At 53.7% G+C, this 53,969-nt stretch overlaps 1 protein-coding gene across 2 annotated transcripts; it reads right to left on the bottom strand.

Moving 5' to 3' along the window:
- Positions 1-5,457: 5,457 nt before the first annotated feature.
- CRHR2 (corticotropin releasing hormone receptor 2) lies at positions 5,458-51,189 on the bottom strand. 2 transcript variants are annotated; one of them, XM_064487784.1, is made up of 14 exons: positions 51,080-51,189; positions 48,259-48,261; positions 42,260-42,353; positions 35,359-35,484; positions 21,612-21,697; positions 20,247-20,356; positions 19,718-19,835; positions 17,684-17,837; positions 17,107-17,167; positions 15,538-15,610; positions 8,748-8,833; positions 8,434-8,569; positions 7,961-8,002; positions 5,458-6,495 (listed from the first exon to the last, which is right to left on the bottom strand). In XM_064487784.1, exons 1-14 carry the CDS (start codon positions 51,164-51,166, stop codon positions 6,355-6,357), a joined length of 1,317 nt encoding a protein of 438 aa, XP_064343854.1. In that variant the 5' UTR covers positions 51,167-51,189; the 3' UTR covers positions 5,458-6,354. The 2 variants fall into 2 exon arrangements, with proteins under 2 accessions (XP_064343854.1, XP_010986347.1); XM_010988045.3 differs by lacking the exons at positions 42,260-42,353; positions 48,259-48,261; positions 51,080-51,189 and adding an exon at positions 35,639-35,741.
- Positions 51,190-53,969: the final 2,780 nt, after the last annotated feature.

The raw sequence follows: 53,969 nt of genomic DNA, 5'->3' as shown, positions 1-53,969 counted from the left end.
AAGGGCACCTGCTTCTTATTTTCACTCCCTTGTGCCGCAGCACAAGTCCCAGTAAAGCCTTCCCTGAATTTCTTCTCTGGCCCCTTGTCAATTTCTATTGCTTAAAAAGTCCAAGGACCCGGGTCAGTAACAAAAGATTGTATACATTCAGTGGTTTTCAGGTTCATGCTTTTGGAACCCTTAGTTGAAATGAAATCTCTTTTGGAACGCTGACATCTCCTGGGTGCTGGTAATTCAGGGCAGGGAGCAGACAAGGCCCTGCCCTCACGCCCTTTAGCACCTGCTGGAGGAGACTAAACCTTACTGCAGTAGGTAGGTGAACTGGCCAGCAGTGAGGCCTCTGGGAGAGAGGAGTCGCCTGCTGCAGGGGAGGTGGGCGCAGAGCAGGACACAGCAAAGGAAGGGCCTCACATGCCAGCGGCCCCCAGGGTTCTCCCGTGTGAGGACCATGGTTAAAAGTGCGAGTTCTCACCTCCTGGGATCGTGTGTCAGGAGGTCTGGAGTGGACGCGGAAACCCGTGTGGCTTTAAATGCCCTGGTACCTCTAATACACGCGCAGCCCTGAGCACCGCCAACGCAGGGAATTCTTATTAGCTAAATTAGAGCGGTTTAATTTCATCCTGAGGCCAGGGGCTTTGAAACTTGGGTCCGTGGTTCCTTTGAGGATTTCTGTAGACACTTTACGCACTATTCAATACACTGTACTTTTGCAGTTCATACATTTATATTTTTCTAAGGAAAAGAATCCATCACGTTTCCAAGGAAGGATTTTTTTCTCCTCATTCCTTCAGGTGCAAAGACCTTAACATCCAAGCCTGCATGTTGAGTGTGTGGGGGAGAGCCCAGAATGTGTTTCAGGTGGAGGAATGAGAAGGATTTGGAGACGCAGGGCTAGGGGAGTTAATTTGCTTAGAAACAAGGGGCACAGACCCGCAGTGCACCCTTCGGAAAGCCCCGAGAGGACGAGTATTTGGACTGCGCTGGAAGAATAAGAAGGGAAGGCGGCAGCTGCAGGGTCCCTGGTGGGCCCACCACCAGCCTTCCCCAGAGAACAGGAGGCCCGAGCTGGGGGATACAGGAAGAAACGACAGGTCTTTGAATTTCTCCACCTTCTTGGGCAGAGGGGCCTCCATGGGGATCCATGATGCCCAATTGTTTATCAGGATTGGGCCTCAGCTAATTAAGAATCACAATTAATTACTGGGTTGTATTCACAGCAGAGACTGAGGGACAGTTCTGTTCCAGAGCTAGAATCAGCTTGTCCCTGTCCCTCTCTGCTTCCCATTTGTCCAACAGGCAGATATCCGGACTGGTCTCAGGTTGCAGCCTCGGAGGGTCCCTTCTACGCAGGCTCTTTCCAAAGTGCAGTAGCTAACATTTGGAAGTTTGTGTGGACCTGGCTCTCATTCATTTACTCAAGCAGCATTTGTGGCCCCTACTATGTACCCAGACAAATGTGGGGTTTAATAGAGTGATCATACAAAGTTGACCGTTGAATGACGTGGCTTTGAACTGCGCAGGTCCGCTTAGATGGATTTTTTTCCCCACTAAATGCGAGCTGCAGGACTACACAATCGGAGGTTGGTTGAATCCCCAGATGTGGAACCGCAGACATGGACAGCTGACTGTAAGTAATAGGCAGCTTTGTGACTGCCTGGGGTTGGTACCCCTACCCTCCAGCCTGGTTCAGGGGTCAACTGTAGCTTATTGTCCAAACCAGGACATTTGTGAGGGTGAGAGGGGTGCTTTTAATTACACCAGGACAACAGGTGTAAACCTATATGAGCTGGGGCAGACCCGGTCTTGTCACCCTACCTGGAACTGGTGAAGGGTGGGCTCACTGTCCACCCAGCAGGAAGTCAGGACCCACCGAGGCATGGGGCCCCTCGGGGCGGGATGAATCTGTGGACACCTGCAGGAGAGTCCTGGAATGATGTGGAGGCCTTCCTCCTGCAGTTTTCTGTCTACATGTGGAGTGGAGAAGAGGGGGTGCCCTCAGCCTGGGCACACACAGGGGTGTCCTCAGAGCAGTGGGCCCCTGGCCAGGCTCCCTGGCTGCAGGGACAGCTCTTTTCTACCGAACTCTCTCTGACCCTGGCTGAAATGTCACTCTGGGAAATGACACCCCTGGGGCCTTGTAGACCCCAGACATGCCTCCTTGTGGCTTCAGTCATGCAAAGGAGACAACTTGCCATTCACCTGTCTCTCCTGTGACAGCCCCCTTCTCACCCAGCCATCTCACTGCACCTGCACCCCATCTGCCCAGGGGGCTCTGAAGGTGCTCAGGAAGGAAGAACAGCAAACTGTGCGGGTCTAGGTCTGTGCTGTCTGGGAGCTCCAGGGCCTGGGTGGGGGGACATGGGAAAGAATTAGGGGAGGGTGGCTGAGGTTTTGTGTGCCATAAACCTTGTCTGGCTGGGGGCCACCACGGGCATGGGCTCAAAGATATGGCAAAAGCAGGAGGCTGAGGAAAGTCCAGCTGCAAGAGCGGGCTGAACCCCTTCTCCCCACGAGGACAAACAGAAATGGACACAGAAATCCACTCAGGTAGGGATGCAGAGCACAAATTCCTTTGTCCTGTTTTTACCTTGTACTGTTTGGGAGCCATCTCTTCTCAACTAGATTTTGAATTTCTTGAAACGGGAACCTGTCTTATTCATAGTGTTATTTCCATACCTGGCACACAGTGGTGCTCAGGGAATGACTGGCATGGATGTGTGTCCGTCCAGTGTCTGGGTCCACCTCTGTGCATCCCTAGGAGTCTCTCTGTGTCCATATGAGCCTCCCTCTGTGGCCCCTGGAGTGTTTGCCTCGTCTGTGAGCCTCTATCTCTATGTAAGTCCACATGTTGGCAGTCAGTTTCTGCATATTAACTCTACCTTAAGTCTGTTTTCTGTTCTGCTGCTAGTTCGTCTCCTCCACAAGAAACTGAGGTCTGGAGCCTTCACCACCATCCCCCACCCCCGGGGTAGCACCTCTACATGGGCCCTCCCAGCAGGGAACTGTCATCCTCGCCTTTCAATTTCTACCATCACCTGCCACACCTGCAGACAAACTTGTCACTTATAGTCTCATACCGCAGCAGGCACTTTGGGGCCCCACTTTGATGGTGGGTCAGGGGGTGGCAGCTGTGCTGGGGACAGGGCTCTGTCTGTGGTCTCTCACTGGCAGTGGGGCCGGAAGGCTGGTGTGAAGACAACCCTTGAGGTCTCAAGTCTTCCTCAGCATTGTAAATTGGGGCAGGGAAGGGTTAAACAGGAGTCTGGGAACTTGCCTTCTAAGGAGTCTGTTAATGAGGCCACTTTCCAGGAAGGTCCGCAGGCGAGGGGCTGCCTGCACTGAAGCAGACGCTAACGAGGACTGGCTTGGCTGCGAGAAACAGGGGCCGGTCGAGGTTAACGAGTGGAGGACCCAGAGGGTCTAATGGCACTGGTGGCATTTCAAGGCCAGAGCTCAGCGGGGGCCTTGACAATGGGCCCCGATAATGAAAGGATGCACGGTCAGCACAGGACTGAGGAGGGGCCTCTCCAAACTGCAGAGGGAGCAGGTCAAGCTGCCTGCTGCACAAGGGTTAGCCACTTCGGGGACTCTGGGGCAGGCCCTGCAGGGAGCAGCGCGGGCAAGTAATGAGCGGTCCGCATCTGAGGGGCAGCGATGAGTGGTCGGGACTTGGCGCTGAGGCTCCGCGGAGGACTGAGTTCTCTGCGTTGCTCTGATGAGCACTCGTCTCCTCAGGCAGCAGGGCTCTCTAAGTGGCCTCTTGGGGCGGAGCCATTTACAGCTCCTTGCTCTACAGGAGTCCCAATGATGCTTATTATGGAAGCAGCCAAAAGCACGCCTCTGAGTGTGCAGTTAGACTTTCCAAGATCTGCAACGGTTCTGTGTCTTAGGGGCCCACGAAGTCTGGGCTCCCCACCACTCTCACTGGCACAGAAGTGAAATGGAGCACCCCAGCGCTTCTCACGCTGTGCATCGCCCAGCGCTTAACCCACCCATCCTGGCCCCGGCATCAGCGGGGCCCCCAGGTGCCTGTGGTGAACCATGGAAGGAGTGTGGTCCCTGGGCAGCCCTTGACAAGTCTGATAATTTTCAATTCACTTTTTCCAGTCTTATTTAAAGAGGACTTAATCAAGTGGTCAGCTGACAGATCATCTTTGATGATAGATCACTAAGCAGTTTTTGGCACACATCTCAGTTCAGAAAATTGGGTGACATCTACTTATATATGTGAAAAGGGTTCTCAGCATGTAGAGCTGTAAAAATGAAAAAAAGAAATGACACTGACTGAGTCCTGATTCATCCATAGATTCATGAACAATTAATTTCCTATCTCTTTCGCTAAGATGTCTTTTCAGTATTTTCCTTTTTAGGTTTAATCATTACTTATAAAAATGTTTAGTATCAATGTTGTTTTAAGAAATTTTATATTACCTTTTATATCAAACCTTTAGAATCTTTGGTGATGGGAAATTAAATATTTCAATTTCTAAGTATATTTTATGGCAGAGAAGTATGATAAAGTGAGCAATCAAAGACTTTCAACCATAAAAATTGCTGCATTAGTAAAAAAAAAATAAATTTGATAGGGGGAATGGAATGAAAATACAAGTTCAAAGAGAAAAAGAACAACTTAAAATTTCCACCCATTAAGGAAGGGTAGGTTGTGTGGTTTTTTTTTCATTAGAGGAGGGTGAGCATGAAATCACTGCTGTGTTTGGATTCCATATGATATATTTTAAAGTGCTGTGGCAGTTTTATTTTAAAATGTAAATATTTACCTAATGCCAGAAATCACATCTTTCACAAGTTTTAAAACTTACGTAAAAATATTAGATATCGGGGGGAGGGTATAGTTCAAGTGCTAGAGCGCATGCTTAGCATACACGAGGTTATGGGTTCAATCCCCAGTACTTCCTCTAAAAATAAATAAGTAAACTTAATCACCTCCCCCTACAAAAAGTATTAAAATTTTAAAAATTAAAAAAAGTTAGATGGCAATTTAAAAATTTGCAAGATAGATACATAATTTTAAAAAATTGGGCTGGTGGGCATACCTAGAGCAAAACCTTTCGAACCCAGGCCTGATGGCTGCTGCTGCCCCTCAACTCCCACCCTTTCCTGGAGAGAAGGGCAGATGGGGGCCAAGATGGAGGCGGCCCTGGCTGTCAGTCACGGAGGTGGTGGGGCCTTGTTTACACTTCCCTCCAGATTCCAGAGCCCTGGGGGAGCTGCACCTCTCCTCCACGCAGAGTTAAACTGGCTTCACTTGGGAAGCAGGGGCAGGTACTGGCCTGGGTGAATAAGGAACAGCCCTGCAGGCACAGGTGGAGAGGGAGAGCTGGCCCCAGGCCAGGGCGAGTCTCTGTAAATGGGGACGGGCCCAGCCCGCCATCCTGGGCCCCCAGCACACCTTTGGATGCTTGGGCGACTTGACCCGAGGGGAGGCCACTTCCACAGAGGCATGGTTTATTTCACAGACAGCAGAGATGTTGTTTCTGAAGGGGAGGCTGAAGCCCAGTCTCAGGTGGGGGCTGAGGGATTACTTTGGTTTCTGCTTCTTCTACTCAACTCCTCTCCCAACCCGTCCTCCATGCTTCTCCTCCCTGTTTCGTCCTGCATGATGTATCTGGTTGGCCTAAGAGTGTATGACTGCCCCGGCCACGTCTTCCTCCCCATCAGCCCCTCCCCAAGGCCCTGAATCTGTAGACTAGGCTGAGAAGAGGTCTCTCAGGAAAAGAGGCAGCATCCTTCCTGGGGCTCCAGGGGCAGGAGAATGCGGAGGGGTGGAGGGACGGCCAGGTCCAGCGTGGGGTGTAGATGAGGCTTCTCTAGGTGAGAGTCCCTGGGATAAAGCCCACTGAATTAATCCTTTACTAGAGCTGCTGCGTGTCCCCCAGCTGCAGGTGGCGCTGCTGAGCACAGAGGCAGAAGGCAGTGAGGGGGACCAACTCACGCTGTTTCTGGTGGGAAGACCCGTGACATGAGTCGGGCAGAGGAGCCCCAGGCCCACCACTAGCTGTGTGGCTTGGTCAGGCCCTTCCTGGCTCTGGGCCTCAGTTTCCTCATCTGTGATCGTAGCTACAGTGAGGACGGTGCGAGAGAGGCTGGTGTGGGCAAATGCCTGTAGATATGTGACCCGCTCTTCTCTTCTCCTGTGACTTCTTCGCTCGCGTTCCCGAGAGCCCCTCGTGCTGCTGCACAGCTTCTCTCCTGCCAGCCTGGAGAGCTGGTCTCTCCCCTATCTGCCCCCACCAGGGCCTGCGTGGCAGGGAGAACCCAGAGAAAGGCACTGGAGGAGGATTGGAAGGCTGTCCCCATGGTGGAGTGACGGGCGAGGTGGGGGCACTGAGGGGGTCATACAGTGGCCGTCTGCTTGATGCTATGGAAACTGATCCGTGTGGGTGACGTGGGGATGGACATGGCCCGGGGCACGGGGACTCGGAGGGAGTGATGGTCCTGCCAGCGATGCCACCTCTTCCTCACAGCGGAGCGCACCTGCAGGGGGAGGCAGAGGCTCAGCTGGGCCCGCGGGGGCCACTCCTGGGTCCGGTCCTCTCCCCTGCTCCCTGTCCCGTCAGCTGAGACTGGGGTGGCTTCCCTGAATGCCACCCGCACACCCACTGGCTGGTTCCAAAAGCTGGGTCCTTATCCTGATGCTGTTGGCCCTTGAAGCTCATGCCTCCTCTCTGCAGCCTCTCTTGGGGGCCCCTCCTTCCTCATCTCTCTCCTGGAGACACTCCACACTCCACTCACTCTACCTGATGCTTCTTTTGGACACACTGCCTTCCGTGCCCCCACTTGCTCTGACACCTCTAAGGCAGGACTAGGGGACCTGGCTTCACAGATCTGCCCCTTGCACTCTCCCAGGCCCTGCTCAAGTGTGCGCTCCACTCGCACACCTGGCTAGCATCCTTCTCTCTTCTGAAAGACCTTCCTCTTGCCTCCTCCACATCCCTGACCTTATCTACCTCCTGATAGACTCCACCTTCTTACCATGGCACACAGCTAAGATTAGAAAGCTACTCATTTCAAAACCTGATCGTTGCTGGTGCCATTTTATTTCCGTTTGTTTTGAAACAGAAGAATCCGTCTGCAAATGGATCGTGTCATCCAGGTGCGTGCCTGGCGCGTGGCTGAACTGACTAAGCGCTCCGTAGGCATTCACTGTTCGCCTGCTCTAGCGGCTCCTTCTCTCCCTGCCCCCCAGCTCATACCGATCTCCACTTTTGGCCTTTCCCATCTGGGGTCTGCTCTAGTGGACAGAGACCCAGGTGTGCAGACTCCGCCATCGCCCTGTGTACAGGCAGAGGAAGGGCCTCCGGATGGCACTGGCACTCCTCTGTGGAGTTTGGAAGCTCTCAGGCCCTGGTGGGGAGATGTCTTCTCTTTGCCCCAGCACCCACTGCGTGTCCTCACCCACTGCAGGCCTGAGTGAGCATCTCCCCAAGTCTGCTGCGCTAGGATTCTGCACTAAGGCTGGGGAGGTAACCGGGCCTCCCTGCGGCCTGGCACGCGGTCTCCTCTGCGGTGGTGAGGGGAGGTGGGGGATGTGCTGTTGACTTTCTGCTCCCTGGGTCCATAAAGGCTTGGATGGACGGGTTACACCTGATTTGCTCCTGGAAAGCATTCTCCCGTCACCACCTGTGTTGTGGCTTCCCTCTTCTGTGAGACCCTGTGGCCTGGGCTCCCTGCTCACCAGTGCATTGTAAAGAGCCAGCACATTGATTCTGGCCTGCATAGTTGACCTTCTAAACTGGTTGGAGTCCCTCAGGCAGGATTCCTGTCTCCCCAAAGCTGGGTGGTTTCTCCTGCCTTCCCCTCCCTTCTCCAGGGCAGAGCTGAGCAGAGCCAAGGACTCCCAAAAGGTTGGGGGGCTCCACTCGAACTGCCCTGGAGTGGGGTCTGGGGACCTCAGAGCCCAGGCCTCCCCTGGACCCATACCTTTCCCCTGGTCTCATACCTCTCCATTGAAGAAGCAATAGAAGACAGACACAAAGAAGCCCTGGGAAGGAAGGAGGGAGAGGTCAGTGACCTGCTTTGGGAGCTGCTCTGCCTGGAGGGGTGGAGTGGGGACAGGATGACTGGGGAAACACTCTGACTTGACCCTGGAGGCTCAGAGCGGGGTGGGCACCCCCATCATGGAGCACGTGTACTGGAGTCCACTGGGAATGACAGGCTGCCGTGAATCCCGCATGGGCTGGGCCAGCAGTAGCTGCAGACGGGGGTGACCCTAACCCAGTTGTGGGTGGGCCCAGCTGGGCCTTGGGGTAGGAGTGATGGGGCCAGGGCCCGGGTTCAGGGTGTGCACGTGCTTGCATTTCGGTGTGTATGAAGTGGACCACGCATACACCAGTCCTGGGTGAAGGGCTCTGTGAGGGCACAGGTGCCAGGTCAGGAAAGCTCACTGTGGCTCCATCCGGCCATGCGCCCCACCTGGAATGACTGCAGGAAGGAGTTGAAATAGATGAACACAATCTGTGACAGCTCGTCCTCCCCAGGGTTGACGAAGAACAGCATGTAGGTGATGCCCAGAAGGGGCAGGAGAACCAGGGTGGCCTTCACCGCCTTCCTGTGGGGAGAGGGTGACCAGACCCATCTGAGCCCATACTCCAGTCAGGGCCTCACTCATGGGTGTTTCTTCCGGGAGCCTGAGTGAGGACTCAGAGGGCCCTGCCCAGAGGCAGGGGAATGGCCCAGATGGCCCCCTCATTACCCGCCTGCAGGGCGTCAAGGCACCCGTCACTTACCTGTACTGAACCGTCTCTGATGTGGTGGATGCTCGTAATTTTGTCATCAGGATCCTGACGATGTTGAACAGAAATACAAAATTGATCTGGAGGGAGGGAGGCAGAGAAGGAAGCAGGATGGCCCATGAGGTGGGGGTGAGCTGAGAGGCAGCCACCTCCCCTGTGACCCACTGAAAACCCACGTCTCTTGCACATGCCCATCCCACCCCAGGCACTCCAGCACCTGCCTGGGGTCCGAAGGCCTCTGTTCCTCCCTCACTGGGACAGGCAAGTGGCCCATTTGCTCAGTTCCCTGCCACCCGGGGCTCCAGAGCCTGTTTCTCCACCCCCAGACCCAAGGGAGGAAAAGCAGCCTTGGAAGCAGGTATGACTCCTGAGTCCCCAGACCCTTTGCCCTCCCCGGGGGACGCCACTGGAGCTGGGCCCAGGGCTCTGCCCGGCCCTCCCCTCTGCTCAGGGACCCTCTTATTGATTGAGGGTCTCCCTGAGGCCCTTCCAAGAGGACAGCCCTGCCCTGTAGAGAGGACTCGGCCAGATGGAGTGATTAATAACTTGACTGCTGGGAGGAGAGATTCATCTCTCACTATGCAGCCCCTGTGCCCAGGAAGACTCTAGAACCTTCACAGGCACCCTGAGGCAATGGAGGTGAACCAGCTGCTGGGCTGACTCCAAGGCTCCTGGAAGGGCCTCATTTATCTTCGTTCTGAGCCTTCTCTCAGCATAGGAGCTGGCTGCACCCAGCCTCTCCCCGGGACCTGCCCATGTGGCCTCCCGAGGCAGCCCCAGGCTGTGTGTGGTCTCTGTGGGCAAGTGCCCATGTCGGCCTGTCCGTGTGCCTGTGTGAGGGCTTGCCTCGGACTGTGTTCGTGTGTGAGGACAGGGACACACCTGTGTCTCTATTCATCTGTCTCCAAGCCTGAGCAGACTGAAAAGCGAGTGTGTGTAGGCCTGACACCCTGGGAATCTTTCCCAAGAAAGTGCCAAATGGGTCAAAAGGACATACATATGAGTCTAGGGTGTTTGCTGGCTCATGTGTGTGCACACGTGTGAGGTGAGCGTGGGTATGCTCGCGCGCACACACACACACACACACACTTACTTCCCAAGTCCCAGTCCTGAGATTCCATCATTTCTTAAGCCCGCCTAAAGTTCTGTATCCTAGGCTGGGAGTCTGGGGACACAGGCAGGCATCATAGGACAGCCCTGTGGGCTCTGGATCACCATGAAGCTTGAGGATGCGCTGGGGGCCTGGGGGGCTCCCTCCTTAGCCTCAGCCTGCTGCTCTCACGCCCACAGTGGCACAGCCTGGTGAGCCCAGGGTGACGGGGTATGGGAAGCCTTCAGCCAGGGCTGCCCATGGCCTGCTGCATCTTGTTTCCTCTTAAGGCTCATCTAATTTCTAGCTCCTGGGTTTCTAGTATATTCCTTTGGCTCATGAGGTCACCTTAACACATAGGTCAATCCTAATTTTCTCATACAAGTGATACAAAATACTTGACCTTTTCTGATTCTTCCTGACTTCTCTGAGAGTAGAGGCTGTTGGAGTCAAAATATACTCTCATTTCTTCCACATTTCCAGGCATTAAATCTTATTTACCCATCATCCCATCAACCTACTAACCAATTCACTCAATTATCCACCCACTCTTATCCATCTATCCATCCACCCATTCATCTATCCATCCAAATATTACTCAGCCAACCATTCATTAATTTATCTACCTACCCACCTACCCATTTAATGTGTAACATCCACCCACCCATCCATCTAGCAATCTAAATATCTACTCAGCATTCCATTCATCAATTTATCTACCTGCTGACCTGCTCACCCATTTATTTAACAGGTGACATACATACATCCCCTATCCACCCAGCCAGCCAGCCAGCCAGCCAGCCAGCCAATAAGCAGTTGCTGAGTCCCTCTGGGCTACAGGGCCCTGTTCCATGTGCTGAGGCAGGAGCAGGGACAGGGGCCAGTGTAGAAGGTCTGGAAGACAAGTTCTTGTCCCCATCCCCTCTCCTCAGCTTAGGCAGGCAGTCAGCGATGCTGGCCCCACCCCATCTCAATCTGGTCTGTGTAGCCCCCAAGTCACTCTTTGCTTTTGAGCTTGGTTCCCAGCTTCCCCCTTTCCAACATCTTCTCCACCTCACTTCCTCGCAGGTACCTTCCTCCCTCCCCCAGGGAGCTGCTGACTACCTCAGCCCATGCTAAGGGCTCCAGCGCTCCATTCTCAGACCCCTCTCTTTCCCCCCTTGCCAAGTCCCAGCTCTTCAGTGAGCAATGGCCACTGTACCCTAATCTTGTCCAGCCTGGCTTCTGGTTCCATTCATTCATTCATTCATTCATTCAGTGAATCTCCTCGCCACGTGTCAGGCCTCTGAGCCCAGCTGCAGCAATGGAAGCGGATGTGGCCCACCCAGCCCCTGGGCAGAAGGCTTGCAGTCTAGTGGGAGGGGGTGTTTTATCTGTCCCAAGGGGCCAGAAAGGCCTAGAGAAATGGCACTTGAGCTGAGAAATGAAGGAAGGTGGGGGATTGTGCCTGAAACAGAGAAAAGGCCAGCAGAGAAAGTCCTGGGGTAGGGGAGACAGGCCGACTCTCAGCCAGTGTGACTGAGGTTAGCCAACACCGTGAAATCTGCCCCTTACTACAGCAACCCCTGCAGGGCACTCCCAGCCCGGAATGTTCTTAGAGCAGCCTGCATGCGGTGCGCTCCCGGAATGCCAAGGGGAGAGGGTGCGGGGTGAAAGGGTAAGGCCAGACCCCTTGGAGACGCTTCCCTGAGAGGCCCAGCCTCACATCACCCAGCCCCGCCCTTCCCGGTGCTGATGCTGGCAGCTCACACCCCACTGACACGCTAGTTCCTCGGGGGAGCCAGCTTCACCTCAGAGGAGGCTCTCTCGGGGGAGCACCCTGCTCAGAGACTGGGCCTGGCACAGTTAGTGGTGGCGGGTGATCTGACTGGGGGTCTGGACGTTCTGGTGCTGCCAGGACAGGTGAGTGTGAGCTGGGGCTCCCTAACGTGGACCAGCACTCATACCGCTCCGGGTTTTGTTCCACTTGTTTCACGACTATTCCTCAGGCCTCCGCCTTATGAGGTAGGTATGATTGTTACCCTGATTTTACAGATGCACAAACTGAAGTTCAGATGGGCTACATCACTTGCCCTTGCCACAGAGGTAGGGGACACTGGTATCAGGATTTGAACCAGGCAGCTGGCCTCAGCACCCTTCTCCTGATCCCCATATCGCACCGCTGCACACACCACAGGAGTTAATGAAACGTGGGCCAGGTGGAAGGAACAGAGGGAAGGCATTGCTTACACTGCCAGGGACAGGTAACTGGAGCTCAGGACAGCCCTACAAGGCCCATCAGTGCAGGATCTGAACCTGTGGTTCCAAGTGCCAGGAGGAACTGCTGGAGCCAGAGCCCCAGGGCCACCGACACTTGTCCTGAGCCCACTAGTCCTCACAGTGACCCTGTGAAGCAGGGACTGGCATCCTCATGTTACAGATGGGAAACTGAGGCTCCAAGAGGGCAAAGAGTTCTCTCAGGATCACACCACAAACTCCAGGGGGCTCCAACCACTGGTTGTTCCACACCACACAGCACATGTCTCCCCATCACCAGGGCAGAGAAATAAACAGACCCAGCTCACTGGTCCTTCACCTCCAGTGCACGCCCCATCCCTGCAAGGGTGAGGACACCTGCTAAGCCTCAGTGCTCATGGGAGCTCCACCTTGTCCCCAAACCCTCACTGTCTGCGTGTGTGCAGAGGTGGGCAGGGAGGGAGGGCTGACATCTCTCCCTCCTCAGCTTCAGACATGGTTCCTCCTCTCCTTTAAACCCAGGCTGGGAGGAAGTCCCTGCCCCGCTCCCCTCCAGCTCCGGGTATTAGGCAGGTTTATTGGGGTGCTGCCATCACATCTCAGCTCTCCTAGCTCTCAGCTTCTTGTAGTACACATTCACCAGGTCAAGCAACATGGCCAGCCTGCCTGTCCCACCTAGATCTGTGGAGTCTGGTGACTTCTCACCAGTGAGCCCCACAAGATGGAACTGGAGGTGTCCCTAGCAGCCGGGGGACTAGTCTGTTTCACAGGCTCTGGGAGCCTGGTCTCCACTGGATGCCTCAGTTTATTCTTCCTGTTGGCATTTCCAAGGCAAGTGAAGTCTCAGAGGCCTCAGTCCTCAGGCCCGCTGCACGCAGGGTGCTGGCTGGGTCATGGAGAAAGCCCAGACAACTCACATCCCTGCCGCCAGGGCCCCTGAACACCGTGGTTCTCCAACTAGAGTATGCACATCAAAAGTGCTTGTTTCAAATGCAGATCTTGGACCCACCCCAGAGATTCCCAGTGGCAAGTGGGGGGCCCTGGAATCTACATTTGGAACAGGGGCAGCTAGAATATTGCTGGGAGGAGCACTGAATGGAAAGACACCATCTGTGGAACAAAGAACCAACACTTTTGCCAGACTGAGCTGAGGTGCCATACATCATCCACCTGCAGCTGCAGGGGACCATTCCCAGCTGGAGGCTTTCTCTGGTGCTGGGGAGCTAGCTCAGCCTGAAAAATGAGGGGACGGGGGCGCTGGAAATATGGGGATGTAACATCCCCCGGGCGACCTCCACTGATGGGGCATGAAGCGTGTGGGTGTGGCTTCCTGACCAGGGGTCAATCCTGAGACGTGTCTAAGTGTTGCCCCGTGGAAGGCTGCTCATCACCTCGCCTTTGCTGGTTTCCTCCCTTCCTTGTCTTCTATTCCGGCTCCTCCCTGGGCTTTCTGGGACCACCTCCCATATGAACACCTGGCACCAAGTCCTTGTCCTGTAGCTCAAATTCCATCTATTAAACTGGCATTTGCATGGCCTTGGGCAAGTTGCTTAATTAACTTCTCTGAGCTTCAGCTTCCTTTCCTGTCCAGTGGGGATGGCCATGAAGCTTGTCTTGGAAGGTCAGCACAGGTTAAAATACCCACGGAGAGTACTGAACTCAGGCCTGGTGCAGAGAAGGGGGGGCCATAATGTCACATGCCTTCCCCATGCCAATGGCCGTGACAACAGCCTCCTGCAAACCCAACCGGCCAACTCACTTCCCAGAACCCAGAAATAAGCATGGGTCTCTCAAACAGCTGTGAACCACTAGGGGAGGGCACGGGTGGCTGGGGCACTGAGCTCATATCCAATGGAGAGGACAGCAGGAGGTGGTGGGTGACCTGCCCTTCAGTCTCAGCTCAGTGAGCTATTAGTGGTGGCCTTGAGCAGCTGTTTCATCTCTCAGTTTCTTCATCTGTGAAATGGGGAGCATCATCCGTACTTCCAAGCATCAAGGATGTGAGGATTGGAAATAACGAAGGCAGAGCTTCTGAAATGAAGGCTCAGTTTTGAACCTGGAAGCCCTGTGAGTGCAAATAGCTGGATGTGGGCTGGGTCCTAAGGGAAAGACAAGCACAGGGCTCTTGGTGACGGTGGAACCGGAGAAGGAGGCATGGGGAGGAGGCGGGAGTTGGGTCTTGGCACTGGGCCCTCCAAGCCTGTCTCCCTTTCTCTGTTCATTTCCTCACTGCTGTTCAACATCCTTGCAGAGGGGGCTCACTCCACACACAGGCCAACCTCCCCTTGGCTGGCTCCCAGGCTCCTCAGAAGCCCTCTCCCTGCAGGATGGGCTCTTAGCAGCTGGTGGGGAAGGGATGGGTCTCACGAGGTTTCCGTTCACACTGCGGGGGTCAGTGACTCATTGCAGCTGAGACTCCAAGGACAATGATTCCCCTGACTGACTGCTGTCAAGGACTGGCTTCTGCCTCTGAAATGAATGGAGCCCTGATGGTGGAATTCCAGGCAGTGGGTAAAAAACCTTCCTAGTCATCTCTGGTTCATATACATCAAGGACACTCCAAAGATGGGGGTCAAATGATTCCAGGAAGAAGTCACAAAAGGGAGAATAAGGAAATAAAAAGAGGTAAACAGTAATTGTCTCCAAGGTAGACTAAAGAAACCCCCATTAGGCACCTGCTGTGTGCAAGAGGAGGATGGCAGTCTCTCTCCATCTTCCTACAAGGAGCGAGTGGCCCTTTAAGGAAGCTGGTACACACAGTAGACTGAAATTATCAAGCCTGAAATAAGTCTTACATAAATGCCAATTTCTTAAGGGGCTTTTTGTATGCCTTTTTTTTTTTAAATGTATGATACATAATGGATTCGTTTTTGCAGAATGCAGCCTCTACTTAAACTCCACCTCAATTAAAGCTTGTCGTGGATCAAAGACATGGTGGCAATTATACCTTAGATGCGAGTATGTTTGGCAAAGGGCGAGGAGCTGGATAAGGAACAATTGCTCATTATACATCATTCGCTCCGGCTCCAGGCTGGGGGCGGTGGGCTGGGCCCTGGGGGGCGGGGTGTAGCTGCAGGTGGAGGGAGATGTAGGTCTGGGCTGAACAGACCCTTCTCTTGCCACCAGCTGCCGCCTCGCTGGGCTCTCTCAGCACTGGACCTGGCAAGGGGACATCAGATGTCGGAGGCACTAGAAATCTGCCAGTCAGACCCATTCTCTGTCCAGAGAAAGAATATGAAGGCTTGAGAGGGGAGGAGGCTGCATCAAGGCATGGAGTGTGGGGAAGAGAGAGCTGGGAGCGAGCAAGGTGCCAGGCAGCAGGGAGGTGTGAACAGTGTGTGCGGGAGGCGGTGGGGGGTGCGGCTGCTCCAGGCCACATCCTACCCGAGTCTCTTCTGGGTGAATCTTCTGCTGTCCTCCTAGTGCCCAACCCTGTCTCAGTTCCCACTGAGGACCTACCAGAAGCACGAGGATGATGGGGCCCTGGTAGATGTAGTCCACTAGGTCGCCGGGCTCCTTGCCAAACCAGCACCTGCAAAGTAGGCTGTAAGTGGCCTGCTGACCCAGAGACTGGGGATGACTGCAGACTTGGGGCCAGGGTCCTCCAGCATAACCCTTTCTGAGACTCAATCTCCATGGCTGCTCCTTCCCAAAAAGCTTGGATGGATAGACAGCCCCACTGACAATCCTGGACTACCTTTTGCCTTACATGGAGGGTCTGGTCTCCCCAGGCAGACTGAGGCAGGCACTGGGGCTCCTCCTCCTCCATGCTCCCCGACCCATCCCAGACTGCTGGGCCCAGAGGGCTGGACCTGCAGGAGGCTTGTGAGTGAAGGGAGAGCTGGGCTCCCCATTGCAGGCTCAGGGCCCAACTGCCCGTACCACCTGTTCCCGCACTGCTTGCAACCCGCCGCTCCTTGTGCCAGGCACTCAGCTGCACAAAGCAGCAGATGTGGAGGTGGGAGCCTTCTCCCAGCCCGATTCCTGGCCTCAGTCACCCAGCGAAGGGAGCCCACTGCTACGGAAGTCTTGGTTATTCTCCGGAGATGATGGGGGGTGGAGAAGCCTCGGGGTCTGGGGGAAGGGCTGGCCCAGGACCCAGTCTGGCTCTGCCAGTAACTCCTACTGGAGCTGAGGAAGGGCCCCACAGACATTGGGAAATTCAGACTGTGTCCTCCACAACCTCAGAGGTCATCCAGTGCACACTGCCGCAAGTAGGAATCTCCCCTGCGGCCTCCCAGCACCGGGGTTTCTATGTTTTGTTTGGACACCCCCTGTAACTGGAAGCTCACTACCTCTCAAGGCAGCCCTCTTATTCTTGGGCAGATTTTATCATTAGGAGTTCTTCCTAATGCTAAGTTCCTGGAACGCGCCCCATTCCCGCCCCTGCCCCAAAATCCCATCTGCTCTCTCCAGCCTCAGAGACCCCTTTAAGATCTGTATACAGAGACTGACATTCCCTTGTACCCTCTTCTCTCAGCTGTTGGCACCTGACTTCCCAGCCGCTCCTTGGCTGACCCGTGGCCAGAGTTGCTGTCATCTGGGCCAAGGGCTGAGTATTTCAAAGTCTCTGGTGCAGAAAGGGTCCCAAGATGGGACACTGCACCCCAGGCAGAGACTCGGATGCCAGAATAAAACACGCACCCATGGACCTGGCTGGGGCGTCTGTGAGAGGCTCAATGTTACAGCCTTGGATGTGCTCTGGGCTGAAAGCCGGGAGCTCTTGCCCTCCTCCATATACCCCAGGCCAGGCCTGCCCCATTCAACTCTAGGCTGGAGGCTTTACTGGAGGCCAAGGGGGTCAAGCATCAGGTGTTTAAAGGAACCATGATTCCTAGCTCGATGCAACAAAGCTGACTTGACACATGAGCATCTCAGGGTGCTGGGGAAATCTTTTTAATTTAAGGACAACAGAAAAGTGAATCTGTCCTGGCGTGGCTGCAATTCCTGCCCCGTGGCTTGGCTGGAACCCAGGGCTGACTTGTCCTAACATCCCTCTGACCCCCATGGAGGGCCTGTCTTACTTACTGTTCATTCTCGTAGTAGAGTTTGCCAATGGCCCAGGCGATGATAATGGGGCAGGGGATGCCTGAAAGAAGGACAGACATGGACAGACAGGTGGTCAGGAGCCCCTCTCGTAGAATAAAGGGGGGAGGGACCACAAGGGGCTTGAATCATGTTTCCAATCATCCAACTGCAGGCCATCCATGACCCCAGGGGGTCCTGTCCCTAGACCCCCGCCCTCAGCCCTCCCCTACTCTCAGTCACCCCCTCCAAGCAGGTCAGAGAGATGAGAGATGGCGTGATTTTCTGAGATTTTTTTGATAGAGAAATGGAGCTGGCCAGCTTCTCTTTTAAAGCCAGAGACAAAGGTCTTTGGATTGGCCATTCCAGACAAGAAGAAGAGGGCTCTTTGTGGAATGTCCTTTTGGAGGGACAATTTGCTCCTTCCTCACCAGCGTGGTGGGGAGTGGCTGCATCTTTGGGCCGTCCCAGGGGTGGTAGACAGCAATGTGATACTGTCCTTGGACACAAGATGAAGGGAAGTGACCCTGCTGGCAGTACCCTCTCCCACTAGGCCCTCCTGGACCCCCGGGACCCTCACACCATCCGATGAAGAGGAAGAGCCACTTGCGCAGGCGCTCAGTGGAGTAGGTCATGACGATGGCCGTGTGCAGGTAGCAGCCCTCCACGAACATCCAGAAGAAGTTAGTCACCACGAAGTAGTTGAAGATGGTGGTGATGCAGCGGCACCAGACCTGCACGGGGTGGGCAGCAGTCAGCGGCTGCCCAGGGTCAGGGCCCAAGTGCGCAGCACGGGCGCTGGCGGAGGGGAGGCCGTTTGGGTTGGGTCATGGACATGGCGTTAAATATCCTGGAATCACATTCTGGGATGCTTCCTCCTCCCATCATTTCTCTTTCACTTTTTCAGATTAAGTGAAGCTGCCGGGCTCCCCTGGAACCAGGGTGCCTGACTTCTCCCTAGGGCTTTCTAATCTCCCTTTTGCATAAAGAAAGAAGGATCCTGGCTCTGAGTTCTCTTCAGGCAGAGGCTAGAACTGAGTCCTGTTTGTGTTTTCACTGTCTTTTTCTTTGAGTGTCACCTTCAATTCACAGCGAGTCAGACCGGCTTCCATTTAGGGATGGGATATGAAATTTCATGTAGAAAAGAAGTAGTGAGTCAATTAAAAGGAAATTGTGATGGAAACGGTCCAGGGGCTGTGAACATGAGCTGCTGTGGTGGAGGTGATGCTCTGGGTGTAGGAGATCCTGGGCTGAGTGTCAGCACTGCTGCCACTGGAGGGATACTCGCTAACTCCGGGGTCTCCAACGAGTGGCCGCACCTCTCTGAACCTCACCGTGCGGTGGAGAAAATAATGATGCCACCCTGCCAGTTGGTTCAAGGAGATGGAGGACGGCAAAGGCAGGTGCCCAGAAGTGAACGTTGTTGCCATTTGCCTTCTCAGCTGAGGGGAATTTGCTCCTGTCCCTCTGAGCAGGGCTACCCGCCCCTCACAGGGAAGACCGGGGTGCAGGCAGAGGACAAGTCTGCCCAGGGGCACAGGGAGCCACAGCGGCAAGGTCTCCGGCCTCAGGCCAGAGCTCTTATCAACAGACCCTGCCTGGTCAGCCTTCCGAGGGGTTCGTCCCCATGACACCCTCAGAGTTGAGGCTGGGACCTGGGGACTAGTGGTCAGAGGAGCCCCGTGATGGGGAGCTGATGGCCCCTGTGGACAGCTCAGCCACTCTCTGTCTGGCTCTAACAGCCCTGGCTGTCAGATAATCAGCTGAGCGGATCACAGCCTCCATGGCTTTCCCCCATGGTCCTAACTAAGCCTGATTTGAGGTCCCACGTGGCTGTCTGTATCCTCTGTTCTGAGAAAGTCCTGCTGAGATGGGACTTGAAAGAGCACCCTCCTCCCAACCCTGCTTTTTCTCCAAGATAACAATACCTTATTACTACAAGCCAACCTGGGCTGCAGGGCACCCACACTGGATTGAATTCCATTAGTCCTGGGGCATAGCTCAATGTGGGGCCAAGTTAAGGGTCAAACCAGGCTGGGTACATGCTCCAACGATCCAGAGACAGCGTACTGAGCACTCTCTAATGGTGAGCCAAAGAACTCTGTGCATGGCCCCATCCTAGGCTCTGGTTTTACAAGGACTTGGATACAATACACTAGCAGCTGATACAAACCCAGGATTGGCAGGCAACATGTGGCTGGCCTGCTCAAGATCCTGGTGGCCCAGATGCAGAGGCATCATTACAGTGTCATCTAACCTCTCTGAGCCTCAGTTTTCATGACTGTATAATGGGAAAAAATCCCTACAAGTGTCTCTTTGGAATTAAGTGAGATAAAGCTAAACAGAGGTTAATTTTAGACTCCCTTTCTCTAAGAGGTCTTTGGGAGGTGCTGAACTCATTAGACGGAGAGCAGAAGAGAATAAACCAAGATCTAGTGTCAGGTTTGTGCTGCTCCCAAGCCCCAGCCTGGCCCCATTCCCCGACCCCTGGCTCTGGAGGGACACTGATTGGGTAGAGGTGAGCTCAGATCCAGGTCCCCACCTAAGGACTGGGCAAGAGAGGTGGGGACACCCAGTGCCCCCCAGGCCCAGCCCCCAACTTCCACCCAGTGACCTCGTTGCTCTCATGCACTTCATGGTCGATGAGCTGCAGCAGGAACCACATGACATTTCTCAGGATGAAGGTAGTGATGAGGTTCCAGTGAATCACGTTCCGAAGACAGCGGATGCTCCTGTGGGACGCCCAGGTCAGGGGTCAGCCAGGATCAAGTGTCAGCTGGGACAGGCTGCACCTGGGGTCAGAGCTCAGTTGGGGCAGGGGTCAGGGGTCAGCTAGGGTTATGGGTCGGCTAGATCTGGTACCCCTCCCCCCCAACAAGTTCAGGGAGAGACTCAGCCTGGGGTGAGGACAGAGCTGTACCAGGAGCCAGATTCCCACTTGTAGTGGCCACGGATGGATCTCCCAGAGCTGCTCCCCCTATGCATCCTGCATCTCTGCCAGAGGTCAGTGCGTGGGCACCTCCCCCAAACCCCTTTTGCTCCCTGGCTCCAGGACCCCCCGAGTGGAGGTGAGAATGTCTGGGACAGGTGAAACGGGTGCCATGGGAGGAGAGCAAGGAGAAAGCAGGGGAGGGTGGACTCACCGCAGGGCCAGAAAAAGCAGGAAGGCAGCCACAAGAGCTGCCACAGACACACAGTGACCCAGGTAGTTGACAACGAGGGCAATGTGGTAATGCAGGTCATACTTCCTCTGCTGGATAGACAGACAGACAGACACGTGGGCAGATGGAGGCCAGGGGCATGTGGAGGGTGGGGCTGGGCACGTTAGTGATGGCCACGCTGTGTGTCCTGACCTGGCTCTGCACTCTCTCAGCCCTGAGTGACTCTTGGTATAAATGGCTGTGGTCAGGACTCCCCAGGTGCAATTTGGGGGCAGATTTGGACACGACGTATTTTGAGATGTGCCAGAGCTGTGGGTATATAGATACTATTTTCTTTTTAATTTTGGAATGGGAGTTTGCCACACCTGTGTTTCATCTCAGCTCAGACCCTAGCGGGCTGAGCAACTGAGGGGGAATCGATTTCTATCTCTGGGACTCAGTTTTGACATCTGTACAATGGAGACAACCTTCCCTCCTGTCTCAGAAGCAGTGACCTGTGGGTGGTCTGGGGGTGCCTCAGGATCGGTCTGCCCTGGCTGCAGCAATGAGGGGGTGCCTTGTCTGTAGCAATTTTAAGAACAATGTCAAGACCAAACAAAAGTCACTCTGCTTCTTATTATCACCACACACTGGCGATTCTAAACAGAGGCAGTAATTTAAAAAACTTCTTCCTTCCGGGGCAGACTGTCCGGCCACCCGACCCCTGCTTTGGTCTGCCACTGCTCAGAGGGGCTGTGAGACGGAGCGGTAAGGGCAGAGGGCTGGAGGCAACCGCCTTCTGTCCTTTATGACCCATCCAGCTTGCCACTCTTGTGGTTCCCACTGCAGACCCCTTTTGGCTCACATTTTGTATAATCACTTTCTCAGTGTAGACAAATGTTTTTCCTCTGAACTTGGAATTCTTTTGGGGAAAAGTTCCAGCCCCGCTGGGGGCTATAGTGGGCGAATGAGGAGGGGGATTGAGGGGATGGTTTCCACATGGAGTCATACAATCAGAATGCCAGATGGGGAAACTGAGACCCAGAGGTGGAAGGGAGTCACACAGCCTGTTAGATGTCGGGGCATTGGTTACAAGGTCACTCATTCCCTTCTCATGTCATGTGCCACCTTGCCTGTGTCCGTCTCTAGCCAAGCTCTCCCGAAGGTGGGGCTCCACGTCCCCCCTCCTCTACCCCACCACAGTGTCCCTGAGCACAGGGCAGGACGTGGGGGCAGAGGCAAGAGGTGAAAAAAGTGGTGGTTGGGTGACATAAGGACTGGTTCTGCCACCCTTGGGATCCTCTGTGCTCAGTCTGAGTCCTACTACCTGTACAAGGACCAGGGGCAAGGCAGGTGGGAGCCACTTACCTTATCATCCAAAATGGGCTCACACTGTGAATAGTTGATCCGTGAGGCCCATGTCCCATTCTCCAAGCACTCTCGGTAGGCATTCCCTACAAAAGATGCCAAGTACCAAGAGGCAGGTCACTCCCCTCCTCAAGAACACTCCCTGCCACCCTGGTGTCCACAGGATAAGGTTCATACATCTCAGCCTCTCTAGGCCAGGAAACACACAACGCAGGTCTGAACTTTATGTGAAAGGCATTAATGTGAAAAGTGTACAAAAGACATCACCCACGGTAGCTAAAAGGCATGATAAAACCCATTTTTGATACAATCTTTGACTAGCATTTTGCACATTTTCTTTAATTTTATTCAGAACTGAACGCCACTGTGAGCCCTGGGTTGTGGCTGAAGATTCACTGCTTTCAGCACGCTGGATAATTTCCATCCTTATCTCAATCATTTTCTGCTCATGAGATCCATACTTTTCCCACCAGTATCAGCACTTCCGTTTTCATAATAGCTGCCGTTTACACAGCAGGGGTTTGCCCCATACCAGGTCCTCTTCTAACTGCTTTATTGACGCTTGTCCATTCCATCCTCACAGCCACCCCATGCAGTAGATACTAACATGAACCGATTTTACAGAGGAGGAAACTGAGACACAAGGAGATTAAGCGGCTTGCTAAGGATGCAAAGATGAGAACATTCAAACCCAGAAGGTCTGGCTTCAGGGTCTACGTTGTCAACCCCGAGGCTACTGAGGGAGAGGTGCACAGGAAGGTTGGTGATCTGGGGAAACAGGACTGTGCTGCTGACCTAGAGCTGCAGCTGCCTGGGAGACCACCATGTGATCTCTAAATGTTTGAGAACCTGCCTCTGTGTTAAAGCTGGAATATGATGTGGGAAAGGACATTTCAGAGCAACAGTGTTTGATGTGCAAAAGCACAGGTTTTATCGAAGGGGGATGTACAAAGTTCAAGGAACACTTATGCTCTGTTTAAATCCTAGACTGACAGTCAAGATCTAGTTTCTAGGTCACCCGCTCCAGGGAGCCCACCGTGCCACCTCCAGCCCTCACATCTGATAACTCCAAAGCCCTTTGCCAGCCTCTGCTCTGTTTCATTGTATGTATCTTACCTCCCCCACTTACTTACAAATTCTACGTGATCCATTGTTTGGGGGTAATTTGTACTAGGGTTCGGCTCTCTGGCTAATGGGCAGTTGTTTGTGGAGTTTTCTTTGGGGCTTATGTTAGCTACACAATATAAAGCTAATTAAAATAAATAGCTCACAGGGCACAGACTCACAGAGCTGGAGGGGAACCTTAGATTGTTTTTGGAAGCAATGAGTTTTGAAATAATTAAGTTACTCAAAAAAAAAAAAATCCACTTCCGTTGAGCTGACAGTGAGTTAAAAGCAATGGAATTATTAAGGAGCACTTGCTGAAGAGCAGGAACAATGGGGGAGATTCTATTAGCCTAATTATTTTTTAATTTGGTGATCTGAGCTCATAGATTTTTCAAATTTCAGGTTGTTACCGGCCTGTTCCTGCCTCCTGGGCCTGTCGCTTGTTGGCAAGTCCTGCCTCTGGCAGGTCCCTGGCCCGGATGTGAGTCAATCAGGCCAGTGCTGGTCTGAGACCGATTCCGACCCCAACATGAGGACACTAGCTCCTCGCCCCTGGCCATGGCACCCAATTACCCACTTGGGTTTTCTCCTTCCACAAGGAGAACAATAGAATGTTTGTATGTTAAGAGAATCTGATGCATAGGGTCAGTGATGTTAGTAAACTAAAAGACAGAATATGGCGTGAAGCCAAAAGGACCCGCGTAAAGGCATCTTGGGAAGGTGGGTGCTTTTGTAAAATGAACAGTCCCTTCCTAATGGGTGTTTAGAGTCCATCTCGACAGGCCTGTGTGAGGTGAGACAGACACTCATCCTGGCTGTGGTTCAAACGACAGAAAAATTGATCTTCAATGGATGTGTTCACAGATGTTATCCAGCTTTCCCGAAGTTCAGTTAAGCTCCTTCCTCCAGGAAGGCCTCTTTGATTGCTCTCATCTCACAGGTCTCTTTCTTTTGAGCCTCCCAACACTCCCATCTCCCTCAGTCCTGACAGCCTGAGCCCCACACTCCAGCTCTTGCTCATGACCTGGCCTTAATTGTTTAGGTGTGTGAATCTGGTCTCTGATCAGTGTGGGGCTCCCTGAAGACATGGACTCAGAATACTCATTTCCCACGTATGATATCTTGTGGTACTGACCATGGAGCAGGCTTGCAGATGGGAGGGAGTCAGGATAGAGATGTTGTTGAGACTTTTCTGGTCCCTTACATCAATGCCCCTGTGATACCAAGTTCTGTGGATTCTGTCTCTTTCCTTTTCTGGAGTCCACCTGCTTCATGCCCATTAATCTTCTTGCCTAGATTAACACAACTGCCTCCTATCTTGCCTCCCTATTGCTTCTCTTGACCCCTCAACTCTCTATCCTTTGACCCCAACTGCCAGAGTGAGCAATGCTAATTTCTTTTTTATTTTTTTAACACTTATTTATTTATTTTAATGGAGGTACTGGGGATTGAACCCAGGACCTCGTGTACACTAAGCATGCACTCTACCCCACCCATGCTGATTTCTGATTAAAAGCCATCATCAGCTTTTTATCACTCTTGGGAATGAAGTCCAACTTTCTTGGTGTGCTATTCAAGGCCCTTGACACTCGGGCCCCAGCCTAACTTTCCTGTCCCATCTCCACCACTTCGCACGCAGTTGAAGTTTGCACGAGCAGGCCTGGCACATACTCAGCTCCATGTGAGCTACTGCTTGAAACACCCTTCCTGCTCGCCCCCATTGCTCACTGACAAACTTCTACGTATCTCTTAACCTCCAGTTTAAATGCAACCTCCTCCTGGAGGCTTCCCAAACATCCAAGGTGTTAAGCAATCTCTTTTTTCCCCCCTCTAAACATCTCCTCTGTGTCTTCCCATCTCTTGAAACATTGGCCTTCATATTCTATTGCCCTTGAACTACAGCAACACATCCACTTCACATCACAGTCCAGTGCACGTGTGCACGTACACACACACACACCTCATATCACTGAATCCAGTTTTGCAGAGTGAAATTTATCTTGACCACAGCTATATTTTTCTTTCTACTCTTTTCTAATGTTTTATATAAAAATGTTAGTCACGACCCACTAAATTTACTTTGCAGTCCACTATTGCACCACATAGCTTGAAAAACGAAAAATCTCTTTTATGGCATTTGCCATAACTCACTATGGGCTTCATCTCTTTGGAATTGGTCCTTCTTTTCTTTGCTACTGAACTTGAGCTCCCTGAAGGCAGACAAGTAGGCAGAGACCATATTGGAGTCAACAGATATCCCCCCTCAGGAGTGAGCCACTGAGCACATGTGGGTTGAATCAAATTGACTCAGATCTGCCAAAACCTTAGAAAGCAGGGTCTGAGACATGGGATGTAGTGGTGGGAGGGGCTTTCCTCTGGGGCCCCAGCCATGCCTGGAAATGAGGCTCTGGCTACAGACACTGGGCACCAGGGGACTGGAAGACAGACGTTCCCAGGTTTTGAGGGAGCTGGCTAATGAGGAGGCTGAGCCTGGCACAGCCCTGGACAGGAGAAAGTAAGACAGAAAGAGTCTCCCCTGGGAACCACAGGAAGACGGGCATGTAAAGTCTGAGGGCAGGTGGTCCAGCCAGAATTATGGGGATGGATACAGCGAGGTGGGTGCCTGTTACCACAGCAACACTGGTGGCCTACTGAAGATCGATGCCAATGGTGTGAAGTGTAGTCTGCCAGGGGCATTAAGGTCTGGATGATGCCAGCAAGGTCTTCTCTTCCTGGGCTCTGTGGCCTGGGAAGCCTGGACCCTATCCTCAGCAGTGTGCCAGGACTCTGTCCCCAGAGTGGCCCTGGCCTGTTGAAAGCCCCCATTACAATGGGCTCTCTCCTGTTCAGATGCTGACACTTTGATAAGAGTTCCTAGTTTGGGCAGTCACCTGAGTGATCCAGGAGCTTGGCTGGGAGAAGACGGAGGCCTATATTCTCGCTGTAGTTTTGTCTCTGGCTGATTAAATGACCTTCGTTAACTCTTGCCTTTCTTGGCCTCAGTTTCCCCACTCAGGAAAAGTAATGTAAACTGCTTCTCAGTGATGCTCCTGGCATCTCAGTTGGGTCATGTATTCATTGTGTGTGACTTTTCAATCCACTAAATGCAGTGGTACCCTTGAGCCATTGTGACAACCCCACACATCCATACATCATTTTCAAGTGCTCCCTAGGTTGGCACTTCTGGGGGTTCCCCATAGTCAAACTGGCAGGGTATGGGAGACAAGGACCACGAGGGACAATTTTTGGTGGTAGTTATGAGGAAGAGAGTGCAAGAGACAGGTTGGGCATGGGGAGTGAGCAGGACTGTGGTAAAGGGACAACAGCAACGCAGTCACTAGAAGTCTGGAAAGAAAATGACAAGAAGTGAGGGTGGGAAGGTGCTGGCAGGGAGATGGGAAGGGCCAGAAGCAACAATTTACTGAAAGAATGAAGCCACTGTGCAGGCTTAGAACTTTCAGTACCGCGGCCAGCAGAATGATACCACTCCCCACTTCCCACTATACATAGGCAGGTGGGGGACCTTGGAGAGCTCCTAAACCCTAGTCCTCCGCCGTCTTCATTCAGCCCATGGCCCGGGGCCCAGCCCAAGAAGGTCAGGCCAGTTTATGTCCCTCTTCAAGGCTTAGATTCGGCTCTAGCTCCTCTAGCTGCTTCCATGACTGCTCCAGCCCCCCGAGGGTTCAACTACTCACTTCTCATAGCTCATGCTGGGTCAGGATTATTCTCTCACTGATTTCTGTAAAGGGGCCATGCATTCCCAGCTAGCCGTGGTGGGGTGGGGTGGGGGAGAGGCCTAGGTCACCCTCTCCTCTGGCCCTTTCTTAAGGGCCACCCAGAGCTGAGAACACAGGGGCTCAGGGTGGACTGAAGTGGCGCTGTTGTCTAGGTTACTGGGGAACTCCAAGTGAGGATGAGAGGCTTGGAGTGGGCCAGGAGGACAGTCTGCCACCTTGGACATCCAGGCTCTGCCAAGCTGTGTGGCGAATGCAAACAGTCCCACATGCAGGAGGCACCCAGAGTCTCACACTCCCGTGCCACAGGTAGCTGAGCCCCACCACCAGAACTGCTGATGCTGTAAATCCAGCCTTACATGACACAGGGGTGTCTGTCTGAAATAGTAAACTTGCAGTTAGCATTCTCTAGATCCCAGGCAAGAAAGTACATTAGGAACTGAGTCAGGAGGCAACTTTTCCCTCATTTGGTCTAAAGAGGCCCAAAGAGGGAGAGACTTGTCCAGGATTGCCAGTGTCTGCCCTGGGAGACACTTGCTCATGGGAGACCTGGAGTCAGTGTTTCTGGAAGGGAGAGGCTCTCCCTGCCGCCCTGTGTTCCAGAAGATGTAGCCAGCTGTGCCCCCTCTGCAGTGTCCTAGCCACGCAGTGTCTGGATCCCCAGAGCAGAACATGCATGAGGGGCCAGCTATGCCACCCTCAGTCCCCCGACTGCCTTTCCCTGGAGTTGGACTACTCCAGACACAGCCATCTCCTTCCTGTCTGGCTTGGGACCTTGCTAGGAACTCTCTGACCTTCACCTTGGGTCTCTTTTCTTACTTTTTCAGGGGAAAATCTCTACCACCCAGACTAAGCAGTGATGCTGTGGGCATGACTAATTGCTTTTCACCTCCAGTTAAGACAATTTGGAGAAACATGGCACAATCATGTGCCAAGAGTACAGTTTCCCTGAGTTTCCCAAACAATATATGTCTCCCTGAGTCAACACTCCTGCATTGCTTAGATGCGCTGCAGCTAACCAGGCGGGCTGGCTCTGGGGCCCTGCTTGAACATGTCCTGTCTCGATCTGATCACTGCGTATTGGTGGGGGTGGAAGTGGGGGCAGCTGGGGATGCTCACCCAAGCTCAGAACCAACCTGCCCTAGAAGGAGTGCTGGGTTGAGAGACTGAGAATCTGTCATCACCAGCAAAGTCATCAGGTTGGGAAGGCCCTCCCCAGGGCCATCTGCTTGTGACATTTGGGATGAAGGAAGGGAACTCCTTTCCTATTTCTTCAGTGTTGTGTGGACACTGCTCTCGGGGCCCCATTGTCCATTCTGGACCTCCCCAAATCCTCAGCTCCCTATTTCCAAAGGACTTTTCACTCATGATGACCTTCTGTCCTTGAGTAGGCATGGCTGGCGTAACGTCCACACTCAGAGCAGACAGTGGGGAAACTGAGGCAGGGAGGCACAAGGTAGTTTAATGGAAACCACACTGGGCCCATGAAAAAGGGAAGAGGTGTGAGTGGAATCCAGCTCATTGTGTGGGATCGTTGGCCTCCTCAGGGAAGGGGCAAGTGGGAGGAGGCGCCACCCCTGCTCTGGCCTCTATTGTGCAGGACTCCCTCCCCCCAGTCATCCCTAGCAACACTCAGTGCTTGTCGCCATGACGCCGGCCTGCGGAGGAAGGCGAGGAGAAGGACCCCTAGGCGGAGCTGCTGTCGAACGGATGTCGGGGAAGGGGGCCACGAGATCTCATCCAGCTCACCCCACACTTGCACAGAGAAATGGAGGCCCAAAGAGGAGAAAAACTTGCCCAGAAGTGAGATGAGTAGAATTAGAACTGACTCCTAATCAGAATTTCAGAGAAGTGATGGGGAGTGAGGACATCTCTGGCTGGCAGGATCCTATGTCCTCCTGTTAACATGGGGGTCCGAAGGGGCCACGGGGCTGCCTCTCTCCAGGGGTCTTTGGGGATCAGACCCTTTCAGTGTAAGACAGACAGCCCCCTCCCAGGACACAGAGGCCACAGAGTTGTGGTGCTTCTCGGGGATGACAGAAGGCCAGAACGAGGGCAACCATCCTTGGTGTGGGAGGGACCCTCAAGGCCATGATCCCAGGGATATGACAGCTCCTCCTTCCGAACCCCAAGACACACTCTGCTCCCCTTGCTGACAGTACCCTAGCTGTGCATGGGGAGCCCCAAGCAGCACTGTCTCCCAGTCGTGACAGGGCCCCATGAGGTCTGCATGTTTCTGTGTCCTTCACACAGATAAGGAAACTGAGGCCTTGATGAGGGAGGCCTGCCTGTCACTCAGTGAATCACGGCACAGCCAGGACTTAGATGGGACCTCCTGAAGCTGGGTCTGGGTTCCTCCTGCTATTCCTGGCCCCGAGCTCCACCACTGCATGTGCTGTGAAAGGAAATCCCGGCCAGACTCTGGAGCACCTGGTTTGAGGTGGAGGGACTGCATCTGGGGCCCTTGGGAGTGGTCCCTGAGAGTCACCAGGGGTGGCACTTTGCTGTGGGGCTTCCAGGCTCTGCTGCAGTTGCCAGGGTGTAGGGGGAGCGGGCCAGGAAGGATACTGCAGCCTCTGACTTAATGAGTAGATTTAGATAGTACATCCTGCAGCATCCAAGCAGCATCCTTCCAGAGTATTCCAGTCCTCACTATGAAGCTGTGGACAAGCAGTGGGGGCTCTAATGCTAGCAGAACTGATGCCCATGCCCTGGTTTGGCATTCAAGGCCTCCATGACCTTGTTCCCTCTACCCACCTCTTATCTCCATCTCTGTTCCCAGTCTCCCTTCCACCTGACACATCACTGGCCCAATATTTCAAGGCCCCATTCCACAGCACTTCCTCCACGAAGTCTTCCCAACTTGCTTTCCCCGTCTTTTGGAATCAACCTCCTCCCATGTACTCCTACGGCCTTGGCTGTGCTACTTCACTTAACAGCAATATAAAAAAATTCTCTTTAAGAATCTGTCTCCCTCTCTAAAACAGGAGCCCTGGAAAACTAGCTCAGGTCTTATGCATCTTCAAAGACACTGTTTCTAGTGGAGAGAGGGCAATATGTCCACAAACCCAGTAAGAGGTGAGCCTGGGAAGGGAAAGGGCCATTAAGTGACTGGAGATTCCTGGGGAGGGGGTGATGGAAAAGCAGGAGTTGGCTGCACCTTTGGTCTTCCCTGAGATGAAGGGTCTTCAGGCAGAGGAATAGCTGTGAGTCCACTGTTACGCTTCTCAGCTGTCTGAGCCCCAGTGCTGAGGTGGAAAATTGGTTGAGTGTGGGCCAAAAGCTCCCAGAGCCAGCAGAGGCTATTCAGGGCCCTGGCTTTCTGTGTGACCCTGGCAAGTGTCTTTTCCTCTTTGGGCCAGTCATTTCTCACCCTTATGTAGCAGGGGAGGGGAGAAAGCCTGGCCCCTGGGAAGACTTGAGGCATCTGGGTGGCTAGAGCGGTGTCCTTTTCTGCTCCATCTCTCTTCCCTCCTCCTTCCCTCAACCCAGCCCTCAGTGGTGGCCGTGCCTGCCCCACCTTCCCTCTCTCCCAGCAGAGAACAGTTCTTATACACAGGGTAACTGCAGACCCTTGGGCTTCAGGGGTCAGGGTGAGACCAGGTCTCACTGGGAACTGGGGATGCAGACCTGAGTTCTTGGAGTCGCAGCTTCTATTCCTCAACCCATAGGCCATCCATCTGGGACCCTCCCTGAGACTCCATCCCAGCACCAGGCCTTCCTCGACAAAAGTGATGCCCTACTGCTTCAAGGCCTTCAATACACACTCCCTCTCCCTCCAGGAAGCCACCCAGGAATGCTCCGGTGCCCACCAAGCCCCTTTCCAATCCCTGACGGTTGGTTTTTGTGAGCTTGGTCTTTAAGCAGCCTGGGGCTCCCCAAGGACAGGACTCAGCCTTTCTCATCACCCCAGCCCCTGTGGCTGGAGACCACCTAGTGTATGTGTTTCCATTTTAACACAATCAGTGCTTCAGTGTGTCTCTCAAGTGGGGTTCTGGGAAGTGGGAACCCGCAGTTCTTCCCATGCGGTTGGGTTAGGTGGGGTGTCTCCTCCCCTGTCCTGACAGATGCCTCAGTACTGATGGGCCCGCTGTTCCCAGGAGGGCATGGTGGGAGCCTGAGGCCTAGTAGCCGAGGCGGAGCTGGGCTGGGCTTAGGGATTTCACAGGAGGAAGATGATCTTGTCCACAAGGCAGCAGTACCCTCCTTTGCAGCCAAGAGGACGGGAGGGACAGGCAAGAGGAGGTAGCAGAGCAGGGCAGATAGAATGAGGGATGGGGGAAGGGAGAGACAGAAGATTTGGGAGGGAGCAGGGATAGAGGGGGTGTAGGGAGAGAGAGGAAGAGAGAGGAAGGGAACTGGAGAGGGAAGATGGAGGGAAGGAGGGAGGGAGAGAAACAACTTACCATAGAAAGAGACAGAGAGAAAAAGTACCCATAGACAGAGACAGAGACAGAACCGCACATACAAATAGAAACAGAGACAGAGCCAGGGAGACAAAGAGAGACACAGAGAGAGAGACACACACACAGAGATGGGCAGAGGAGTTGAACAGTGAGTGAGAGGTAGGGGGAAAATGGAATACAGTGCCCACCTCCAGCCAAACCACTGCTGGGCTAATCCACTCCCCCCCACCAACAGACAGGGAGACTGAGGCCCACTGAGGGGGTGGGCCTTGCCCCAGGTTCCACTGTGTGTGGACCTTATGATAGTTTTGGGTGGTCCAGGGTTTGAACCTGCTTCCCATCTGGGCTCGGGGAAACCCGGGGGAGGCAGAGAACACCTCCTGCCATACAGCTTGAAATGCCAGGCCCTCACCTTCCAGGCAAACTTAGAGCCAGACCTGGAGTGTGGGACCCAAAGCTCCACCCTCCCTCCAACCCAACAGAGGCACCAGCCCTGAGGGAATCAGTGAGGTGGGGCCCCAGAAAATGGAGGTGGGGAGAAAGCTTCCCGGGGGCCACTGCAGGAAGCTTAAGACCCCAAGGCAGTGGTGACAGGAGGAATGTGGCCCATCTAGTGGCCAGGGCTTGTGGTGTGGTTAGGGCCCACTCGGGGAGAGCCAGCGTTTCTCACTGAGCAGCTCTGCCCTGAGTTCTCAGCTGGGGATTCCATATCTGGTTCTCCACCCACCCAGTGATTCCACAAGCTCCCTGATAGCTTTTCAACAAGTTCCTTCTCTGTTTAACCTGGCAGAGTTGCTTTCTGAGAGGCAGTAGAGCTTTGGTTAGAATCTTTGTTCTGTTACAAGCTGTGTCGCTTTGTGAGCCATTTAACTTCTCTGTGCTTCAATTTCCCCACGTCTAATGTAAGGATGGTACTATATTTCTGTCATTGGGTGAGTGTAACGATTAATGAGTTAACAACAGAGGTCAAATGACAAGATACACAGAAACTGAACCACTGAAACGGCAGCATGGGGGTGGGGAGAACCCTGCAGAGGTCTCGGACACCAGTGATCCTGGTTCTGCCACAGACTCGGATATGTGACCACGGACGAGTTTGGTTCTGCCACAGACTCGGATATGTGACCACGGACGAGTTTCTTCCCCTTCCTTGGCCATTGCTGCATCTGGAAACAGTTTCTCAGCGAGCATAATCAAGGCTCTGACCTGGTCTCCCAAACTTGCTACCTGTAGCTGCTAGCTGATCACACGTCAGAGAACTCCCGAATACCTTGTCTCCTATCGAAGGTGCTCTCCTGGGCTTTCCCCATCCAGTCAGCTGCATGCTCCACATCTTTACTCAGATGTCCCTCCAGCTCCTCAGAGTCCACATACCCTTAACTGTGCTCAGCATTTTGTGGCTGTGGGTCTCTGACTCCTCCCTCTTCCCTGTCCCACCAGAAGTCTTGTCAATTACAGATGCATCCATGCCCTCCTCCGCTCCTGCAGCCTCCATTTGACCTGGGTGCTACAGTAGCCTCCTAACCCTCCTGCTGCCTCCAGAGACTCTGCGCCCCAAAGCCGAGCTCCTCTGCTCACAAGCTCCCCCAGGCTCCCTCCTGCAATGAAGGTGAAGTCTTCTGCAATGCCCCACGTCATCTGACCAACATCCACCCCTCTGGTCTCATCTGTTTCTTTCTCTTACTACCTGTGCTCTATACAACACTGGCCAGTCCCAAGGTGCAAAACATGGTCCCACCACACTTTCACCTGCTAAAATCCCACCTCTCCCCAGAAGCCCCGCTGAGGGGCCTAAGCACCCCCTGATCCTCCAGGGTGAAAGCATGACTTTTTTTCCTGTCCCTCTAAGCTCTTCTTGCAAACTGTCTCTCATGGAGGCAGTGCTGCCTGGTGGTTAAGAGTGAGAGCTGTGGATCCTCCTGCCCACACTGGTGCTTGGGAGCTGATTATAACCTTGGAAAGTTACTTCACAGCACTGAGCCTCAGTTTTCTCATCTGTAGTATGGGCATAAGAGCAGCACATATCTCAGTGGGCCTTAGGGAGGTGGGAAAGAGGGGGATCGTGTATGCAGAGCTCTCTCAGGGGTAGGTAGCTGGCACATGGAACATGATCCACACTTGGTAGTTTTGTGGCCGATTCTCCATACTTACTAATGCCTAAGCTGCTCGCCCTCTCAAGAATGAGGCTTCAGTGGGGATCTGGCTGTAGCATAACAAAACTGGGCAGAAAGAGGAGCCAGGACCCTTCCTCTTCTTTCCCTAGGCTTCCCATAAGAGCTCTTTTCCTCCCTGTGTCCTTTCTACAGGAAGGATCCCACTGAAAAGGCAAACACAGCAGAAGGGAGCAATGCCCAGGAGGCAGGAGGGGAGAGAAACCAATCACCACATTTTCATTGCCATCAGCTGCCTCTGCTCCTCCCACCTCAGCTGGCTGCACTGCTTAATGGCAATGCTGCTCCTGCCCCCATGCTTCTCCCATTCCCCAGCACTCAGAGTGCGGGCAGCACTTTAGTCCAAATGAAGAAAATTGTTCATTAGTACCAGGGGCTAATTGGCACCACATTTGCCAACCTCGGTGGCGCCCTGAACTTTCTTTAGCTTCTCATTGATGTGATGTGTTTTGGTCTGTGCTCTGGCACCTTTGGGAAGTCTGCCCTGCCTCACCTTCCCTCTTCCTCCCCATCCCACAGCCCCAGTGCACCCACCCACCCCCTAATCAGGGCACTTCTCACTCTGTATTCCTTTTACCTGTTGCAACTGTGAGTGAGAACCTCAATGCCAGTGCAGTGGCCAGCACATAATAGCTGTTTAATAAACTGAATACCGTGCTCAGCTTGGTCATGAAGAAGAGACTGGGGCCCTGCCCTTGGGGGCTCCAGGCTGGCTGGGGAGAAAGGGGACAGCCCAGCCTGGGGTATGAACCAGAGCAGAGATGCCTCAGGTCCATGGGCTGTGGAGGAGATGCCTCATCGCCTCACTTAGCACTTAGTCTCCGGGTTCAAACTGAATCAGGGACCCTGAGCTCCACTGCCCCCACACAGCTCAAAAGATCCTAAAAGTACAGTTTTATAATCTCAGGGCTGGGAAGGAGCATGGAAGTCATTCCTTCTGCTCGCATATCTCCTGGGCTGGCGACCTCACTTCCTCCTAATCATGAATAGAAAGCATGGTCAGATGACACAGAAGTCTTCCTGAGCAGCCCCACTACCTCTATGCCTCCTTCCATCAGGAGCACCACTGCCATTGGACTCCTCGGAGCGCAGCTGCTCTCGGACCACCAGAGCCCTCCGCTGGTGCAGACAGGGGAATGCCGCTTAGCATCAGATGTGGATGCTACTGTCCAGCCCTCTAACCATCTCTCTGGGTGAAGGCCTGAGCTTGGACAGGTGTGTGTGTGTGTGTGTGTCCACACACTCATGAGGTGATGGGGGAGCTGGGCCACTGTTCAGACACAGACATTCAGAGAGAGGTTGCTACGATGTTTCCAGGATGAGAAGCTCCAGACAAACAGGTGCCTACCACCCACTGTCCAGGATCTCAGGAGGCCCTTTGCAGGTGGGGTGGGGCTGGAGATGTGAGTGGCCACTCAGGGTGGGCTAGTGACTGCGGTGTCCCACAGCCTCACAAGACTCTCCCACTTGGCTCCCATCCAACCTTCCACAGTGCCCCTACTCCCAGAGCCCATACCAAACAACCCCACCTGGACGTTGTGTGACTCCAGCAGCCTCTGCTGCCATCTTCCTCAAAGTGTCAAGCCAGTGATTTGCCAGGAGGAAGGAGGACACAGGCTGTTCTCTCACAGAGGTGGGGGTGGGTTGGTCCTGATTCAGACACTACGCATTACCTGGCTAGCTGGAGTCATGCTGCCCACCGCCCCTGACTCACAGCCCAGAGGGCCAGTCAGGGGACATAAAGGTAGGGAAGAGGCAAAACCCCCACACTCTAGCCTAGAAACGTGTAAGCTTTGCACGCCGCCCAACGGAAGACTCACTCCATCTTTCCTACCTCCTGCTCTCCTCCTCTCCCATAGCAGAGTCTGATCACCGCACTCTTCCTGTGGGTTGGGAACTTGGTGTATGCGGGACCCCCATCCCCACCCCCGACTGCCCTGGGATATGGAAGGCGAAAATTGGCTTAAACAGACAGAATCTCTAATGGGGAAACTTCAGGCCACCCAGAGTATGTAATGTGGGTAGCAGGAGAGGTTTGTCGTCAAAAGAAAGGAAGCATTTCCTTCTCCTCTTTCCGGGCTCTTAGTGCATGGAGCACGGGAATCGTGGGCAAATCAGTGCCTTACTGAGGTTTGAAGCTACGCTGGGGTAGCGGCAGAGGGTGCGCCCCCCAATATTATAAGAGGTCTTTAACGCCAGCGGTATGAGGTGCCCTGGCCATCAGCGGTCTTCGACGCTGGGTCCTGAGCCCTCGCCACTCCCTAAATCGCCCTCCTGGGAAGCGGACGCAGAGTCCGCGGTGGCAGATCGCGGGTGGGGGGGCACTCACGGGTCGTATTGTACTTGACGCCGTTGAAGTACTCGGGGCACGGCCTCTCCACCAGGGCCCCGGCCGCGCTCCGGGGCCAGCACGTCCCAATCTGGTCCAAGGTCGTGTTGCAGTAGGAGTAGGGACCTGGCGACGGGAGAGAGCGGAGCGGGGCTCAGAGGGGTTGCCAGGGGCGTGGGGCGCCGCAGGGCGCAAGGCGCTGGGAGCGCGGGGCCCTGGGCGCACCCAGAACGCCAGGGAAGAAGCCCGCGCCGCTGCGGTCCGCTCGCCTTCCGCCTACCCTCGAGGTCCAGGGGCAGCCCCCAGCCGTCCAAGAGCAGCTCTTCGGCCAGCACCAGGCTGCAGTTGGCCTCCAGCAGGCTGTGGAGCAGTGCCGCGTCCATCGCGCCCCGGAGCCGCGCGCCCAGAGCGAGTGTGAGTGCGCGCTCGGCGTGGCTGCCAGGGGCTGGGTTCGACAGAGGGCGGCCCTATCCGCCCAGCCCCGACCTGCCGGGCAACCTCTGTGCCGGGTCGCCCGGAGCTGCCAAGTCGGGACCTTAGCTGAAAGGAGCTGCAGAGCGCACGGAGCTGCGGGTCCACCCGCTCTGTCGCGGCCAATGGCGGTACCAGGGGGCGGGGCCGGGCGGCTCCTCTTGGCGGAGCCCAGGCTCCCGACCCCGGCCCACCCGCCCTGCCAGGAGTCCGCCTTCTCAGGCCCGGGAAGGTCCGGAGGAGAGCGGCAGGGATGCAGAGTGTGGGCCTGGGGTGACAGAATGCCCCGTCCGAGGATCGGATCGCAGGCCCTGGGGATGCAGGGCGGCAGCAAAGCGCGCCTGCCCGCTGAAGGAACCCACTGCAAGCACCCTGAGAGTCAGAATAGGGCGGATCGAAGCCTGAGTGTCTTCTTCCTGAGCGAGGACATTGGAGACGGGCGGGGGGGGGGGGGTCATATAGTCCACGTGCAGATACGCGCTCTAGAAAAGTCCCTGTGGCCTCTGGGAAGGAAGTAGATTGGAGGGCCTTCGAGGGAAGCAAGGGAGTCTAGTGTGATCAAGTGGTCTGAATGCGTGCAGACCTGAACCAGGCGGTGGGGGCTGGGATGGAGAGGGGTTACGGAAGAGAACCAGCTCTGGTGAGGAGGGGCTGCAGAGAGCAGTGGGCGGGTGGCTTCCAGCAGGAGCCAGGAGGTAGGGATAATACCAGGACTCCACTTGGGTGACTAGGGGGATACTGTTGGCATTTAATGAGATGGAAAAGTCTAGGGGAGAAACTGGAGGACTTCAAACACCCAGGTCTTACTGCCTTGAGCTCCAGGGGGAATAAAGTGAGAAGCAAGCACTCCTCTTCCTTTTGGCTTGGGCAGGGCCACCATTGTGTGTGTGTGTGTGTGTCTGTCTGTCTGTTGGGGAGAGCCAACCCCACAGCAGGTGTGAAGGAGCTAAAAACTTTCATTTAGAATTTGCCCAGGCCCCCAGGACTGCCTGCTCTAATTCGCCCAGTCTGGGCCTGGGATGTGGTTCACCCCAACTCAGGCTGGGTTCTGGTCCGGCCTCTGTCTCTACTCTCTCTACATGTTACTCCAATTCTTACCCTCTCTTTTGGGGCAGTTTCTCCTTCAGTGAAATATTCTCAGAGGCCCTTCCCAGGCCTGAGACTGTCTGGTTCTGAGTTATGAGATGCAAAGGCTGAGGAAGATGTATGCGTATGTGAATGTGTATGTAAGTGTGTGTTTCTATCTTTAGAGGGCAGGGAGACCTAGCTCGGCTGGAGGCCCCAGGGGAGCTAGTCCTGTCCCTTCTTGCCAGCCTCCACTGGCAAAAAGCTGCCAGAGCAGGCTAAGGCCACCCTGAGCCAGCACTGCCCTGAGCAGGGAGAGGGGAAGAGGCGGGCTGGGCTGTCCTTGTGTGCTCCAATCTCACTAGCCTCAATATTAATGCTGCTGTCATTGCCCAGGCAGAGCCAGAGAGCATGGAGACCAGGGCTGGGCACAGGAGTCTCTCCAGGGCCAGCTGATTGGCAGGTACAAGGTGCAGACCAGCCAGCCAGATCTGTCCTCTGCTTTTTGAATGGACAGAGCCCTTGGCTCAGCTCTGGGCAGCTGCATAGGCAGAGGTCCCTTGCTGTCCATAGTAACCAGGGCCAGGAGTGGACAAGGATCAGTTGAGTCCCAACCCCAACCCAAGGCAGAGTCTTGTTACCAGTCCCAGGCTGGGACTCGGCCCTAGTCCCAGACTGAGCCCTGCCTCACAGGGTCCCATGTAGGTTAAAGTATGGCTGGCAGTTCAGTCCATGCCTTCACTGGGAAATAGTCTCATGCATGCACAGAAGAGGGCCCTACACACCAATCCCAGCTCAGGAGGACAGAGAGAAATCAAGCTAAGTTAACCTGTTCATCACCAGAGCCACTGCACAGGAAGAGCAGCTGTCTCAGTGGGTGGTGCGTGCCCAGTGGCCAGAGGCCAAGGACTTATCATCTCCCATGCAGAATGGAAGGTTGGCCTGGGTGACCTGGACTGCTCTTAACTGGGAGAGCACATGTGATAAAGGTTCCTCTGGGAAGTGACCATTTTAGTGGCAGAGGCAAAGGGCATTCTGTATTTTGACTAGACAGTTGGGGCCTGAGCGCAGACCCACAGACCCAAGGTTCCCTGGTTTCCAGGATGCAGGGCCATTTCTTCATGGATTTTATTGTAGACATGGCTGTTATTCTCAATGTGACAGAGAGGAAAATGAAAAAAGGAGCAGTTTTGGAACAAATTGATTTTACAGCTCACTTTCGTGTTGGCAAATAGGTAAATGAGGAAGAAACTATAAAGAATTAAAACTTTCCTCAATTAGATTAAATCCAATTAGAAATAAGCAAAGTCTGGGTCTTTCTGCTAACTAAGGAAGCAGAGGTGGATGGGAGGCCCCTGGGATGAGGTGGGCTCCCAGGCCAGGCATTAGGGCAAAGGCATTTGAGACAGTCTGTGTGCCCCCAGGAAGGTGGAACAGGTTGCAAATAAGTTCAAGAAGTGTGACAGGTACTGGGGAAGATACCTGTGTGTCATGAGCAGCATGAGGTAAGGCAGGTGCCTCTGGCCCACCTCTGATGTTAGTTGCAGTGACGGTGGACAATTCCACGCAAGCTCAGACACACATCATGGTCCTGTGCCCAGCAGAACACCAGATAGGCATGCAGGGCACAATGGAAACACACAGTGTCTCCCACCGTCACATGTCTTCACAGCACACGCACATTCTCTCATTCATCCCACCCAGGCATCAAACATCAGCTGGAAAACTGGATTTAAGAGGAAGGTCTGTCTCTGCATCTCTGAGGGGCTGTACTCAGTCAGACTGAAGAGACAGGGAGTATGCAGAGCTGGGACAAGTTTGCGGGGTTCACTGGCAGTACCAATGGGGCTGCTGAGGACACGGAGGCTTGGGAGAGGCCAGATGGTGCCCCATTTTTGCCCTGGGGCACTGGGGGCAGTGCCCCAGGCCAGACACTCCTTCTCCACCCCACCTCACTCCACCTTGGCACAGGGGAGAGGACCTGGTGTCTTCAGTGGAGTCATGGGACCAGGCTGTAGACTAGGAAGGGCCCTTGGCAAACTTCTAATCCCACAATCTTATTTACAGATGGCCAAAGGGAGGTCCAAAGGAAGAAAAGGAATGTCCCTCTCTAACCCCACGCAGGCCATACTCATCTCCCCAGCAGCCAGACTGGGCTCCCTGTCTCCTCCACCGGGCAGATGATGTGATTTCGCTATAATTAAGATCACGTGACTTCTTCTCACAAGACTGGCTCCCCACTGCCCTTGGGATGGAACCCAGCTCTGTAGCACTGCAAACAACATTCTTCATGATCATCTTATTCCCCATCCTCTCCCTCCTGCTCAACTTGAGATGCCCTTTAGAACAACTTGCTGGGAACGTTCTACACCTCGGCACCTTCGTGTGTGCTGTTCCCTCTTCTGGGAATGCCCTTTCCACTCTGTACTCCAGTTAACCTAGCCAACTCCCATTCATCCTTCTATTGCTCAGCTTAGCCCTCACCTCCTTTGTCTTGTCTGCAGTGGGTGACCCTTCTCGGAGCCTCCACCTGCCGGGGGCTGGTCTATATCACATCAAGGTTGTTGGTTTTCCTACTGTCACCTCTACCAGCCTGTGACTCCCAGAGGGCAGAGCTGATTTTTCAGCTCAGGGTTTCAGAGCAGGGTTTTCACTAACCAGTCCCCAGCAGCCATCAGAATGCTCCAGAGCTGTGCTCAGCAAGTCACTCCTGAAAGAACAAATGTTTTGGCAGCAGTCCTGTCTCCTAGACCAAGGCTCTGTTCCCATTTGACCACCCCAGGTGTGTGTGTGTGTGTGTGTGTGTGTGTGTGTGTGTTGGATTGGGGAATTATTTCAAGGGATCTTTGATTCCATTTGGATCCTTATATTGCCTATGGACTGAAAAAAAAATATGCCTTACAACTTACAGAATATGCTCTATTAGATTCCTCTGTGATGAATAAGACAAATAATCCATTTAAAGCCTGCCTGAAGTCTCTTGTGATTATGTGTGTTTTTCCCATATTTGGACCTCAGGGGCGTACAATTTAATTGATCATGGTCTTTGATTCATGACCCCTTGTCATCATTAGCCCATACATGGCCCAATTTTATTTTATTTTAGCTTTTTCTTTTATGGAAATTTGTATGTAGTAGCACATAGAATGACAGTTGCCCAACCCCAAATGGATCATTACCAATCACTTACAAATTTATCTATATACTCCTTCCTCAGAAGGAACATTCTTTTGAATGTTGCTTTTATCATTCCTTTACTCCTAGTTTTTTCAGTTTTATCACTGAATGTATGTCTAAACGATGGGTTGTTTGGTTTTGTTTGTTTCTGAACTCCATGTTAGTCAATATGCATCTTCTCAATCAGTGGACACCTAAAAGGAGATCCCTACCATGTGGGAACCTGAGAAATGATTCCTGAAGTCCAAGGCCATTCTAACAACCTGCGCATCCCAGCCCAGGGGCATGATTAATGCAGGCTGAGGCGTCCCCCCAGTGGCTGCCAGGCAGCATAGTCGGTGACCTGCTGGATGAATAATCAATGACACAGGGAAACGTTCACTCTGAGTTACAGGAGGAAAAAGTAGGTTACAAAACTGTGGACACAGGATCATCCCAGTTTTGTGGGGAAAAAAGGGAAAAAGACACGAGGCTCTGTGAATTGATAACCTTCCAGGGGATATAAGCATTACAAAAGTTCCTGGGTTGTGGGATAACGAGCACTTGTCATCTTTGATTTTTAAAACATTTTTTCCTATGTATATCCTTATATAATACGAATCCTGTTTGTAAATAGGGGAGTGATATTACAAGTCAAGCAGGGGAGGCTCTGTGTTTGGAGAAGTTGGGACTCTCTCCACTGGACTCAGAGGTGAGGAGGGTGGGTATCACCTGGCAGGGGTCACGGGAAGGCGAGGGTCTGTGCCACACACTGGGCGAGGAGAGAGGGCAAGGAAAAGGCAGTGGGTTTGCTGCTAACAGTGTTGCCTCTGAGAGCAAAGAGCTTTGGTGAGGGGAAGGTTGGGGCCCTCCTGAAATGGGGGGCCTCCACTTTCTGCCTGATGGCTACTTGACTCAGTGTAGCTATGGTCTCTTGTTCACAGTAAGCCTCTGAGGTCGACTTCGAGCTGCTTCTAACAGATGAGGAAACTGGCACTCAGATGGTGCTATAGGCTGAACTGTGTTCCCCAAATCCATACGTTGAAGACCCAACTCCCCATACCTCAGAATGTGACCTTAACTGGAGATAGGTAATTAAGTTAAAATCAGGTCATTAGGGAGGGTTCCAACCCAAAGTGACTGAGGTCCTTATAAAGAGAGGGGATTAGGACAGAGACACACACACAGGGAAGACCATGTGAAGACACAGGGACAAGACGTCTGTCTACAAGCCAAGGAGAGACGCCTCAGAAGGAACCAACTTTGCTGACACCTTGATCTTGGACTTCCATAGTCCAAAATCTTCAGAAAATAAATTTCTGTTGTGTACGCCTCGCAGGCTGTGGTGGTTTACGGCAGCCCAAGCAGATCAATACAGACGGGTCGGTGCCTCGTCCAGGGTCACAGGGCTGCGAAGTGGAGGAGCTAGGATCGGACTCGGGTCTGTCTGACCCTGACACCTGAGCTCTTGACCACCCCACCATGAGCAGGGCAGATGACATGGTCTCCTCCTTGACACATGACTTGGGCTGCATTTGGTGCTGGGTCCCAGTTCTGGTCAGCACCCTTGTCTCCTTGAGCCCTGGCAGTAGCTCCAGAGCCCAGGGGCACCTCCCGCCCTCATCCTTCCTTGCTGCTTCTGTGGATGCAGCCCTGAGAAGGCCAGGACACTGGGAGGGGCCCTGCAGACATCTCTCCAGAGCCCATTAAGGCCCAGCGCTCTTCTGAGCTCTGCCATGGCTGACCCTGACGCTGAATCAGCCGCCGGAAAACTCTCAGGGGTCAGAACTCAGGGGCCTAGCTGCTACTTCACAGGTTCTTACCAGGAGGTGACACCTGTAGCCACGGCAACGGGAGAATATGTTTCACACCTTCTGCCAGTCTTGCTGGAGTTTGAAAGCAGAGGGGCGCCCCCTGCTCGGGCACCTGAATGCCAGCCCAGCCAGCTTCCTTGGGTGCAGATGCAGGGAGCCGAGAGCTGGAGGAGGACGCCCAGCCAAGCCCTTCATCATCAGTGAAGAACCTGAGCCCTGAATGGGGAAGGGGCCCACCCAAGGACAGACACAAGGACCAGGCCTGGAAGCCAGTCACCATCCAGCACCCACGGAGCTCGGGCTGGCCAGGGAGAGAGCCCACTTCTCCCCTGGTCCCTGGGGCCCACCCTCATCTCCAGGGTCCTGCCACAGGTGGTGACAGGGGGCTGGCATACCTGAGAAGTTGGCGAAGGTCGTGACTGAGTGGCAATATGGCTCCAGCAGTGCCCACAGGGGCTGGTCTCTGGATGCCTGGCTCGGTCCAGCTGCCTAGAGGACAGGAGGGATGAGGGTCAGGCCCTGGCTGGACACTGACAGCACATGTCCCCCATCCCCATCCCTACTCCTCTGTTGTACAGAGAAGAAAACAGGAGGGACATGCCCAAGGACACACAGCAGAACAGCAGCGTGGCCAGGCCTGGAACCCCGAGAAGACCAGTGCGGCTCAGCCCCCGAAGGACGAATATGCTTTGTGCATCCCTTGGCCCTCAAAGGTCTACTCATCAGGATGGAATGTGTCCTGTGTCCTGTTAGCAAAGAAGTGTGTGGGGGTGTCCACCAGCTGTTCACTTACCCAGCAAACATTTGTACAATGCCTGCTGTGTGTCAGGGCCTGGCTGGGGGACACGGTAGGTGTCCTCAGGGTAGTCCCAGGCCAGGTAGGGATCCCCTAAAATCAGAAGGCTCAAAGAGAAGGGAGGAGAGTGGACAGTTTGACGTTTTTACCTGTCACACAAGTAAACAGGCAGTTACAAAGAGTGTTAGGTTAACATATGAAATAGACCCCTAACTTGGACTTGGGAAGATAGGGGAGGCTTCCTGGAAGAGGTGGCACTTTGGGGGCAACCAGAGGATGAATAGGAGAAAAGGAAGGGACCACTGTAGCCACTTGCCAGAAAATAAACATTGTTGTTGCAACAATGGCAAGCCCATCCAAAAGACAGAAACCACTCAGGAACCTATCTCCTGAAAAAATCATAAGGGTGGGTGCTGGATATGGAGGGATAAAGTAGATGTGGTTATCTCTGACCTTGAGGGGATCATCTTTTGGTGGGAAAGAGGGATGAGTAACCAGTTTGTTACAGTGTCTACAATTTGCTGAGAAGGAATCAGGTAGCCTCAGAGGAGGTCATGCTGATGTGGGCTTTGATGGTTGAACAGGATTTTGCCCAGCTGATAAGGGTTGTGCCAGGAAGGGCATCCTAAATGGAGAGCACGCATGTGCAAAGGCAGAGAGGCTGGGAAATGCATGGCGTTAAACTGAACAAAAGCAACACCCTCTAAAATTCTAACCTTTATCCCAAGACCACCACTTTTCCCACCCAGTGGCCAGTGTGTGTACATGAGTGTGTGCACTTGTGTGTGTGTATATGCGAAATGACTTTTGCACCCCTCCCAAACCTGACATTCCTGTTTGTGGGATTCAAAAAGGCACTGCCCCACAGTGGACAGCCCCTCCCCTTTCTCCTATCTGTCAGATGTTTTCTCCCTGGCAGCTGGGTCAATGTTTGTCCCAGGATGTCCCTGGGACCAGAGCCCCACAGCCCTCAAACATCACGTTCCCCACATTGAGCTCAGTCCATTTCCTGTGCTGGGGCTGGAGGCAGCACGCTCAGCCTCACCTTGCTGGCCTGGGGCTCCTAATTAATGACCCCACCTGATCAGATGCGAGGGCTGAGAGTGGCACGGCCACCACTTACCGGCACTCACTGCACCAGGGTTCTGCCAACTCTACGGAGCTGGGGCAGGAGGCAGCCCTGGGGGGCAGAGGTGTTGTGTGTGTGACTTGGGTGTGTGTAAGGGATATATGTATGGGGTGTGTATATGTCTGTGTAGGGTGTGTGGTTGTGTGTGAGTAGTATGTGTATAGTGTGTGCGCACGCACGTGTGTGCCTGGGTGTTGTAAGGGGCTTCCTGAGTCATCAGCTGGGAGCTCTGGCCTCTTGGCCCTCAGGACAGACACTGGGGGCCATGGTCTTGCTGTTTACATGTCCCGGGGCTGCCAGGAGCTCCTTAGCATCAGCTTCTTGGGCATCAGGAGGGCCTTGATGCCCAGAGAGCCACGGGCCAGGGGTGAGATGGACTGGGGAGGGGAGGGGACGCCCTACCCTCAGCTGGGTCTGGGGAGAGTGCAGGCCCTAGGCATGACCTTTTACCCCTTCCCAACCCCTTTCTCTTTGTTTGAGAAGCAGCTAATAATGCTCTCCCTGGGGGGATGGAGTTCCCAGGGAGCTGTCAGCTTCTGGAGGTCACAGCAGGGACAATGCTCAACCCAGAGGCACTCGGTGTTGATGCTGGACTCTCTGGCTGACCAGATTTTGCATCTTAGATGCAAGTTCCTTCTCTCAAAGCCCCCAGTGGCCATACTGACCCCATCACCCAGGTGTCTCACGTTTAACTTTGCGGGCTTCTGAACACCTGGCTCTGAGCCCATGGAGGGAAGCGGCAGGGCATCCTCTGCCAGGACTCAGGCACCACTGTGGTCTGTGTCTTCTTGCTGGGCAAAGCACAGGGGCACGGCCGGCATGCTCAGTATGGATGTATGCTGTCTCGGCCTGGGCAAAATGGGGGAGCATAATAGAAGTGGTTTTGGAATAAGTCCCAGATCTGGGCTCCACCTCCCGTAACTTCTCTGCTGGTCCAATACGCTGGCACAGCCAGATGTTTGTTCTCTTCAAGGTGCTGGTTGGCTAGATTTGACTCAGTTCAAACCCACAACATACATGGAGGCGCCTATTTTGGACAGAGCTGCTGTTGGTGGCAGCGGTGGTGGTGGTGGTGATGGTGAGTGGACTGGGAGGAGGAAGAGGCTGGTGCCCTCAGAAAGCACATGGGTGGGCCAGGGAGAGCAGAGACACGGTCATGAGCAATTACACCCAGGGCCTGGGCGATGAGCTCTCAGAGCTGGCAGACTGCAACCATGCCCATGCTCAGGGCTCTGGGGGTGCTGCTTCTCAGCTCTGTGGCCTTGGCCAAATTACTTAACTTCTTTGAGCCTTGGCCTTCTCATCTTGAAAATGGGGATAATAAAAATCCCTGGGGTTTTGGTGTGCATTAAACAAATTACTGAAGGTCAAAGCCGGCACGTAGAAGGCACGTTACACGGTGACCTTGTCAAGGACTTTAGCAGGGGTCCAGTTAGGGAGCTCAGCGATGGGGGGTTCAAACCCCATTGTGTGGAGTCCCATGGCCCAGCTCAAGCTCTTCTCCTCTAGAAAAGCCTCCAAGAAACCCCATGTTCTGCCTTCCAAACTCTCTAGCCAGTGTGACTCCCCTTCAGCCCTTAGCACCCCTCCCGTGGACAGTGGCCTCTGAAGACACAGTCTGCACCTCCCTCACCAGGCCTACTGCTCAGCAGTGCTCAGTGGACATTAGGTGAAGAAACTGGGCTTGGGAGCCAAGTCCAAGAGGAGGAAAGGACTTGGTCCAAGCTGGGATGAAGGGTAAGAAGAGCAGAAAGAGATCCCAGGGGCAGGAGCTGGTCAAGCAGAGCCTGGGAGGCAGGAAAACACAGTGTCTGCTCAGGAAGCAGCAAGCCTCCAGTTTGAGGATGCTATTAAGAAGGCAGAGGGAGACAGGTGGGAAAGAGAGGCTTCTATGGTGCGAAGTCAGCATTTACTGCATGCTGAATGCAGCTTGAATTGCTTGACAACAGCTCATTTAATCCTCACAACAGCATCTGAAGTAGCTGCGAATGATTCCATTTTACAGGTCAGGCAACTGAGGCCCAGAGAGGTGAAGTCACCTTCCAAGGCCACACAGCAGGGAAGGGGCTGAGGCAGAATTGCACAGTCTAGTAGGTTACTGATTGGTCAGATACACAGAGAAGAGCTGGTCCTAGGCAAGGAGGTGAAGGCCTGTGCTCCAAGGATGCTGAGAGGACCCCAGCCTTAAAGAGGGGAAGTAAGAAGCAGCTCTCACCAGTGGGGCAGGGACCTGTAGGCAGAGAGCTGGGTCATGAGAAGGAGGAAGGCAGATCCAGCCAGCCAGGCAGGGCCTTGCTCAAGGGAGATGAGAAGTCTGGCTTCTATAACTTACTCTGAGCCCCGTGAAGACCCCATTATCTCTCTTCTGTGGGGGACACCCTGGGCTTTGGTACTGATCAGCTCTTTGCTGTCCAGGGGCAGAGAACTGCCCCCACCCTTCAGCTTTGCCCCCCATCCCCTGCTAGAGGCTGCTGGAACTCAGGGCCCACGTCTATCTGGTTCACATCTGGGTCCCCAGTTCCCAGTCTTGAGCCTGGCACATAGCAGGTGCTCAATAATTGTTTGTTGGTTGACTGGATGGATGGATGGATGGGTGGTTGAGACCATGGCCCCCTCAACCAGGGAGAGCTGCACTGAGATCCCAATTCAGGGATCTCAGTTTCTGGGCTTTTCCTGCTTGTCAAATTTCCATCTTTCTGAATTTTGAGGACGTCCTTTGAGGACAGCCTGGATCTTGGTTCCAGCCTCTGTGTGCCTGGAATTGAAAGCCCTCACCTTAGAAGAGGGCAAGGGAGAGGCCCTGGCAGGAGGAGGAGGCAACAGGTCAGAGCCAAGTGGCCAGCTTCTCTTCCTCCACCTTGGGCCCTATCCAGGCAGAACCTGTGCCCAGCGGCCAGGCGGGCCTCAAGGGTGCCACCTCCCTGGAGCCAGGGGGTCTGGCCCAGCCGACTACTCCCTCCTGGCTTGGCAACAAAGATTTCTCTAAATTTAGCTGCCGATCTAAGCCTGGGAGATTTGGGACCACAGGTCCTGCAGCCAGGCTGTCAGTAACTAGAGGGGAACGGGGTGAGCTCCCTCCCTGCCGCCTCCCTCTGTGCCCAAGGTCAGAGAGGACTTTTCTGGGAGGGAGAGGATCCTCCCCAGTGTTGCCTTTCATTCACTGGTTTCATTGAGCCTGAGCTAGGGATGGAGGAAGGAGAAACTCAGATCCTGACCTGGGGAAGGAGGAGGAGAGGGGAGCCTGGAGAGGGGAAATGAGAGGAGGGAAGGAGGGAAAGGGGAAGAGGGAGAGAGGGGAGGAGGAGTAGAGGAGGAAGAAGGAGCAGAAGAGAGGGAGGAGAGGGGGCGGAGGCAGAGTTTGGTCTCCAGTGGAGACAGTACTGCAGCTGAGGCTGGTGGAGGCAGAGGGTGAGGGACTGGAAGTCAGATGAAGGAAGTAGGTCATTATTTTCTGGAGTATCCAGGCAGGCTTCCTGGAAGGGGAGACTTTAGATGCTTGATTCTAACTTATCAGCAGCTGGGATCCCAAGTGAGGACCCCAGGAGCCTGTAGCCGCTTCCAGCGGCTGTCCCATCCCTGAGTGTCCCAGCAGGTCTTTCTTCCTAAGACGTCCCACTCTCCCAACCAGTCCGAATTCAGCCACCAACTCGCCGAGAGAAACTTCCAGGCTTCTCCTTGTCATAGGCTGTCTCTCATCTCTGAAAGCCTGTGGCTCCCTCCCACCTCTGTCCCTCTTCCCTGACCTGTGCCAAGCCCTGGGCTCTGCCCACAGGTGCCTGAGGGAGGGAGGGGGAAAGGGAAGGGAAGGAAAGAGAAAGGGAGGGTTGGAGGGAAGGCAGGAGTTGGCCAGCAGGAGGTCCTATGACAGGTCACTAGGCCTAAAATTATTTCCTTAATTATCCACTCATTTAGTGTCCAATTTGCCTAAAAGTCACCTCTTTTTGATTTGTTTTGGCATCTGAGTGTCTTACATTTTCGTAAAGGGAAGGGAATCTCAAGTCAGGCTGTCTGGTTTGAATCCTGGCCCTGCTGCTACCAGATGAGTGACCTTGGGCACATGACCTTGCTTCAGTTTCCTCCTGTCAAATGGGTATAATGATGGTCTTATTCCCTAGGGTGGTTGGAAAGCTTAAAACAGGTAATGTGTGTCAGGGCTTAGAACAGTATCAAGCATGTGGTAAGCCCTGTATAGATGCTAAATAGAATAAACAAAATAAGCTTCTAGAATAATACATCCCTCCCTCTGGCAGATTTGAAATGACATCTTAAAAAAATTAGAGTTTTGAATAAAATGACTTTAGACAATGACTGAGGAGTCCTAAAAACGCTAAAAAGTAGATAAAGTAGAAAATGACAGCTAACAGGATACAGAATAGTCCCGTAATTCATAAAGTGCTGCAAATTTGAGACTTACTAGAAGCACAAAATGAAATAGGCAGCCCCCTCAGACAAATTGGTTTTTTAAAAACATACTAAAACATCAACAAAACGGCAAAAACAGAGAGACCAAATTAGCTGATTAGGTTAGAAAACAATCAGAGAGAAGCTGAATTTTGGGGAAGAGTTATTAGATGAATTCGTTTCTAGTAAAGGGCCTTTGAGTCCCCCGCCCTGGCCCTGCAGACCCTGGGTGTGTGTGTGTGGTGGGGGCATGGTTCAGGGCCCCGGTCTTGGGGCGGGCTTTGCAGGTTAGGGAGGGTCCAGGCTTCTGGAGTCTGGGACTTCTCTCTTTGGACAGATGGCCCCACCAGAAGCTAGAATCTAAGGCAAGAGACCACAGAAGTGCTGTTCTGAGACCCTGGTGGGAGTATCTCATTGCCCAAAGGTCAGAGGGGCTGGACACAGTCAAGACTTTTGGGGTCTTCACAGAGAGGGAGGCGAGTAGCTCAAAAGGTTAGAATCAAGGGTTTTGGAATCCAGCAGCCATATACCTTAGCCTCACTCGATCTCCATTTCCATCTGTAAATAAGTGTCCCATGTTCCCAGTGTTTTAGTCAGGGGCTCAGAGCAGCAGCTGGTACATAAGATAGGCCACATGATTACAGTGCTACTTCCCAAAGCAGCTTGTCAAAGGCCTCAGAGGGCTACTGGTAGCACCAGGGTCAAGGCTTGGCTCCTCCAGGCTCTCACAGTGTGGGCTGGGCCAAGGTGTCCTCCCCACCGAGCCACCAGCTGGAACTTCCATAATTGCAAATCAGATCAGGCCCCTCCCTAGCTTAGCCAGCCCTAAGCTCCCTGTGCCCTTGGGATAGAAATCAGAGCCCACCAGGACCTACCGTGGCCCTGGAGACACAGCAGGTCCATCTTCTCTCAGGGCTGGGGCTCTGGATCTCCTCCACTGCTTGTTCTTCCCTTGGCGCCCCTCTAGGACCACCCCATCTCCACCCCTGCCGTCCTGCCCACCTCCCACCATGCTTCCTTCCAATCCTGGCAGAGGCACTCCTACCTGCACACACTTTTTCTTAGTTCCCATAGCCAGTTTGTAAACACACACTTAATTCTTTGCCATTGTTTTCTTTCTGCCAGTGTCTCCCCTAGGCTACTAACTCCACAGGGCAGGGGCCGTGGGCTGGTGTTTTCACCCTTGCTTTTTCACCATGTGTGATCCTCCTTAAACACTGGTTGAATCAAGAATTACATAATCAATGAGAGGGTTGGAGGCCAGGCCCCTCCCAGGGCTCCTTCCTTCCCCACCACCCGCTCCAGGTCACTTACTCTTCTTTGCACAGAGAGCAGAAATCTTGGAATAGTTAGACAAGGACCCAAAAATAAATCCTGTTACCATGAAGGCTGAGAGCAAGGAAGCCTGTGCTTTGGGGCCAGAGCAACCACAGTCCTCTCTAGCTGGTTACATGCTGAGTAACTTTGCTTGAGTTAACTGTAGTCTTTAGTCTCAGCCTGTTCAGGGCACTAGGGGCAGCGCCTGGGCTGACTCTAAGGGGAGTGCAATCTGTTACCTCCGAGATCCCTTGTTCTGATGCCTCCAGGACCTGGGGTTCCCTCCCAAAGACCCCTTCACTTGGTTGGGCTCTGGGACAGCAACCAGAAGTGCTCTCCATCCAACCAGCTTGGGCAGTTGGCATCATGGCCCCCAGAGGGGAGGGCCAAGGGGCAACCCTGGCCCTAACACCAGCTCTCTTGGAAGGTATCCACTCCAGGAACAAGTGAGGAAACTGAGGCTGGGGAAATTTGAGTAGCTTATCCAAGGTCATACACTGAGCAGCAAAGCAGGGATTTGAATTGGGTTTGTCAGCAAAGCCACTTTGCCACAGACAGTTGACGCTCACTACCTATCTGCTGAATGAATGCTGAACAAAGGAGTCCTCTGTGTACGTATGGGGACAGGACCAGGCCTCCTGACTTCCAGCCTGGCTCTGTCCCTTGCACTGCATGGCTTCTGAACCCTTTTAATGTTGTGGCTTTTTATGAAAAGTGTAGCCTAGGACAAGTCACTCTCCTTCTCTGATCCTCAGTTTCTCATCTATAAAACGGGGGGAGGGTTAGAGGTAGATTCCTCCCACATCAGTTTCTGGAACTCACTCCCTCCTAGGCTCACCCCCAACTTCTTCAGCTCTTTCTGTACAGCTCCTCTCCAACCCATCGGCCCCGGCTCCCACCTGCAGACCCTGACTCTGGCCAGTGGGCACAAGGTAGGGATTGGTGGGGCACCCACAGCTTTGAGAAACCCTTGGCAAGGCTGGTCCTCCTAGTGCCCCCTCCACCCCATTGCTCATCTGAGACTGAGCGCTGCCTGTTTTCAGGCACTGAGAGGAGGCTGGGGACAGGGCTGCAGGAGATGGGGGACAGCTCTCTGATAGTCCTCTGTGGGGAAGGGACAGAACTGGGGTGGGGTGAGGAAGGGATTTGAGGCTCCAGCAGGGGAGATGGAGGGGGATCCATGGAGGAGGGGACAAAGTGGACAGCGGATAGGGAATTTCTGGACTTGAGGAAGGGCATGTCCTAGACACTAGGGCGTCACCCAGAACGCTCTGCTCATCCACTAGGGCTTCCATGTCCCATCCTAGCTGGTATTAGAGTTTCATCTCCCCTTCACCTGCCCCCTCATCCAGGCAAGACGTCTCCATCCCATCACATGATGCTGGAATCCCCATGCCCATGCTGGCCACCAAGCCTAAGACCTCCTCCAAACAACTCGTAACAAGGCTGAGTGAAACCGGGCCCAGTAACTGAACAGTGAGACCCCACTATAGCCTCACAGTCAGGAGAGCGGGGAGCTCCAGCTCCTGGTGCCGCCACCCTGAGAAAAGACCCTCCACACCCCGCACTTACTTTGAGCAGCGGAGGGAGGAAGCAGAGCAGGCAGAGGAGGGGGTGTGGGGCGTGGAGGAGGCGCGAAGGCCCGGCGGGACCCCGCATGCCCGCAGCGTCTGCAGACAGGCGCTCACCTCCCAGAGCAGCAGTCCCGCCCCTCCTGCCCCTCCCCCGGCCGGAGTTCAGTCGACCCCTCCCTCCCCACCGCGCCAGGCAGCCAAGGTAAGGCCCCGGGCACTGGGGGTATTCCCCTCCGCCCCCGCCCCTGTGGGCTGTGACACTGCCCCACAGCCCGCCCCCTCCAGATTATTTATAGCGGTGCTGGAAAGCAACTTTGCCCCGGAAGCCAGGGGCCAGACTCTGTCTCCAGCCTTCGGAGAAGGGGTTAATGCCTTTAACCAGCTTGCCACCTTTGCTAGAGCTGTAGCTAACTACCCACCTTGGGGAGAAAGGAATTGGGGGGTGGAGTGGGGGGCTCGGCTGTGGCTGTGGCCAGAGCACAGAGTGGGTGGGTGGATCTCATCCTGACTGGGTTTCCCAGCCCTGCTGGCATCTTCTGACTGTACGGAGAGCTTTAACCAGGCACCACTGCCCATTGGGACAATTGAAATTTGAACGTGGAAGCCAGATTAAATAATAGTTCTGTATCAATGTTCAATTTCCTGATTTTGATAACTGCACTGTGGGTAGGTAAGAAAATGTTAGGGAGTAATATTTAGGACTAAAAGGACAGCATATTGCCAACTTACTATCAAATGGTTCAGAAACACACATACACATATACACACAAATACATATATATATAGAGAGAGAGAGAACAATAAAACAAAGGAAACAAAATGTAAACAATTGGTAAATGTGGACAAAGGACATGTGGATATACTTTGGATCACTCTTCCAACTTTTCTGTAAATTTGAAATAAAATGCCAAAAATATATATATATTATATTATATATATACACACAATATATATATATATGTATATAAAACCCCAAAACAAAAACAAAAAATGCAACAATGCCAGGCCTCACCCAGAGCTTCTAATTCCATAGGTTGGGGTGGGGCCCAGGCATTTGTATGTTTCAGTATATTTCACAGAGAACGTAATATCAGGCAGGGCAGAGCGGTGCTGGTCTCAGATGGGGACAGGTCCAACCTGGGATCAGGTCAGGCTCAGGAGGTGAGGCCTGTTCTCTGGGAGCCACTGAAGCAGCCACTGGAACTCTTCTAACAGGTAGGCCTCATATACAGAGTTTAAAAGCTTAAGGAGCAATTCCAGTGTTGTTAGGATCTGAGGGGAAAAGCATTTGAGGAATGTGATTAGTGGAGCAGTGAGCTTTTCCTGGAGGGTACAGACGAGGTGGGTACAGCCCAAGTTTAAGAAACTTAGACACTCTGTTCACTGTGGTCTCTGCCTGGGATAGTTTTCTGTCCCTCGGGTCCTCCTCTCCTCCACCCACTTCCTCCAGGCAGCCCTTCCTGACTGTGCCAGTTCCCACACTGCCCTCCCCTGAAATCTCAGGGCCTAAATCTCTGCCCCTGGCTCCTCCCTGGTGTGGACTGTTCTCTTTAGGCCCCTTGGATGAGGCTGGTCTCCAACCAGCTTGCTGGGGAGGCAGAGGGGGAGCACTTCTTTTTATTTCTTCCTCCCTCTCTCCTCTGTTGCACAGAGCCTAGCTCCAGTGGGGCAGGAGCATCTTTATGGAGAAAACAAAGGAAGAGTTGACCAGATCTCCCCATTCATTTGAAGGTGGCAGGGTGGAAACCCCATCCCAAGTCCTGAGACAGGATATGGCTTTACTGGACCCAGCTGGATGGGCTGACAGAAGAGGACCACTCAGCAAGACTTTGATTGAAGTGTGGGTAGACTCAGAAAGAGAGTTGATGGGTCAGCATGAGGTTCAGCACGTGTTATTGGAGCATCTCCATAACCAGCCTCACCGTGGGTGCTGTTAAGAAAAGAGCAATGGCTCTGACCTCAAGGCCAGCCTTATAGCCAGTGGGGAGAAAGCCAGCAGAGGGAAGGGAGGTAGAGCCCATGAGATCTGGGTATGGGCAACTGTGATGGGAGCTGAGAGACAATGAGGTTTGGGGCAGTTCAGCGAGTGAGGGAGGACTCTGGGGGATGGGTGCTGCAGGAGCACTTTGAATGATTTAAACAGATGGAGAAGGAGGAGACCTTTCCTCCAGATGGAGGAGTCAGGGAGAGCAGGAGCAAGGAGCTGGGGAAGCAAAACTGGCAGGCCTGGGTGCCTGGCTGGGGTGGGGGTGGGGGGGACAGTGTGGGGCCAGGCCCTGGAGGACAGTCTGCAAGGAAACTAGATCCACTCTAGTTCTGCAGCCGAGCAGGACCCTGTGGGGCTTCCAGGGTCAAAGCCCTCCCTCGTATCCTCTCCTGCAGCTCCTCTCTGAAGTCCCCAGGTAATAGTATCCCATGTATATTTCCTGAGTTTTCAGATGCTTAAAACAACCACTAAAGGAAGAAATTAACCACTTGTTGACTGAGAGCACGTGGCCCCCAACCTCCTGGCGCCTAGGGGTTGATAGTGTTGACCCTCCTGACACCTCAACATCAACCAATCAGAGAATTGTGCATGAGCTGATCATGAACCCTGCGACCGCCCCCCCCCCCAACCTGGCCTTTAAAAATGCTTTTCTGAAACCCTTTGAGGAGTTAGCAGTTTTCTTGGGCATGAGCGACCCCGTCCTCCTTGCTTGGCCCTGTGATAAACCTTTCTTTGTTCCAGTTTGTTTGGCCTTGTGTTGCGTTGGACACATGAATTTGCCTTCAGTAATGGTTCTTGGAAGGCACATACGACCTGGTCCTGATTCCTCCCATGCAGGGCATTTTGTGTATACTTCCCTGGCTTTCCTCGTACTTCCAAATCCATATCATTTCCCAACCTG

This window comes from Camelus dromedarius, chromosome 7 (assembly GCF_036321535.1).
Source record: "Camelus dromedarius isolate mCamDro1 chromosome 7, mCamDro1.pat, whole genome shotgun sequence".
In the NCBI taxonomy this organism is placed as follows: domain Eukaryota; kingdom Metazoa; phylum Chordata; class Mammalia; order Artiodactyla; family Camelidae; genus Camelus; species Camelus dromedarius.
This window is presented reverse-complemented; position numbering and strand designations above follow the sequence as displayed.

Excerpts from the sequence above, each read along its gene's own strand:
- CRHR2 (XM_064487784.1), bottom strand. The coding sequence starts at position 51,166 with ATGCGGGGTCCCGCCGGGCCTTCGCGCCTCCTCCACGCCCCACACCCC. Across the intron at positions 35,485-42,259 it reads GACCTTCGCCAACTTCTCAG|GTCCCTACTCCTACTGCAAC; the intron begins GTATGCCAGCCC and ends TCCCGTCGCCAG. Across the intron at positions 20,357-21,611 it reads AGCCCATTTTGGATGATAAG|CAGAGGAAGTATGACCTGCA; the intron begins GTAAGTGGCTCC and ends CTGTCTATCCAG.